At 40.6% G+C, this 72,089-nt stretch overlaps 1 protein-coding gene across 5 annotated transcripts; it reads left to right on the forward strand.

The window, feature by feature from the left end:
- The first annotated feature begins 5,465 nt into the window (after window positions 1-5,465).
- Window positions 5,466-58,565, forward strand: LOC148039849 (uncharacterized). Of its 5 annotated transcripts, none has more exons than XR_015693372.1 (11): window positions 5,466-6,009; window positions 25,160-25,369; window positions 25,529-25,782; window positions 37,692-37,962; window positions 38,043-38,126; window positions 38,314-38,445; window positions 38,592-40,552; window positions 49,287-49,395; window positions 50,595-50,672; window positions 50,773-50,836; window positions 58,325-58,565. XR_015693372.1 is itself a non-coding variant. In XM_087694576.1 (9 exons), the coding sequence occupies exons 1-9, from the start codon at window positions 5,662-5,664 to the stop codon at window positions 49,782-49,784; spliced, it is 3,417 nt and encodes a 1,138-aa protein (XP_087550702.1). In that variant the 5' UTR covers window positions 5,466-5,661; the 3' UTR covers window positions 49,785-49,875. The 5 variants fall into 5 exon arrangements, 2 of the variants coding, with proteins under 2 accessions (XP_087550702.1, XP_087550693.1); XR_015693374.1 differs by having other exon boundaries at window positions 50,595-50,660; XR_015693373.1 differs by lacking the exon at window positions 58,325-58,565 and having other exon boundaries at window positions 50,773-58,284.
- The last annotated feature ends 13,524 nt before the right edge of the window (window positions 58,566-72,089 follow it).

Below are 72,089 nucleotides of genomic sequence, written 5' to 3' on the forward strand. Positions count from 1 at the left end.
ATGGCTCAGGTGGTTGTTATAGAGGTACCAACACAGTGTCTCCGTCTCGTCATTTTAGTGGAGTTGCGTCACCTATGGGATTTGTCACACCTATGGGGACATCTACTCCAGCCACTCCAGCTTTCGCTCAGCCGTCCGCAGGTGGCACCCCTATGGGTGCTACTCCAAGAGATACTACCCCTGTAGGTACACCAGATGTACATGGGTCTCTTGGATATGCCCATGAGCGTGATCGTAGATGGGAGAGGCATATGTTAGGCATACCCTAGAGGGGTATGGATACCTTGTAGATGATAGGACAAGAGCCGCCATCATGAATGATGAGGAGAGGAGGGTGATGGCTCGTATGAGAGAGTTGTGCTAATAAGTTTTTCGGCACAATGTCTTGGATCATTGGAAGAACATACCAGAGGGGAGCAAGGAATACATAGTAGCATCCTTGCATGAGGAGTTTCCGGTACCCACTGCAACAGATAGGTTTTCCATTGGCTGGATGATGGAGTGCATGCGTGCGTACATGTTACACAGACAATCGAACGCACGCAAGGCACTTAAGAGTGGGGCCTCAAAGCCCGAGTGGCTAGATGTAGATGACTGGTGCCGACTCAGGGAGGAGGCTACAGATTCTCCAAGACATTGGAGACAACAGCACGAGGTGATGAGGGCACGATTGGAGGCACGTGTTGTCCATCGTCTTGGGAGTGGCGGCCACAGGACTTATCTGGAGGACTTTATAAGTTTTTATTTTGTTCAGCTTGCTTATTTTTTTGTAATATCCCTTGTATTGACAATCGTGTTTCTAGCAGTTATATTTTGTTTTCTTTGCAACACTCCATTATAAGCCACGATCCCATCGGCCTAGGGACTCGATATGCAGAGAGACACCGTCTCACTGCACTAATCGACCGATTATATGGACGCGACGTCCCAGTAAGTCACTTATCTTTCTTGTCCGTAGTTACTAATTTTAATTAAAATGCATAATTGTATGGTGGACTGATGTGTAGTTGTTTCTTTTTTTGCAAAGTCCATTCGATGCTCCTTTGTGGCGGGACGAGCTTTTGGATGGCGAGGATCTATAGCTCGCCCTTGGATCCGTGGAGCGCACATCTTCTTCTTTTTTGGTCATGTGATTTATGTAGGCATTTTCTATACACTATGTTATTATCAACCTTTGTATCTTGCCATGATTCTACCATCGCTTTCATTACATGATCTTCTATTTATTTTATGCATCAGTCTTATGGATTCAAGTACACTTTGCTTCATTTGATGAGCATTGTACACTTTACTATAACTCTTTTGAAGCTACCTTGCAAAACAATTTTTTTTTCCCTTGTAACCTTGCTATTAGCATCGCAAATTTACTGCACACGTTGCTATTAGCATTGCAAATCATCGCTATAGGCATCAGTATTTGCGTTGCTATCAATGTCACATTTACATGCTGATAGTGACACAAATAGCGATGCCTATATCAATGATTATAGCGATGGTTCTATGGAGTCACTAATACCGATGTTTTTTGCGACGAGGGGGCAAATTTTTTTATGAACATTTTTGTCACTTTGAACATCGGTATGAGGCCTGTATCTTGTAGTGTCACGAGGGTTCATGGCTTTGATACCATGTAGAAAGATGAGAGAGGTAGAGGCAACAAAGAGTAGATAGCTCTTAGTAAGATTCATCATTATTATTCATCACACCAAAAAATGAAAGTACATCTAACATAGGTCTAAGTGACTAGTGACTAACCACTAGCTAACTCTAGTTCAATCAACTACCAACTTATTAAAGATTCATACATGCTAGACAGCTACACACTGTAATGAAAATGATGGTGAGAGAAAGAGAGAGAGACAATGAGATGATGCAATGGAGAATGAACCACACACTTGTAATGCACACTTGCTTACACACTTACAGTCGAATAGGTGAGAATATACATATATATATACAATAAAGGTGTGGATATGGTAGGTCTTCTTAGTGAAGTATCCTCCACGTTCTAGATATACCTTATCTAGTTCTCCTAAATATGTAGATATTTTCTTCCTAGATATTCTCTAAGTGCATGTTCATATGAGTACATTCTAACATTCCAATACACACACATAGTTGTCATGTCAGTAGACTGAGCTTGCATACCTCAATAGAATCCATGACATTTGGTTGGGAGGTGTCCATGTTCGTGTCACGAGGTGTGTTTATGCCCTTTTGTTATGGGATGCTCCTTGCTAGGAGTTTGAGAGAAGGCACTTAGGGGCTGGACTACAAACGTAGCATTTCAATGTAGTGTTAGGTTAGTTGATTATGGCTATAGGGCCATGGGGGGTTGGGTTGTGAGGCCTGAGAGTGAACTTAAGTTGAGAGAGCCATTGTTAAGTCCAATGTAGGTTTTGATAGCTTGGGATGCACCCTACCACTTCAATTTTCTAGAATCTTTCAAGAGCTGCTATAATCTAGAATTTGTGGAAAGTCAAGAATATTATATGATGCAAAAAGTAACAATCCCAAACACTGATAGTATTTTTAATAGGCACTCAAATGAGTTGCATATCTATATCTCATTCACATTTAAAATATATATTTGCTTTTGAGCAGACCCAAAAAGCTCATATTAAGTTGGGATTGCACTGGTAACATTATCATTTGCCCTTAAATTCAAAGGGTGGGCTAGAATATGGTGTTGAAGGGTAAGTTAAATGTAACACTTTTATTAGTTTTGTTTGAAAGTCTTTAAAAGGGTAAGGCAAGAATATTTTATCCATAGACCGTCCTTCCTTGGAAGATCAAGGTTTATGTTGCTCTTTTGGGGAGCTCTAAAACCCACTTTGAAGGGTCTTGGAAACTTCAACTTTGATGTTTGACTATTATACTCTTAGAGAGAGAGAGAGAGAGAGAGAGAGAGAGAGAGAGAGAGAGAGAGAGAGAGAGAGAGAGAGAGAGAGAGAGAGAGGCATGAGAATGACATTAACTAGTTATTGTACACTAATACTATGTAAGGCTTGATTCTTCTTGCATTCTTATATATATATGATCTTTCCACAGTTGCGCTAAAGCATGAAACAAAAAATATCTACTAGGAGCAAAAAATCATAGACTTCATGCTATTTGTTGATCCATTACTTTCATATCCATGCATACATGTAAGCTCCTTGCAACCCTAGCTTGATGCTTTCTTTCCAGAATTTATGTTGTTACCTTTTTATTACTAACACTAATGATTCTCATGTATAATGTAGGGAGGGTGGAAAAAAACAACGCACTAGAGATAAGACTATTCCACCCCATGACTAATGACATGGAGCCACATTTGCTATATATGTGGTGTTGCTCCTAAGATGAAATACTTTAGGCAAGTGGTTAAGTGGAAGTGTGCTATGGTGCTTCTAAATTGTTTTTGTAGAAAAATGTTCTTTTGGACTTTTGTGGCCAGGCAAGGTTGTACACCTTGGAAAGTTTATAATTGTTTAATTTCTCTTTTTATGAGATAACTAATAATATTAAAGATACGAAAGCCAATTTACAATCAATTTACATGAAAGTTGAAGGGAAGTAAGCCCTCACAAAAACTATACAAGTATCAACCTTTTGACATGCTCGTACTTTGTAATGGGTTTTAAATCTACTGTCCAAGAGATTGGCCATAAAAGGCACACTTTGACCTTAACCAAAGGAGTAGAGTGAAGAAATATTTGAAAAGCTACCACACTTCTATTTGAGTGAAGAGCCCATGATGCAATGCCATAAGATTTATGATTCATAGATGTTGGAAACTTTTGGGGCCAAGGATCTCCCTTGTCCTGACATCCATCCACACAATAAGCTAGATGATAACACAATACATTTATATTTAAAAACATTTTCATATTAAAAAATTTTGTGCATCTAACAAGATTTGAGCCCTTGCCAATCCCCACATAGCTAAGTCTTTACACCAATAGGCATCCTTCTTTTCATGTTATATTTGGGTTTGATTTATGTGTAAACGTTGTTGTGGATGGATTGCACATAGCCCTACTTGGGGTAGTGTGTGATTGGCCTAAGAATCACAATATTGCACATCGAGTTTGTATGCTTCTTTAGAGAGCTTATTACTATCAACATTGACCCAAACCACCCTATCTTCTTGTTTCTTATCTTTGTGCCCATCACATATAGGTTGTACAATATCCTTAGATGTAGCTTTGTCAACCTCAACACTCTTTTTATCTTGCATCTCTCGATCATCTATAGGTAAGTTATAGGGAACCATCAAAGTGGATTACCTTTCTCTTGTAGGAAGAGGATCATTGCACTTTAACAAACTAAGGATGACCATAACAAATGCTTACAAAACATACAATAATGATACATGCAAGTGATTGGGGCAATAAGGTCTAGTCGAGAATGTTCTTAGTTCTTTGAGTATCTACATCTTAGATTAGAAATGTTCTTCCTATGCAATTGTATCATGAATTAGATTTTACATGAGCTTATTAGATGAGGCATGGAGCTCCAAATGACAAAATATGCTAGTCATTAGCTTTAGATGTGAAATGATTTTGTATTAATTAAATATTGGGGCTTATGTAGATCCTAGCCAAGTGGTCTCAAATCTTTGACCGTATATTTTACAAGTGGTCCCATTATAACATCCATCATGGTGACTAGCCAAGCGGAACCATAATCAACCTCTTACATCATACATCATACAAGTTGCTGCCATGGGAATGAGACCCGTGACCTTGGGTTTATTACACCATTTCGTCATCACATGAGCTAGCCATTCTTGGCTAACACCTCTACAAGAAATGGATTAAGTAGAATAAGCCTTCCTTCAGCAGTGGTTCTTGCCGCTTTAATCCACCCCTCTCACAAGAAGATGATGACAATGCACCTTGCCAATAACCACCGGTTCGGCAGTTCATTAACTTGTGTTTTTGTCAACCCTTGATGGGCTCCCTTCATAGATGCAATTTCTAGGCTACCCCACACTTTTGAAACTCGGGATTTTCACTAGCTTTTCTTAAGAGGCATGTAACCCATATGGTGAACTTGGATTTCTTAATCTTCCAATTTGGACCTTTGGAAGGAAGATATGTGCTTTAGTTTGGGTATCATTGACTTTGCCCTTTTCTTATACCCTTTTTTATTTTCAATTCAAAAGTTTTGCAGCAAATCATTCAGTGTGAAATTTGAATCAATGAAATTCTTGTACAATAATCCTATGTATTTAATTATTTAATGGGACTTACTAATACTAATATACTTTCTCGTGTCCGGACTCGCACTCCTTTGTGGCAGTCTTCAGATGAAAGGTGGGCAGTGGGCCCTGTGCCAAAACATTCTACTCATGAGCAGGACATCTGGGCCCAAAGAGGCTGGCACACTAATTATGAGCACTAGAACACTGCAAAAAGACAGAGACAGATAAAGACGCAGAGAAGGATAAAGGCAAGCGTGCTTCTTTCTCGTCAATTGAGCCCTCTCTCTCTCTCTCTCTCTCTCTCTGTATCTGGTCTGTGTGAGGCTGCGCGCCTGTTGATTTCGACAGGGTTACCCTCCATTCTCTGTTCCTTCCGATTGCCGCAAAGACGGAAAGCTCTCCGCTCACTCAGTTCGTTGCTATTGCCTGAGATTAACTAACGCAATTCGCGATACACAGAAGAAGAACCCATGCTCACTCCACAGAGGAAGGGCTGGCTCGCGCGAGGACCCTGGTCTCCCATCTCCTTGCAGAGGAGAGACAAGAACGAAACCGTCCCTGATGCCACTGCCGTCACTGCAGATGAAACCACCCTTGCAGCCTCGACACCTGTCCGAGGCTTGGTCGAGCACAGAACGCCTGCAGGTGATCAGCGGGCGAGTGGGAGCAGCTTCAATGAAAGGGAGGGCTTCTCCGCGCCAGCGTCCGAGGCCGATGTTTGGCATCGGTTCAAGGCGGCGGGCGTTCTTGATGAAGCGTCGATAGAGCGCAAAGACCGCAGTATGTTGCTGAATTATGTATTCAACCTGGAATCTGAGGTAGGCTCTTAAGCCCAGTTTGCCTCTCGGAATGACGATTCATTTCAATTTCTGATTAGCTCTGAAAAATTGGTGAATGTTTCTGTAGTCTTTATGGTCTTTCTATCTGCTTTTAATTGAGGGGGTGGGTACATTCTATGTTTCTGAAAAATAAAAGACTTCCCTCCGATTTTGTGGCAATCAAGGGTAGCAAATAATCGATAATGGACATGTGATACAACTATTCAGCATTTTCTATGAGTATCAGTTTCGGCCCAGGTGCCCAAATTGTTATCCTGCTGCTTATAGTTAAACGCCTGATAAACTTGTCATCCTTGACATCCAATCGTTCAATAGTGAAACAAGAGGCTGATAATCTCGGGCACGGGGACAAAATGTTAAGTCATGTTGTTTGCTGTAAGTATGAAATTCAACAGTTGCCGTGCTCTTAAGACCCTTTTATTAAGTACGATCACTAGGTGATTGCTTATCCCTCCCTTGTCACCGCTGGTAAGTTGCTGGCTGTTTGTGTTTTGTAAGCTTCGACCTGCCAATTTACACAGCATAGTGAATTTATTTTTCCCCATTGCTTCTTAGAAAGGGGATAGGGAGAGGGGGGACTTGTGTGTTTGCTGCAAAAGGAAACCATGAATCATTTGGAAGACCTAACACATTTTGAAAATATAGTGATCTTGGACTCAAGAAATATCAAGTCTTACCTGGAAAGATGTAGCTGAGAATGTAAAGTTGAAGGTTGGAAGGGTGCAAAAGTTTGCGAACATCAAAGAAAAAGAAGGTGAGGATGTAGATAATAGGATCTCTATGTGCAAGAGTAAAAGAACGCAGCTGTATTACACCCCATATCATGAGGTGCGTCTACCCAAGTATTCAAGCGAACATGTTTAGGAGGGATAAGGCGGGAAGCCTGTCAAAAGATGGCGTACCAGCAAGACAGTAGGGTTTGCGGGGAGGAACACGGAGTAAACTCGGCAAACATGGAGAAGAGAAGAGAAGAGAGAAGAAACTCTGATGAATTTAATGATGAAGTTTTGAATCATGGAGTGAATGTGATACAAGGAAACAAGGGTGCCGTAGCACAAGGAAGATGATGAAGATAGCCACGGACTATGAACCGCAATGTCCTCCTAAATGGGTGTGAGGGTAGTGGAGAGGTTGGAGAGAAGAGGTGACGGACTGAATGAATCAGCCGTAAGGAATGAACGAGTGGTCTATAAATAGGCACAGTAGTCTAGGATGGTGTCCCTTTTTGGGGCTGCAAACCCTATACGCAAAACGCAGAAACGCAAAAAACACAAATTGTGGGTGAAGGGTGATGGATTTCTCAACACCCCCTCTTAGGTCCAAAAAGGGGAACAAGAGAAGAGTGAGGTGGAGATACAATGCTACATGCTGAGAATGCTTATGCAGTAGGTGCCTTTTGGATAGTGTCCCTCGTGGGGAAATTGTTCACTTGCCCAAGTGCCCTAGTACAAAGATGATGAAAACATGCAATGCATAGGAGGAATGTTGGACTTTGTGTGGTGCCGAGAACCATAAGGATATGCCCGTACTCGATCTAGGGAGGTGGCTCCATGCTAACCAAGTGACCAAGGCAAGAAGAGAAGAGGAGGAAGAAGATGTAGAGGATCCCTAAGATCCAAGATTTCCACGGGAAAGGAAACCTGCAGTAAAGAACAGTAGACAGACTGAACTGGAGAACCCGAAACTCAACCTCAGGAGAAAAGCCACTAGCTCCGTGCATCCATGCTGGAAGGAATATGAAGGCCTCGTCACCAAGTCGCAGCTGAACTTCCGAGATCTCGATCTAGGTGGTACCTGAAGATCCTGGGTATCAGTAGAAGAGATGACTGGTCGAAGATAGCCACCCCAAGAAAGTAGAGGATAGGTGAAGGACTTCATGTGGAGTAGGTTTCCTCTCTGAGGTGGAAGGTGGAGGGGCCCCCGCTGAAGTCGAAGAAGAAGTAGATGCCTCCTCTGAGGGCAAAGAAATAACATTCCCTTCTGAATCCCCCTTTGAAGTAGATGGGGAATCCAAAAACTCATGGATCACGGATTTCGAAATGTCTGATGACGAAGGAAGTGCTGCCGGTCGTGTCGAACAAGGTATCTGGGAGTGTTGAAGAGCTCCCAGAGGTAGCCTCTTGAACCTCAGTAGTCGAGGGTGGGGCTCAGAATGAGCAAGAGGTGGGCAATAGTCACTGTCTCTCAGTGGAGCAGAGTGGGTAGCCGAAGAAGAGGAAGGAGTCGAGCAGCCATTGTCTCTTGAAGGAGTAGACTAACGAGGAGACGGTATCAAACAATCAATGTCTCTCGATGGAGTGACTGTAGATCCGTAGGTCGTGGAAGCCACTGTACCTGAAAATAAGTGGGAGAAGGTTGCCGTTGGCATTGCGACGATCTCCAGGAGGTCGTAGCGCTAACCGATCCTCCATGTGCTCGAAAAGACTTAGGGCACATCGGATGCTTCTTATTGCCTTGAGCATAGTACTCTGATAGCTGATGCATAATAATCTTTGTGGCCCAGAAAGGAGAGGTGGCACAAGGAGTGCATGGTGGAAGACGCATATACTCCAGGGGGGTGGGGAGCAAAGGTCGAAGTCGGCAAGCATCGGTGGTGTGTCCGGTGATGCCACAGTAGGAGTACCCAATAGTCTGGTCATCTGTTGGTAAAGAAGTCATGGATATCAGTGTGCCTTGCTGAAGAAGGAAGAGGTTAGCCACCATGAATCACGAACCACGAACCGCAATGGTCGCCTCAAGGGGTGTGAGGGTAGTGTGAAGCATGAACCGCAATGTCCGCCTCAAGGGGTGGAAGGGTTGGAAGTGAGCTGCCAGTGGGAGGATGTGACCAGCAGTAAGAGGTTGCAACCAATAGAAAAACGCAGGTGAGGAGAGAGAAAGACTAAAAACGCAGGCAACAGGTGAGAGAAAGACTAAAAACGTAGGTAGGACAGCGTGTAGGAGAGAGAAAGTCTAAAAACGCACGCAACAGGAGAGAAAGACTAAAAACGCAACCTGCAGGAGAGAGAAAGACTAAAAACGCAGGAAAACACCCTGCAGGAGAGAGAAATACTAAAAACGTAGGCAGTAGAAGAGAGTCTAAAAACGCAGGCAGGATAGCTTGTAGGAGAGAGACTAAAAACGCAGGCAGCAGGACTGTGATGACGTGGCAGGCTGTATGGTAGCAGGTCTGCACAGGAACAACAGTCGCTTGGCTGGAATCAGCTCCAAACTGCGTGAAGAGGGCTGGAAATTAGGCACCAACTGATGGAGACAGCAATAGACAGCTTCGGCTGAGATGTTCTCCGCGAATAGGGTGTGGGCAGCAAGCTGAAACACTTGAAATTTGCAAAAACGAGATTTTGATGTAGCGGAAGAAGAGAAGTGGATGCTGAACCTGCCACCGGTCTTTGCCTTCATTGGAGTAGAGGATCTCTGTCGCTGTTTGAGCAAAGCCAGCTCTGATACCATGTCAAAAGATGACGTACCAGCAAGACAATAGCGTTTGCGGGGAGGAACACGGAGTGAACTCGGCAAACATGGAGAAGAGAAGAGAAGAGAGAAGAAACTCTGATGAATGGAATGATGAAGTTCCGAATCATGGAGTGAATGTGATACAAGGGAACAAGGGTGCTGTAGCACAAGGAAGATGATGAAGACAGCCACGAACTATGAACCGCAATGTCCTCCTGAAGGGGTGTGAGGGTAGTGGAGAGGCTGGAGAGAAGAGGTGACAGACTAAATGAATCAGCCGTAAGGAATGAATGAGAGTGGCTTATAAATAGGCACAGTCAGTCTAGGATGGCGCTCCTTTTTGGGGTTGCAAACCCTAAACGCAAAACGCAGAAATGCAAAAAACGCAAATTGCGGGTGAAGGGTTTCTCAACAAAGCCCCAATTTTTGGTGGAGGACTAGGTGTTGGTGTAGCCCAATGGCCCAATAAGCAAGCATATAACCAAAGCAATCAGATGGTTTGTTAATTGAGTCACTATTGGGTTGGTGGCCATTGATCGGCTTATGACGGGATACTTCTCTTCTTTGTAATCATCATGATCTTGGTCTTCATTGGTTTCTATCCTTTTCATATGCTTAATAGTTGCTCATCCACTCATTCATGGCCACCTATTTTGTTAGCATTTCTACTTGCTATTTGGTATGAAGGTACACTAGGGTTTGCATAGTCTAGAAAAAACAGTGTATGAATATATTTAACACATTGTGGATTGAGACAAGAATTGCAAAACACAAAAGAGGAAGAAGAATTTGATAAGTGAATGAATGCTAAAATGAAATGAATGAAGATGGTATACTTTAGATTGCTCAAGGAATGGGCTGTCCAACAACCAATGGCTCTTGCGGGAGTAGGCTGAGGAAGTGCAAGAGTGTATTGTCCTCCATGTATGAATGCCAAGTGTAGCAAAACTGCCAGTGATGGTATAGAAGACTAATAAAAAGGGCTGAAGATGATAGGGCTATATGCTAAACGTCGAAATCCAATGGTCTTTGGGGTTGGAAATGACCAAAATGCAGCAATCTACAACTTGGAGATGGTCTTTGGAGAGAAAGATGATGTTGATTGCTGTTTGGAGTAGTAGAAATCTGAAATTGTAGGGCAATAACACATCATAGGATGTCTTGTAGTTGATGGTAGCATGGAGAGATGGAAATGCACTTGGTGACATGTTGGCTTGGAAGCTAATAATAGCAAGTGGAGCAGAAAACATAATAGTAGAAGGCCTCTAGGGGTTGAATAGCAATTGTGATGGCCCACCAATAGGTTGGCAACAACCCAGGTAGTAGGGGTGCTAGATTAGCTATAATGTCCACCTAGGATCCAACCTACACATGACGCATGATTATTGATACAAGCTATATCCACAAATATAAAGGATTGGACATTAGACTCATCTCCTAGCTATAGAGCTAAACTTGGCTCACCCCAAGCTTGGGATCTAGGAGCATTCTAGGTCACGATCACGTCCCAAGAATTGTCGTCTCATATCACCAGCCGACACCATCTCGGTATATAGACATGTCAATCAAAGGGCCAAGAGTCCAAGAGTGGTGATCACACAATGAATATGGACACTAGGGCATTGAGTCCTATAAATAGGACTCAATTGCTTTGATCCCAAGACATCCTTTTGGTATGGGTGATGAAACTAGCCTTCCTCCTTAGATAGGGTGCTACTAACTTGATTTAATAGTAATTACAACAATCATAAAATTCACATAAATTGAAAATGCCCATGTTATCTATTAAATCTTGGACAATGGACAGCCTATTGGCCTCGGTATGTCTTTATTTTCTAATGGATTCTCTGATCTCCTTTGCTAATCCAAGTGCCTCTTGTTGTCAAAATTGGCCAATAAGTCTTCAAACCAATTTGCCCCTTGGTTTGCTTGGGGATTGGCCTTCACCTTGCTCCTTAAAAGATAAAATTTACTCCAAATTTGATATTGTTGGTTGACCTCTTGAATCTCCTTAAAATTTCTTAATTCTAGCTACTGGAATTCAAGTTCTAGGCCCTTAATTTCGAGCGTGCATCCTGAGGTGAGTGTCAAACCCTAATTTTTGTTGTAAATCAGGGTTTACAGCAAAGATTTTTCAATATATCGATCTCTGTTGACTCAAATGGGTGGATTTTGCTAAGATAACCTAAGAGATGATTGGGGAATGAGAGAAAATACCGTAGAGAGAGAAATTTCAAAGTTTCATCATGAGAAATGCTAAAAAACTGTTGTTGCTGTGTCCAAACAGCCATGGAAGTTGTCACCTACAGCTTAGGACCACTAGAAAAATTGCTATCCCCTTCTATATGCTGTCACTTGCACTAGAAAGACCTTGGGCTATTATCACCTGCCCCTAAAGGGCTTCAAACTACTATTACTTGCAGTGGGAATGGTCCTTGGTGACTGCAGATCACAACAATAGCATCTCCTTGCTCTCTAACAACCTCTTCCTCTCTCACAATGGTTGGAATAGACTTCCACTGGTCCCTAAAAATCTTTTTCCCACTTGCATGGGCAAATTTTGCTAAGTGGCAGCCTTCTAATATCATTTTTCAGGATTATCTAGCTCATTCTATTAATTTTCAAAATATTAAATTTGAAAATTAATCTTATAAATTTTTTAAGTGCTTAGAAAAATAATTCCACGAATTAATAATTAAATCGACTAGGTCAATTTGTCTCCCAAGTGTCCATGAGTAGTTATTGATCCCTAGACTGGTATCAATTAATTAATTAATACCTAGTTTCTAATGTCATCACTGACATTAGTGGCCAATAAATTGGTCTAGGCCCAAATTTGACACTAGGTATCATCTAGTAGCTGCTAGGCATAACTTATCACAACTTTTGCCTTTGGCACCAATTGATATCTCAAGGTCTTGGGTTCTACATTGTGAAATAATTGACTTGCATCTCACATGTGCAAGTCACATTGCACATTTGATTAACTTTTAATCAAATGCTAAACAAAGAAATAAAATTTCACGTCCTCGTGATTGCATAGCATAATCATGGGCTGTTTTAACACTTTCCTACGCAATTGTCAACATTTTTTGCTTATCATGCAAAAAGTTGACCATTGATTGCATGTTCATTCCCTTCATCTTGATGGGTTCTATGTATATATAGGTGGAACCAAGCAATGCTATCTAAGTCATCATTGACAATGCTTCAAATTGTCGGAGTATGGGATAATTGCTTGAGGGGGAATTCCCCTCTATAGTGCGGACTCCTTGTGTAACACATTGCCTTAACCTTCTCATGGAGGACATAGACAATTTGGAGTGGGTTGCGACAAATACAATCATCAATTTCATCACAAAAAAGATAAAAGGGCTTGCTATTTTCCACATATATAGTAACGTGGAATTAAAAATACCATCAAAAGCTCGCTTTGCCATCACATGGTTGCTTCTTGAGTGACTCTATGATGTGCAAAGTAAGTTGCAAAAGTGTATTGTTTTCGAGGAATTTAAAGCATAGATGGACGAGGAGCTCATAGCAAGTATTGAGGAGGGCAAAGCCATTCAATGACTTTGCCTAAAAGAATCATTTTGGGCGGAGGTTGGAGTCATGATCATAGTGACCACACCCTTGTATAGGGTTCTTTGCATGACAAATATCGAGGGCACTCTATGGGCCTCCTTACTCATTTCATGAGAGAGGTTGTGGAGGAGATCAAGGCTTTCATTGCTCTTGATGTTGGGATTCCCTAGTAATAATTTGAAATTAGATTAAAAAAAATGCAAATTCAATCTTTTAAATGCAAAATCAATCTCACTAATTTTAGTGTCTATTGGTTTTTTTCATAAACAGTGGCATTGTTGATATTTTGGATGATACTCCGAAAGGGATGACATCCTCTACCTCCTTGAAAAGAGCTGCAAATGGATGAAGAGGCCTATCCATTGCCTAGCAGCTCTCTTGTATCTCGCTTACAAGAGCCCCTCTCTCTTCATGGACCAGGAGCTAGCCTCGGATAGGAATGCTCATCTCCTGAAGGCTTTGTTAGCAGCCATGTTTGTCATGCCTTGTCATCTCCTGCCTGTGAGCCTCAGTCTGAGTCAGACGAGGACATTAGGAGCTCTGACATGTCTGTCATATGTTATGATGGGGGAGGCTAGTCACTCTTGACTGGCTGTCTTAGGATGTGTATTTCTTTTTGGCCTCTTTTAGTGGGCAGCCATTGGCTGCCCGGCCACTTTTTTGGTCACTGATGTGGGGCGCCCATTTTAGGGCATTTTTAGGGTTTGTACCCATTTTAGGGTTAGGGTTAGGGTTTGTCCTTTTGCCTATTTATAGGCAGCCCCCCTCCCCACTTGATCACTTGTCTTCTTGCAGATTCCGACTCTCCTTCTTCCCCGTGGTGGTGCTGCCATCATCATCAGCCTGATCTGGTGCCCTCACTGACGCTGTGGGCTACGTGCAGGGACTGATCAGTCTCCTTCCGCCTTCCCGTTTGTATTCAGCATTCATTTCAGTCAGTGCAGATTTCTCTTCCTTATTTTCTGCTTTCTCTCTCTCTCTCCCTCCATGTTCACATTCCCTCTTCCGTAGCGCACTCTCACATGGTATCAGAGCCGAAGGAGAGTACACGGAGCTGAGATTTACGCGGGAGATCACCCAAATCTTTGCGTTTGCTGCTGGCCTCATCCCCGACAGCCAAGGCGGCCCTTCCAGGAGGTCACCATCCTTGCGTTTGCTGCAGGCGCCCCTTCAGAGGCTGCCACGTCATCAACCACCACTTCCTGCTTGCGTTTTCAGTCAGGGCAGCCACTCCTACAGCTGGGTGACATTCCCTCAGTCTGCATTTTGCTGATCTGGCTGTCGTTCCATCTCTAGGCGGCTCTTTTCCTGTCGACGACCTATTCCCAGGCTGTGTTTTGGTGCTGGCGGCTTCTGTTTGGTGATATTCATCAGACCACCTTGCGTTTTGCAGCTCCAGGTGTCTGTAGGCCTCCCCCGCTTGCGTTTTGGTGATTGGTGACCATACTGCTGGTCATTATTCGGCATCGGCAAAGTTTTCTTTGGTGTTTGGTGTTTTGCAGATTGGAAGATGTCTTCTCATCAGTTTACGGGCTTTGATGACTCAGATGACGAGCTTTTGTCTCGACACTCATCTGAACGGAGGCATGATTTCTATCACGAGGACCTTCGTCCAGAGTCTATTCCTCTTTCCCGTCTCCCTTCTATTCATGTATCTCGATGAGCCCCTTCCAGTGGGCCGAAGATGCAGCCTTTGGTACCCCCTGTACAGGTACCCGTACTTCCTCAGCTGCCCAAAGAGGACCGGTTGGATGGCTCCAACTTTTTTCTATGGTCCTGCAAGGTGGAGTGTATCTTGGACTCCTTCGATCTTTGGGAGCTTGTTTTTGTTCCTTTTCCCCGGCCTCAGGTGGATCCCACAGATGGGACATCTATGGATCGTGCAGCCTTATGGGATCGGCTCAATTCAAGAGCCAGATCTTTCGTCTTTCTGAGTTTGCAGGATTCTGTCCTTGTTCATGTTCACAGGTTGAAGATTGCAGCAGACGTGTGGAGAAAGCTTGCGTCTCTCGATCAACAAAAGACGTTTGCCCACCAGATATCTCTCGAAAAGAAGTTGCGGATGCTCGCTATTGATGATAGTCCTTCCATGAAGGACCACATTAACAGATTACAGGATATGAGGGATGAGCTTGCATCTCTCGGTCGGACGATATCTTCTGAAGACATGGCTATGATTCTCTTGACTCAGTTGCCATCGCCTCGGTTTGATGTCGTCTACACCAGCCTTCTTACATCGAGGACCCGTGAGAAGCTTCTATGGGAGTAGCTATCCCCGCTTGTCTTGGAGCATGACGAGCGACTCAGAGAGGTCAGTGCTAGTGGATTCGACTCCACTAGAGCCTTTGTTGCAGGTTCGGGAGGATAGAAGAAGAAGAAGAAGTCAAAGGCTAAGAAGGACAGTTCTTCAGGCTTTGACTCAGATTCAGAGAGACCGAAGTGCCCACACTGTGGGAAAGGGACACATCCCGAGGAGAAATGCTGGAAGAAGTACCCTCATCTTCGTCCGGGAGCGAAGGATGGATCTACATCGGAGCCTTCTTCTACCTCTACACCAGCTGTTACCCATGAGCCGGTGTTCCTTCATATCCATGCTTTGGAGGAGGATTCTTCTTCCGTGGCTGTTGTGTCTTCTGCGTAGCCTTGGTTAGTGATTTGTTACAGGATCTCCGTCCATCAGAGTGTTCAGTCACTGTTGGTGACATTTTCTTGGTGCCTATTAGTGGTGTTGGCACATTGCCTTTGTTTACTGACCGACCCTCGAGCTCCTTTTCACAGGCCCTACATGTTCCGGATTTGGGCCTTCCCCTCCTCTCAGTTTATGGCCTTACGAGGCTTGGCACACGAGTGATCTTCACCGAGCATGCCGTTGTTATTGAGGATTCTTTTACAAGAGCTGTCTTATCTACAGGTTGGCAAGAGAGCGGGCTTTACAGGCTCCATTCCCCTTTTTTGAGAGGGGGTGTTAGCAGTCATGTTTGTCATGCCTTGTCATCTCTTGCCTGTGAGCCTCAGTTTGAGTCAGACGAGGACATTAGGAGCTCTGACATGTCTGTCATATGTTATGATGGGGGAGGCTAGTCACTCTTGATTGACTGTCTTAGGATGTGTATTTCTTTTTGGCCTCTTTTAGTGGGCAGCCATTGGCTGCCCGGCCACTTTTTTGGTCACTGATGTGGGGGGCCCATTTTAGGGCATTTTTAGGGTTTGCGCCCATTTTAGGGTTAGGGTTAGGGTTTGTCCTTTTGCCTATTTATAGGCAGCCCCCCTCCCCACTTGATCACTTGTCTTCTTGCAGATTGCGACTCTCCTTCTCCCCCGTGGTGGTGCTGCAATCATCATCAGCCTGATCTGGTGCCCTCACTGACGCTGTGGGCTGGCAGGGACTGATCAGTCTCCTTCCGCCTTCCCGTTTGTATTCAGCATTCATTTTAGTCAGTGCAGATTTCTCTTCCATATTTTTTGCTCTCTCTCTCTCTCTCCCTCCATGTTTGCATTCCCTCTTCCGCAGTGCAGTCTCACAGGCTTTGCATAAGGATGTATATGGTCCATTCCTCCAAGAGCTAATTAACTACAGAGATCAAAGGGGAATGGCCTTTGCTAGCACTATGTGCTAGAAAAGGGTCTCTTTGTTGAAGCCACTATTTTAGTGGGAGTTCTTGGGATATCAGGTACCAAACGTATAGAAGCTGGCTTTAAGAATGTTGGCTTAGATAATTAAAATTTAAATCTTATCATTATGTTTCTAGTTAAGGTTTTTACGTTTCTTATAAAATTTCAATTTTAATAAGTTGAAGTCATTTTGTTATCTTGAATAGGATTATTTATTTGGTGCATGTGAGAGAAATTGATCAGCCTATTCTCTTATGCACACCAAGATTGAAACAAACTTAGCACCAAGGAGTTAGAACAACTTATCTACTATGGTTCTAACTTGTGTATGCTTAGGGTCATGTATGAGATGCCGATGACACAGCAAGCAAATTTTGAATTTCAGTCCATACTTATTCTAAAATTTGAATTCATAAATGTAAAATTTTAAGTTATCTTATTATCTATATATCTCAACTTCGATTTTTAGATGAATATAGATGAGTTCAAGTTAACAAGGGCCACACTTAAAAGTGTGAATAGAGAGACGAAGAGTAGCATGCCATTATCAAAGAGCTCTACATGGAGCTGAAGGAGATCAACTTGTCGAGTATCACGTACTTGTAGAGGAAAGTAGGCCACTCCTTGAGGCATTGCAGTTGGTGGCATCACACATGTAGTAGTTGGAACCTATGTGAGGCATGGTTTTGGAAGCTCTCGTGCTTCGATTGCTTGTGTTTCAGAGGATGCTCCTGTTCGAGCGCGAGAGTATGAGGAGCATGGCAATCTCCTTAGTGATGGGGATTTTGTTCCACACATGTCAAACTCTAGTAATGACCATGAGTCTCATTTGAGAGACGGTTTTGATTACTCATCCGAGTAGTAGCCTTGGAAGTTGCTACTATCTAGATACTTTTTGAGTCTTGATATTTGTATCTCTAGCTTTTTTGTACTTTAGTCTTGCATATGATACTTGTCACTTGTGACTTGCCCAAGACTCTTTTTTGACTATTGTACATGTCTTTAGACTTATAAATGAAATTGGAGTATACATTTTGTCTCAACCACTTGTTATGTTCATGAAGTGTTGTTGAAACTTGAAACTTGACTCTCATTTGCATTTGTGATTTTTAAAGGTTAAAGCAATGACGCTCATGTTAAAACAAGTAATATTCACTAGACTATCCCTTAATTTTCTATGTATTTTTTAATGACCGTATGAAACACCAGATTTTATCCGATATGTTTTAATGTATGGGATGGATTAGATAGATTATACTTGACTACCTTGGATAATTGAGTTTTCAATTTTTAAAAAACTGCCTGGTAGAAATGGCCAATGAACTTATGGTCTAGATTATTTCATTGGGTAAACCATACAGTTTATAAAGATACTTAACAAAGAGGCTAGTCAACCCGTGACTTTTCATAGCCATTTGTGTAGGAGTGAATTGAGCTATTTTTGTCAATTGGTTGACCACAACCCAGATTGCATCATGACCTCGATTCATATAGGGTAATTCTACTATAAAATCCATAGAAATGCTGCTCCACTTTTTATTGGGAATTCGGAAAGGATGTAACATCCTTGCTTGTTTTTGCCGTTCAACTTTATTAAGCTAACACTATGGGCACGCATGCATGTAAGACTTAATGAAGGTCTTGATATGCGGCCAATAAAAATAGGGAATAACTAAGGCTAAAGTCGTGTGTGTGCTTGGGTGTCTTGTGCTTGGCACATCATGACACTCGTATGCAAATTTCTTGCAGATATCCTGATTGTAAGACGCACACACATTTGCCTTGTTTAAAAAGTAATTTAGTATAAGTGGAATACTTTATTGCCATCTTTATCTTATTAGCCAGCTTTCGAAGCAGAGGCTGCAAAAGAGGTAAAAGCTCTAGACCTTAGAATGTGCTCAAGTAAGCAAGAGGGTGCATCCTTTACTGTCAATGCCGAGTGTCGCATAGATTGCACAAGCGAAGTCTTCATTGACAATAAAGAATTCGTGTTTCTCCATGATGTGGAGAAATTGTTTGAAGGGAGGATGAGGTATTGTTAATACTAGCAATTGCTGATGACTTTCCCCTTGTGTCTCATGATCCATCTATGGAGTACAACAATCCAAAGCTAGAAGACATAGATGGTGCATTCATAGCTTTTGGAGATGCTGCGGACTTGGCAGAGCATGACACGGTTGGCACCCAAGAGTTTGAGTCCGTGTAGGCTAGCTTGGTGGTAGGACAGGTGCCCTTGGAAGAGCAACAAGCCCCCCCTCCCCGATCGACGAGTCCAAGTCAAGTGTGGACTTGACCAAACCCTCGAAGGTTGCCATTGATGTCGAGCAAGAAGTAAGTGTATCAATAGTCCATCTAGACACTTTATTTTACTATGTATACTATATTGAGCTAACTTCATGTCAATGTAGGTTGTGCTCGATATCGATGATTTTGCAAGTCGTAAGATTTTTAATAGTCAAATTGATCCCAATGCTCAACCAAAAGATGAAATGTTGAGTATACTCTATGTTCAAGGCTTTAATAAACCTATCCAAAAAGCATTTGCTTCCGATGATTTATTGTGTAATAGCATCAACCCATTCTATAAGAAAGCTCTTGGGTCACAATAGTTTTTGTCCAAAGAAAAGTTAGGAAAAGGAAGGATATACAATAAGTTTGCTTCAAAGAATCAAAATGACGACTATAGTGATTCCAGTTCTGATTTTGACCTTGATACAGAATCCAACAATGAAGAATTTGGCTCCAAAGAGGAGGAGAAAAATCTAAGCAAGAATAAGAAGAAGGACAAAGGTAAGAAAACATTGGAGAACACCAAGAAAAATGAAGTAAAAAATCTCTAGTGCATGCAATGCAACAATTCGAGGCATGTTCAAGCTGAATGCAGTCTAAACCAAAGATGGTACAATGTTTGCAATATAGCTACTCTTAACACTGAGTACTGTTTGTACAATGGTAGATACTACACACTTGCTGTTGAACAAGGGGAAGAAGCAATGGGAATTTTAGGGGAAAAGGTAGGACAACCAGAGGCCCTTGACCATGAAGACAGGCTTCTTCTTTTCCTCTTAGGGGTGACCACATCTTGGGAGCCTACAAGATCCTTTGGTTCAAAGATGAGTGGAAGCATGATGCGGTGCGAAAAGGTGCACATAACCACATGACAAATGCTTGCTCGCTTCGTATCAGAAGATCCATGATATGGCGCGAAAAGATGATTCCCCTCACAATGAGAAAGCTCACTCGCTTCGTATCGAAGGATCCATGATACGGTGCGAAAGATGATTCAGATGATTCCCCTCACAATGAGAATCGATAGAGCCGACCAAATGGGATAACAATACTCGCTTTGTATTGTTGAGTGGAATACTGCACGATAATAAACGTAGAATAGCAGGAGGAGCTCAAATCTGCCTAGGCTTGACAATTTGCTAAAAAAGCCATAAATTCCTAATTCTACGTATATATAAACAAAGAGAGGGATTGGCCACATTGACAGCCACGTGGATGGCCTTCGAAAACCCTACCTAATTATACAATGCCACGTGTCACTTGCCAAACAAGTATAAAAGACCTATGTTGGCTTACGTGGCTCACTTTTGACATCCATGACGCGAACGACGATACGGAGCATGGTAGTGGATGTCATCGTGCAATTTGCTTGGTGCAAGCCATGAGGTGGATTAGAAGAGAATATAACAATAGACGTATGAAATAGGAAATAAACTAAAAGAACTCTATTTATAGGAAACCTAGTATTAGGATTTAAGGGGGGCTTACACACAATTTTACACACGTGCCTATTTTGATCCTTCCCTTTGCCTTGTCATGCGCCATGCTGCATGTGTATTCACTACAGATGTTTTTGCCACTTTTCCTTATTACATGCGTGGATTTGTTGCCTAAGAGATTTAGCCGATGTGGTAGCCTTAGCATTTCTTAATGTGATGGAACAACTGAAGGTGCATCTATAAAACCAATCAAACATTTCTACAAGGTAGCTTTTCTTCATGTGACCACCTCCATGACAAGTGTTTTTGAAATATACACCATGACCCCGGTAATGAGACTTTTCCATACCTTGGGTACTTTATATTACCAAAGATCCATATTTCTCCAAAAAAAAAAAGATCCATGAGCATATAATATGTGCTACAAAGGTATGGAGCATTGACATTTGATTTGGAGCATCAGCATATTCAAATATTAAAGAACATGCAAGTAGTAAAGTTAAAGTTATACCATGTAGTGGGTGATGTTTATTTCTCCCCATGCATTGAAAATTAGCTTTGTAAAATCATTGACCACTATATGAAATTCAACTTGAGTGGAACAATTTGTTGATGGTTTTAGCATAATACACACTAGCTTATAAAAAAATACCAAATCGAAAGACTAGGGTCTCTTTCCAAATCTATACTACATTTGCATAAATCTTTCCACAGCTCTCACTTTAACTTTGGTGTCTTTTAAGTCATATTACTCAGGAATCTCTTCGCCTTCATTCCACTCATTGATATCTTATGTGCTATGTAGGACTAATGTTTTTTGTCATTTTTAATCTTTAGCTTACCTTCATGTACACCTAAGGAATTTAATAACTCCTCGACTTTCTCAAAATAGCTACCTCATGCCTGGAGGAGGGAGGCTTCATTGTATATACATAATTGATATGCAACTTCAATAACTTGTCAAATATGTGCACGAGGCAATGCAAAGTACACAAATCTAGACCGCCAAAGCTTCGTTACTAAGTCCGTTTTGGACTATTGCCCGATCCTATCAAAGTGAATCGTTTTGGCAATGTTCTTTGAGAGAAAGATAGAAATCATTCGAAAGTTTGGAGAAGAACAAGGCATTAACTTCAAGAATCCGACCAAGGATATCGGCAACCATATTAGTTGGAATGGCTACGGAGATAGGGTTGATCACAAAGGTATTTTAGTGAATGGTGATTAGTCCAAATAATGAACTAGGCATTGTACAAATAATGATGCCAAAGTTCAAGTGCATGGATGACCACTGACAATTCCTTCTCTTGAGTGGTATAATGCATTTGGTTATCCTCGAGCTTATGACTCTCAAATGCGATGGGCTGGTCTAATAAAGAACAATACACATAGCATATCACTCACATTCAAACGAACCTCAAAAGGTTTATTTAGATCAATAATTTGTAATATGAGTGTAATAGTGACGAGCCATTTCAATGTTTTACAACATATTGCACTCACTAGTTCAAGCAAATGGTGGACTAATGTGTTTTTCGTGCTTCAAATACCCTTATGCAAATGTGTTAAAGGTTCAACAATATGAACATTGTCCTGAATGCTTCACTCTATACCCTCACTTAGGCGATGATACCATGTGAGAGTGCACAACGGAAGAAGGAACACACACAGACACACACACACACACACACACACACACACAGAGCAGAAGATGAAGGAAGAAATACTGCACTGATTGAAGAAGAATGCTGAAGACAATGATGAGAACTAATCAATTCTTGCACATAGACCTAAGCGTCAGTGAGGGCACGAGATCAGACTGAGATGATGATGGCAGCACCAAAGTTGGAGTGTGTTGGAGACGGAGAGTGCAAAAACCTACAAAAGGCAAGTGATTGGCCAAGTGAAGGAGTGCAGCTATATATAGTCACCTCCACCAAAACTAGCTGATTGCATACAAGACTATGCCCTCAATTTGGCCAACTGCACTCGATGATGGTATGATTGCAGTAAATGCAGTCCGACTACATATAAAAATTGGGAAAATAATGAGAAGATATCATAGGCAGTTGTAGGGCAGAAAGGTAGCGGCAAGGGGTGTCAACTGACAGACCAAGGGAATGCACAAGAAATGTGCCTAAAACAAAAGAAATGCACTCTAGAATGCTAGAGCTCCCATGTTTCCATCGGACTTTGACAGGAGCTTACAACCAAGAGATGACAGATTGATATGACTAACATAGGTAGGCTAATAGAATCGTGATCCATCATTGCAGCTAGCCTATTTTTTTGATCCATTGTGTATGTCTTCAATCGTAGAAATGAAATTGGATCTTGGAAATTACTTGTGACTAGGGTCTTGGATTTACATTTGTCTCAACCTCTCGTCATGTTCATGACTCATTGTTGAAAATTGAAGTAAAGACATTTGTGGTTTGTAAACTGCATTAGTATTGGATGGATAATGCCTTGTGACACTCTATCTCATGGGTAGCCACTTTCATGTCAAAACAAGCAATATTTATTAGCCCAGTCCTTAATTTTCTATGTATTTGTTAATGACCGTACGAAACACGGGATTTTATCCGAGATTTTTGGTGTATGTTCAGTACCGTACTAAGTCCATGGGCTGGACAAATCCTACCTGACTATCTGGGTAGCTGGGATAAAGTGATCTCAGTTTAGGTGCCAATGATGAAGGAAGCCCTGGATTTTGTACAGTAGGAGAATTCTGCGCAGCAGAGGCTGGGTATAGGGCAGCAGGTAGGTACATTTTGTGGGGCAGGATGCCATGTTGTGATGTGGAGCAGTAGTATGAGCAGTGGGGGCAGCAATCAAGGCAACAAAGACTGCATTTTGATCGAAATAGCAGTGTGACAGGTACTAGCAGTGGTGGATAATGATGTGTCTGCTGTAGGGTTTGATAGCAGTAGCTGGAGCAATCATGGAAGCTGATGAAGCAGTAATGGCAGCTGGTTGTTGGTGGATCGTAGGAGCTGGCGTGAAGAGGCTGCTCACTGACATGGGCAGGATGATGGCGCACCTTATACACGAAATTGGGGATGATGATTGGCTACCCTTGGCCCTCTTTTTAAGAGTTTGGGCAGGTATGGCCCTCCATTTACGTTTAATGTTATTTGGCCCCTTTTTGAATGGCTTTCAAATGAATAAAATTTATCTTTAATTTGTAATAAATTGACAGTAGTTATGGTGCAATTTAGCCTTTCTTAATATGGTCCTTCTATGCTAGATACAGACATTGACATGATTTATCATGGACAATGTTGCATAGAAACTCTTTTGATTTAGGTTTGGAATGTGTGCAACGGTAAATGTTTCATACTTCTAGAGGCATGTTGAAATAGATGATGATCCAAGGAAGACAAAGAACTTGACGTTTGAGAGGCAAAGACCTTGAGCCTCTGTAGTGTTTACAAATGATGAGGATTTCCTTTATTGATGTAGTATGGTGGATTTTTTATAGTACAGATAACATATTGCAAGTTGTGCTACACGCATTTGCAAATTTCTACTCATTTAAGGCAAAAACTCGAGCCCTTGAAGTGCTTAAGAGTCACATGCATGTAAATTTCAGCTCATTAGCATGTACGCGTAAACTTCCATTTGTTATCTCCACTTTGTAAGAAACTTGTTTGTCCTATTTTTAGGATTCTAGGCCATATTGTGCACTCATTGTGTGATCATTACTCTTGGACTCTTGGCCCGTTGGCTGACACATCCGTACACGGGGGTGGTGTGGGCTGGTGGTATGAGACGCCAACCCTTGGGATGTGGTCATGACCCGGAGTGCTGCTAGCTTCTAGGCTTGGGGGGAGCCGGTTTGGCTCTATGGTTGGGAGGTGAGTCTGATGTCCAGTCCCTTTTATTTGTGGATATGGCTTGTGTCGTGTCTTGTGTGCAGGTTGGATTCTAGGGAGACATTTCAATATCTCTCCCAAGTATTTGGTTTTTAATCCCATGGATTAATTATCCTTGTTGAAAGTCATGGGTGGTGACATTATATTGCAGTTGTCCTCAACTGCTCTGTACATCGTGAAAAGTTATAGCAATGAAGAATCTGCAATCTTCATTGACCTTTTTCAAAACAAATAAGTCAGTCTCTGAAGATTTCAGTTGTCATAAATTGATCAGAGTCTCCAGTGCTACCTAAGTAAACCTATATGCAATTGTTTGAAGCTCTGGTTACCTCCTGCGATTGAGAATAACCCTCATAAAACTTTAATCATCTGTTCACATACACTTTTTTTATAGCATGTGCCAAATAAAGGGTATTCACTCTGAAAGATTTTTATACACTTTTTTAATAGCATGTGATCTGTTCAGTCTATGAAAGATTTTCTCAAATTTAACCACGCAGCAGCATAGGGGATTCAATAGGTCCTAATCTGGCTTTTTATAAGTTTCCTCAAGATTTCATTTTGTTTGGGTTTAGAAATAAAACTAAATTTTTCTTGTCTACTTTTGTGGACCTTTAAAGTTGTTTCATCTGGTGATTCCCCCAGGTATTGTCTTCAAAAGAATGTTATACAATAAAACAAGAAACAGCAGAGATGAGGATTTTCACTGAAAATGTTCTCTCTTGTCAAGATGAATGCACTTTCACCTCTGTATAAAAGATTTAATAATGACATTTCCTTTGACGGACCTGCACTGCCACCCATTAAATGTTATGCCATGTTTCAACTCTCGTTGAGATTGATGACATGCAAAAACTTATTGGCTGGGTGCAGCTTTATGATTATCAACATAACATGGGCTTACTACTTATGGAGCGGAAGGATTGGAACTCAGTGACTGAAAAGTTGAAGGCTGCAGCAGAAGATACAGAAAGAACCTTAAGGAAGGAGCGTGCAGCAAAATTTACAGCCCTTCTAGAGGCACAACAACGTGAAGAGAATCTGAAGAAAGCTCTGGCAATTGAGAAGCAATGTGTTGAAGATGTAAATTGCAGTCTTGCACTTGTGTTCCTTGCTGTATTTCTGATGCAAAGTGTGATCTTTCTATTCATGAGATTCTTGCAAACAACTAAACTGTTGTCAGTGACATTTTTTCTGGTTCAAGTGAAATTCCATGAGTTTAACTCCTCTATGCATTTGCAGCTGGAAAAGGCTTTAAAGGATATGCGAGCAGACTCTGCTGATATGAAGGTCTCTGCAGAAGACAAGCTCTCTCAAGCAAGAGAAATGATTGCCGAAACTGAACAAAAGATTCTTGCAGCAGAGTCAAAGTTGCGTGCAGCAGATGCCTTGGAGGCAGATGCCACTCGCAAACATGGTGTTGCAGTGAGAAAATTGCAGGAAGCTGAGGCTCGTGAAGATGCTCTAAGAAGGGAGCGGGTTGCTTTCAAGACAGAGTGAGTAGCTTTTACTTTCAATTTTATCAGGGCAACCATTTTAAGATGTGAGCTCCAAGTTTGAATTCTATGCCTGCAAATAAAATTTGGTCTGCTCTTTTTAGGTGTAAGAGTCCTTCGTTTCTGTATTTCTGATGGAGACTCCAAAGAAAATATACCCCTTTTTCTTGTTATGTTCCAGAACTCTCTCTCTCTCTCTCTCTCTCTCTCTCTCTCTCTCTCTCGGGTGATCGAAGAGCTTAAGCATGATATCACCAACTACAAGAACCAGCTTGGCCTCCTTAAAAGGAGGAAGTGGAGATCACGGAAACCATGCCCGAAATGGTACAAGCTGAAATAAATGAGCTGAAAACTGATATGACAAAGGAGATCAATACATGGGCAGCCGTAGCAAAGCAAGCACAAGCTGAGGCAGTGGAGAACTCAAGATTGAAGTGGTAAAGAAAGCCCCAATGAAGAAGGAAGAGTTTGTGAATGCAACACTTGAAGAGGTAAAAGAAGGAAAAGTTAGACCCCTACACATCCGGGTGGTTGGATGGAAAGAAGGAGGCCTCTCTCTAGAAGATGCCAAAAGCCCATGTGGAAAATTGGGAGTTGAGGACTCATCCATTGTTGAGAATACATGGCGAGTAGGTAAGGACCCACCGGCTCCTTATTCTCAAATTTGCTGATTTGGAGTCATGATAAGTCTTTCTCTCCAAAATGAAAGCTCTCAAAGGAGAGAGAATCTACCTAGAGGATGACCTCACATGAGCTTAGGTAGCCCACCGACGGAATGCATACTAGGGATTACAGAGGCTTGCAAGGCAGGCAAATCGGTAGTATATAGAGAGGGACATATGATCATCAGAGATAGGCACAAATGATGGGGCATGGACTGTGAGACACATCTGATGTTTGTAGTGTGGAACTGTAATAGATCCATGAGAATTGATGCTCAGTTATTCTAGGAGATCTTCACTAATAGGGACATCATCTTGTATACAAAGACACATTAGATTTTGAGCACACATCTACTAGTGGTGAGAGGCTATAGATGGGAGTTGGGTTGTTGCCCTCAAGCTCAAACATGAGGGGAAGACCAGAGGGTATGTGGGGTGGCTAAGGGAGCTCTCCATATCATATGCACAAGAGGGAGGGGTGTCACCATATTCACCACTATATGAGGATATTGTGCACTAGTCTAGCATAGGAGATGTCGTGCTCTTTGGAGAGTTCAATGCTTGTATTGCATAGAGAAAGGTCTCTTTCTTTGAGAGTGAGGACCACATTGCAGAGAGGGATATCATTGGAGGAGATGGGGCTTAGTCGAACATCACAGGACAGAGGCGAGTGCATAGATTATGGAGACCATCTCCTAGCTTTGGGAGAAGCACATGGATTAGCCATTCTTAATGGCTTTCTAGATGGTTAGGATTAGACACTCTCATATGCTTCCCACAAAAGCACACATCCTATCATAGTACCCCGAAACAGATTGGCCGTTTCGGACCGAAACGGCCATGGAAGACCGGCATTTCAGTATCTTGCGATCTGTTTCGGGGCAGTCCTTCTCGTCCTCGTCCTCGTTCTTCTTCTTCTTCTTCTTCTTCTTCTTCTTCTTCTTCTTCTCCTTCTCCTTCTCCTTCTCCTTCTCCTTCTCCTTCTGCTTCTGCTTCTGCTTCTCCTTCTCCTCCTTCTGCTTCTTTCTGCTTCTTTCCTCCTCCTCCTCCTCCTCCTTCTCCTCCTCCTTCTGCTGCTGCTGCTGCTGCTCCTCCTCCTCCTCCTCCTCCTCCTCCTCCTCCTCCTCCTCCTCCTCCTCCTCCTCCTCCTCCTCCTCCTCCTCCTCCTCCTCCTTCTTCTTTCCCATTACCTAAAGGCTAATCATGTCGTCGGATCCATATTGGAGGGCACGTCACTCCAATCAAGGGATATGAGGGCTCCGGCGGATCAAAGAAGTGGCAGTGCAACTATTGTGGATTGGAGAAATCGGGGAGTGTAACGCGTGTGAAAGACCACTTGGCATGCGTTTCCAACAAAGACATCGGGCCTTGTTGTCTAGACTACAGTTGTTAGTTGTTCATTGATGTTGATATTTATTACTTAGTAGTTACTAGAGTCTAGAGAATAGCACACAGTGCTTAGTGCTCACTGGACTTGGGAGTTTTGATAGATTATTTACACGACGTAGTTACATGTATCATTGTATCTTGATTTCACTTATTATGCATCTTGATTCTTGTTCCATTGTTCTTGATGTTAGTCTCCATTGTTCTTGATGTCAGTCTTCATTGCTCTTTAGTGTTAGCAGTCATGTTTGTCATGCCTTGTCATCTCCTGCCTGTGAGCCTGAGTCTGAGTCAGACGAGGACATTAGGAGCTCTGACTTGTCTATCACTTGTTTTGACGGAGGAGGTAGCTCATTCTAGAGCACTCAGATGTGCATTTCCCGGGGCAGTTTCTGCATTCATCAGCTTGCCTCACCTGCCGGACATTGTCCACCCTTTCCGGGATTTTTCTGAGCATTCCTGGCATTTTAACCAGCATTAAATGCTGGTCAGATCAGCATTAAATGCTGGTCAGATCAGCATTAAATGCTGGTCGGACATATTTATGGCCTCAAATAACAGGTCGGCCAGTTTGTGGGTTTTTTGGCTATTTATAGCCATTTTCCACTTGCCAGTCAGTTGAATTATCATCTTCCCTCCTTCTTTGGCAGGTGCACACTCCGACTCCGTCATCTTCCTCCGTCTTCGGTGCTGCCGTCATCATCAGCCTGATCTGGTGCCCTCACTGACGCTTCGGGCTGCGTGCAAGGACTGATCAGTCCATTTCAGTGTATTCAGCATTCATTTCAGTCAGTGCAGATTTTCTTCCTTCATTCTCTGTTTTCTCTCTCCTCTCCTCCGTGTTCGTGTTCTTCTTCCGTTGCGCACTCTCACATTTAGATCATAGATGATTCATGAGTCATAAATTATAATTCATTTTGTTGCCTTAAATTTTGAAAATTGAGTCTTAATTGTATTAAGTTGTCTTAAGTTTCAACCATCGAGTCTTGAGTCTTCAATCTTCACTCGTGAGTCGTGACATGTATAATGAATCATGATTTCAATCATATGACATCGAGACTCAAAATTTTGTATGAAATTTGGGTACGTGTTGTTGTAGGCATTGATATATTTACATACCCACATAATACTGTATTTATTCTAGTGTACAATCCGAAACGCTATTTTTCCGCTTTCAAAAATTGGCCGAAACTTCGAAACTCCGGTTTTTTCCATTTCGGAAACTCCCCCGTGCTATGCATCCTACAGGAGCCGCCCTTTCTATAGTATCTATATAGAGGCTCGAAGCAAGCAAGGTGAACTAGCTATTAGGACCACTATCTGTGGTCGCGAACTATATATACCTACAATGTATGATCATCTATGACATGTTATCCCCGTGTGAGAGGCCCTCAGTGGTTTCCTAGATCCCAGTTTACTAGATCGACGTGTGTGTACTTAGATCATACATGTTTGAGTTTACCGAAGATGGACCCACACATACACGTGGAGGAGTCCATATCACAACTTGCCAAAGCATTTCACACCTCAATTGTCTTATACTTTTTCCATACCCATCCCTATCTTACCCATTCGAGCAAGAATATCCCATAGAACAATGGGTATGATGAGGAGTGCAAGGAAACCTATCTTTGCTTCCAACAATGGGAAGCATGAGGAACCTTCATATGTGGCCTGGCATGCACGATCTTTCGTGGCCTAGTGTGGTGGAAGAAGAGGGCATACCTATCTAGATTAGAGCATGAGTTTTACTAGCTGTTCTTGGGGTAGGACATTAATGAAGCATGGAAGGCATTCCAGCCTTCAGGAGCCTCAAGTCCATACACCCATTACATCTCTAGTGCCCTTGGCTATTAGAGGATAGACCCATATCATCCATCTTCTTCAATGCAGCTATGATTTGCGATGTCATTGACAGATTCTAGAATGGCCAAGCTAAGGACCATGATGGACTAGAATCAGAGCACCTCTCATATGCCAAAGATGTGCCAGCACCCCTTCTAGCCCACTTGTTCAACATGGCTCTATGGGATATTGAGTGCTGGTATGCTTGGATGATAGATACATGGTTGTAGGTACATGGTTACACATGGGTCACCTCCCATGTGACATTAATGTGACATTAAAAGGGATATTTAATGTCACATTAAGGTCATAAGTGGAGAATGTGACATTAAAAGGGATATTTAATGTTACATTAAGGTAAATTTAGGGGAACATGCACGAGAATGACCGTCCGGGCTCTTGGGCGCCCGAACGGGGTTAAGGGGAGCCTAGAGGATAAGGGAGTCCAGAAATAGTAGGATTCCAGCAAGTTGACGGCTGGCAAAAGGGATAAGCTTGAGGGCCAGCACTTATCTAGGCGTGGCTGGGAGGTGAAGAACACTCGTGCTTCCATCAGTCTCAAGAAATCTGTTCCCGTAATCTAACATTGGTATCAGAGCCTATGTTTCTGATCATTAATCGAATAGAAATCCGACAGGATGTCAGTCGTTAGTTAGTTCGTCAGTATTTGTAACATTGCGTGAGCATCAGAAAACGGGCCGTCACTTCTGCCCTGCCCCGTCGTGTCAGAAAACGGGCCGTTACTTCTTCCGTCCGTCGCGTGAGGATCAACGGGCCGTAAAGGAAAAGTAAAAGGGAGTAGCCACGTCACATTACATACTTTAATGTGACCCATTTCGTTGCGGGCAGGAAATGTTACGCCACATCAAGGCGACCCGTCTAGTTACGGACAGAAAAGAATTTAAAAAAAAAAAACGTGGAGCCGCCAGCGTCCGTGAGGACCAGGAGTGGAGTCGCCAGCATTCGCGAGGACCAACCAGATCAGCGCGAAGACCAACCAGACCGAGTGTGCAGCCGCCAGCATCCGCGAGGATCGGAAGTGGAGCCGTCAGTATCAGATTGCTGTTGACAGATAGGACTGCTCCTGAGGTGGATAAGACTACGATTGCTGTGAGACAGGCAGAAAACTTCATACACAACGGAAGCTACAGTCTTCATACATAACTGAAGTCACACCCTGCCACTAAAAATCAGGGAAGTATTTTATCTTGTATGCAAATTTTTTATTTTTGCTTTCCAATTCCAGTGTATTAATGGCGGAAAAAGGGAAAGAAAGGGTAATGGAAAGTCCTAGTTCCGGGGATCAACCTATGGCAGATCCCCATGAACCAGACATACAAGAAGAACAATGGGAAGAATTTTTTGCCACGAGAGAGCAATTTGATGATCTTTCTGCTCGTGTGCAAACTCAGGGGGTTCAAATGGAGTTTTTAACTCAAACACTTACTGAAATAAAATCTCAACTAACTTTATTGTTGGAAAGAGATAAGAATAAGATAGAAATCTCGGATGTCCCATCTTCATCGAAAGATTTAGATGTGACTATGCGAGATTCTAAGGAACCCCAAACCTACCATAAATTGAGGGATAATCCGGTTTTAAAGGATATGAAACCACCTTAATTTTACGGGGAGGAAAAAGATAGGAATAAAGATACAATCTTTAATTTCCTCCAAAAATGGGAAGATTTACATAAATTAAAAAACACTCCACCACATCTCCAAGCATTGGAGGCCAGTTTAACTTTGGGGCCCAAAGCATATAAGTGGTGGCGAACTTTAAAGGAGGCGAATAAAATACCTGAAACTTGGGCTCAATTTGAATCCGTATTTTTAAAAGAATTTCTTCCTGAAAATGAAATGGAAAGAAATTGGAAAGATTGGGATTATGTCAGACAAAAGGGACGACCCCTACTGACATATCTGGAGAAATATCGTGAGATAATCCTCAAACTGGAAGGAATTGATGAATTCCAAAAAACAAGAGGATTCATTAGGGGACTGGATAAAGCCTGTAAAAAGGAAGTAAAACGGAGTTTACCTAAGACGCTTGAAGAGGCAATTAAATTTGCATTAATTTATGAAGATAGTACGCGTCCAGGTACACTCACCAATCTCACTGATATGGAGCCCAAGTCTAAGGAATTAGAAACCTCAAAATTTGTGGGCAAATTTAAAAGAAAAATGCCATTTTTCAAAGGTAAAAAACAACCTTTTGAAAAGAAACCATATATGAGGCCAAAGCTAAGTCCTGATGACTTTGATAAGGCCAAAAAACAAAAATTGTGTTTTAATTGCCTATCCCCTAACCATGCTGCTTGGAATTGCCCTTAAAAGAAAAAGGGGGAAGACAAAGAAAAGGACAAGGGCAAGGGAAAAGAAAAACAAATCCATGTAGTGCAGACCTTAGAATTAACGGGCCATGAAAAGTATAAATCTTTAGAGGTCTTGCACATGGATGTACAACATAAGTGTTGTATGTCAACTTCTTTGTGGCAGCCTACCTTTGGGCCACATGATTTACTTAGAGTACATGGATTGATAGCTGGAAAACGGGTTAGAGTCATGATTGATGACTCTGCCACACATAATTTTATAAATTATGCACTTGTCAAAAAATTGAAACTTCCCCAACAAAACAGTGAGCATCAATACGTTGTGCGTATGATGCAAGGCCAAGACAATAAAATATGGGATACAATGGTATCCAATTTGGAAATCGAGATTCAAGGATATAAAGATAAGCTTGATTTCCAAATAATGAACATGGAAATAGCTGACATTGCTCTAGGGAGGGAGTGGCTATGGGGATTGGAACCATCCTTAAAACGTAGCTATCACCATAATACACTGGAATTTGAAAGGGATGGTAAGATTTTTGTCATTCAAGGTGAACATGAAGTATCTGATAATCCTTTGCTGTGTTCTACTGAAGTTCAGAAGCTGATAAAGAAGGAAGTTTGTGAGGTATATATGCTATGGTCTCTTCCTGTATAGAGTACTTTTACTTTCTGTAATATAAAGCAACAATTTTCCTATGTTTGCGAATTGAATGTTAATAATGAATTGAATCGTTTGTTAGATGATTTTAAAGATGTGTTTCCTTCTGATTTACCTAGTGGCCTTCCACCAGATAGGGGTGAAATAAATCACCCAATTGATATAAATAAGGATACACACCCAATTTCAAAACCACCATATAGGTTAAGTGAAACACAGCATCAAGAAGTTGAAAGACAAATTAAGGATTACCTGGATAAAGGGTTTATTCAACCCAGTAATTCACCTTGGGCTTCACCAATTTTATTGGTAAAGAAAAAAGATGGTTCTATGCGACTTTGTGTTGACTATAGAGCACTTAATAAAATAACGGTGAAGAATAAATTTCCTATGCCCAGAATGGAAGATCTTTTTGATCAATTGCAAGGGGTAAAATTCTTCACAAAGATAGACTTAAGATCAGGTTATCACCAAATAAAAATTAAGGCACAAGATATTTCCAAAACGGCATTTCGTACTAGATACGGGCATTATGATTTTTTAGTGATGCCTTTTGGTCTCACTAATGCACCAGCTACTTTTATGAAGCTGATGAATAGTGTTTTACGGCCCTATCTAGGACATTTTGTAGTAGTCTTTTTGGATGATATCTTGATCTTTAGTAAATCAAGAGAAGAACATTTGGAACACTTATTATTAGTATTCCAACTGTTAAGAACACATTCCCTTTATGCGAAGAAAACTAAATGTGAATTCTTTGCACAAGAGGTCAAATATTTAGGGCATATAATCTCGAAAAAGGGAATCAACATGGATCCAGAAAAAGTAAGGGCAATTATTGAATGGCCACCTCCACGGAACCTGGAAGAGCTGCAGATCTTCCTAGGTTTATCTGGATTTTATCGTAGATTCATTCGAGATTATGCCAAAATAGCTGTTCCAATGACAGACCAACTTAAAGGGAAAGGGAAAAGTTTTAATTGGGGAACAGACCAAAATGAAAGTTTTCAAAAACTTAAGGTAGCTATTGCTACAGCTCCAGTATTATTAATAGTGGATCCCAATAAACCATTTGTGGTTGAAGCTGATGCCAGTGACAAGGCAATAGGCGCGGTCTTATTACAAGAAGGTCGACCAATTGCTTTTGAAAGCAAGAAATTAGATCGTGCAAAACAGAATTATTCTGTTTATGAGAGGGAGCTGTATGCAATAGTACATGCAATGAAGAAATGGAGGCATTATTTGTATGGTGCCAAACTTTTGATTTTATCGGATCATGAAAGCATTAAGTGGCTTAATGATCAACCAGATTTACATGGGCGTAAAGCCAGATGGGCCGAACTCCTCCAAGAGTTCGACTATGAAATAAGATATAGAAAAGGAAAGTATAATATAGTAGCTGATGCACTCAGCAGAATGCCCATCATTAATGAATTGAGTTTTACTCAGTTCACTTCCAGCTTGCTTGAATCTTTAAAAGGGAAATGCCAGGTTGATCCGGCATATTCCAACATATGGGAAGCAATAAAAAATGGGGATCCAAATGAAAGTGCTTCTACTGAGGAAGGAATATCTGAGGATGTTCAACTAGGAAATGGAGCATCAGGGGTTGCTCAAACTGGATTCAAGTGGAAGAATTTTACCATTGATAATGGTTATTTACTCTACAAGGGTAGGGTATGTGTCCCGAAAGATATAGAAATAAGGCGCCAGATACTCTTTGAGTGTCATGATATCCCTAGTGCGGGACATCCAGGAGTTAATAAGACTTATAGTCTTATTAAAAGGCAGTTCTATTGGCCTGGAATGAATAAGGACGTCCTTGACTATGTGGTCAAATGTAATAAATGCCAGGTTAATAAAGCTGAAAAATTAAAAATGGGAGGACTTCTCCATCCATTAGAAATTCCTTCGGGAAAATGGGAGAGTATCTCCATGGATTTTATTGTTGCTCTACCTAGAACACAGAGGGGGCACGACTCTGTGTGGGTAATTGTGGATAGGTTAACCAAAATGGCTAGGTTTATTCCAACTTCAACTGATGTTAAAACACCAGAATTGGCTAGGTTGTTCGTAGAGAACATATACCGATTGTATGGCCTTCCGGCAAATATAGTTTCTGATCGGGATAGAAAATTTGATAGCCATTTTTGGTGTGCGGTATTTAGAAAATTGGATACTAAACTTAGCACGAGTACGGCGGATCATCCGCAAACAGATGGGCAAACTGAAAGGGTTAACCAAATTCTTGAAGATATGCTTAGGGCATATGTAAGCAAAAGGCAAACTAATTGGGAAGAGTATTTACCGATAGCAGAGTTTGCATATAACAGTGCCAAACACTCTTCCACTGGATATAGTCCATTTATGTTGATGTATGGGTTTCAGCCCAGAGCTCCTTTTGCAGTAGGACTGCATAAGGAAAAGGTTTAGGCAGCTAAAGACTTTTTGGAGGATATGAATAATATGTTAAAATTTGCTCAAGAAAATATTAAAAAGGCTCAAAGTCGAGCTAGAGCATATGCAGATCCTCTCCGAAGAGACATCTCCTTTGAAAAAGGAGAATTGGTCTATCTTAAGGTGCCTGAACAAACTAAAACTATGAAAAAGGGACATTGTCCAAAGCTTTCACCAAGGTATTGTGGTCCTTTCATAATACTTAAAAGGGTGGGAGAATTGGCTTACAAGCTCCAACTACCTGCTGGTAGTAAAATACATCCAATTTTTCATGTAAACAAATTAAGGAAGAAGCTGGGTGATTTGGATAATCTAATCTTAAATGATGATATTGAGGAGTTATTCTATGACCAATCTAATCCACATGAACCAGAAAAAATATTAAATGTTCGTAATAGACGAACGAGGAATACTATCTATCAAGAATGTTTGGTTAAGTGGAAAGATTGTTCAGAGGAAAGCTCAACATGGGAGCGGGTAAGTACTTTAAAGAAAAGGTTTCCCGATTTACAGTTAGACCTTCCAAATATCGTTTTCGAGGACGAAACCGATTCTTAAGGGGAAGGAAATGTGACATTAAAAGGGATATTTAATGTCACATTAAGGTCATAAGTGGAGAATGTGACATTAAAAGGGATATTTAATGTTACATTAAGGTAAATTTAGGGGAACATGCACGAGAATGACCGTCCGGGCTCTTGGGCGCCCGAACGGGGTTAAGGGGAGCCTAGAGGATAAGGGAGTCCAGAAATAGTAGGACTCCAGCAGGTTGACGGCTGGCAAAAGGGATAAGCTTGAGGGCCAGCACTTATCTAGGCGTGGCTGGGAGGTGAAGAACACTCGTGCTTCCATCAGTCTCAAGAAATCTGTTCCCGTAATCTAACATCCCACCCCTACAATACTGCTTGGATTTTCCTTACTTGGAGCGCAGTCAGGGGGAGCTGAATTGGATCATTAGGATGGGCATTGTTTAGCTACACATAGCAAGGACATGGGGGATACCTGTTGAGGATCTAGGGATGAAGATGACCTTCTATTGGAAACATCTTCTACACATATCCCGTGATTGCTTTGTCATCCGTTCAAGAAACATGGTCACACTTGTCTCATGGACTATGATGCACCATTGGCTAGCTCGGTACATCCCCACACTAGTTGTGCATAGAGACAAGTAGATATGGAGCTGATTCCCTCCCCCCTTGAGGATAGGATGTGCGAACTCTAGCAGCTTGAGCTTAGATATAGAGGAGCACTATATATGTAGATGTCCAATGTACTATGAGATTGGAGGATCTCTCCTTGTCTCTTTAGAGAGGGATTTGGACCACTATCTAGGGTGGTGGATGTCTCGGATTAGAGATGCTTAGAGCTCTTCCTATGGGAGCTATGTCTACATAGAGATGACCTCTTACGTTCTCAGCCTTCAAGAGCAGGGGCTTGGAGAGAGACATCAGCATTGATCCACAAAGTTCTATAGAGCCTTGACCATCCCCACTACCATAGAGCACCTATCCGACGGACCGGTGTCCCACTATGGGGAGTCACCTTGGATAGAGTCATCGAGACATGTAGAGCTCCCTGCCCACACCCAGCTGGTCCATGCTTGCGTAGGAGGTATCACTTGTAGTACAGAGGATATTAGATCATCACCGAGGAGCCCTACCTTGTTACTTCAACTTTTCTATGTTAGATAGGTGCATGAGGGATGTCTTGAAACGAAAGTACTCCTAGAGAAGTTCCACATTGTATCTAGCCTAGACACCATCTTGTATTCATCAACTATGTACTGCTTATTTTTCTATATAGTTAGTCGTAGAATTAGATGACAGCTCTTTTTGGGACTTGGAAAAAGTTCCTTGACTTTCATATGTAACATTTTGGTCTCATTGGCCGACTTGGCCTTTTGTAGATGTTAACATAGCTTTCTTTCTTTCTTTCTTTCTCTTTGTGTTTTAGAGTTCAGAAACCTTTCTTTCTGTGAACACATCATTTATTTATTTCTTTCTGCATATTAGACTTAGAAACCTTTCTTTCTATTAACACAGCATGTGTTTGACTCTTCTTTGTTCTTATTTATACTTGCTTTTGTCCCTCGTTGGCATTATCTTTGCACTTTACTATTCCATGATTAGAGCCTGAAGTCATGGACATCTGTTCTTCCTTTATGCACACACACACATGTTTTTTTGAATTATCACAAGCTTGTTTGGACTTAATAAAAAAAAGTGTACCATTTGAAGCTTGAGTTCCATATATTTTTGGAGATTAAATGAGCACTGTCTCAATATTTCTTTATTGACATATTGCATTGTAGAGAGGATTTATCTTTAGAGTAGTCATTTGTTCTCCAGCCTCGGTACTCTTGCTTCGGTTAAGTGTTCTGAACTTGTCTATGGCAAGCCGGTCTGCTTTAAGTGTCTATGCTATTTTGGCACTTGTCTTACATGTACTTTCTTATTGACTATAAAATGGTTCTATTGAGCGCTCATTCCTCTGATGACTGGGCTACTTTGTCTCTTTGCTTCCTGATTTTGAATATCTGAACAACTCTGTTTTTCAGACAGGAGGCTCATCAAATTGAACTTAATCAACAGAGGGAAAAACTACTTGAATTGGAGGGAAAGCTACACGAAGGTCAAGAAAGGTTGCTCGAAAGTCAGAAGCTTCTCAATCAAAGAGAACAGTCTGTTGCTAAAAGGGATGAAACTTTGAAGAAGAATGAATTGGAGATCCAAGAAGTCAAGAAACAACTTGCAAATGAACTTACATCATTACGACAATCAGAACTGGATCTGAATGCTAGGATTTCTGCATTGACAGTAAGAGAAGAGGTAACTTTTCAAATTGGTTCATGTATAAACTTCTTTTAAGAAAGAAGGTGAATGAAATAAAACTCTATTTTGCCACACAGAGTGCTATCAAACAGGAGGTTGAAATGGGCAAGAAGGAGCAAGAGTTGTTAATGCTTCAAGAGCGGATTGCCAGTAGAGAGCGTGTAAGTGAGTTAAATCTGTTACAGATATGAAACGTGCTTTCATGGAATGCATTTTTTCTGTTTTGTTTATACAAAAATGTTACTGAATTTATTCTGTAAGCCATTTAGCCAGCCAAGTTTGTGATGAGGTCTTGTCATTCTTCAGAGATGAATGATGCTTTTTTATCATTTATTGCATTGGTTCTAGGTGATTGAGCAGAGGGAACAATACCTGAAAGATGCTGAGACAAATCTTGATAAAGAGCAGGAGCGAATCAAAGCTTCTGAAAAAGTATTGAAGCTTAAGGAGGAAACTTTACCTGAGCAACAAAAGGAGTTGGTATGTAGTAAATGCTTAATCAAGATCCTCTTTCAGGAGAGTGGAAGAGAAGTCATATTAGCTTATTAGATGAAGTGTTGAAGTTAAGGTGTTTGCTTGTGAGTGGGGTTTTCCTCCTCTTCCTAATATTGCTTTTGTTGATGCAGATTGAATTGCAGCGAGTATTGGACGGTCAAAAAGCAGAGCTGGAGTCGAAAATGTCAGATTATGAGGCATCCCTAGCAATACTGGAAAGTAAACAGAAAGCCCTATCATCAGAAAGAGAAAAGATGGATGAGAATAAGATGGCTATCCAAAACTTAGAAGCAGAGCTTATTTCTAAGGAGGAGAAGCTTGCAGAAAGAGAACAGAAATTAGAAAAAAGAATTGAGAAGCAGAAGGAGAAGGAGAAGGATACGGACATGAAATTGAAGGCAATGAAAGAGAGAGAACGCTTTTGGAAAGCAGAAGAGAAACAGCTTGGGATAGAGAAAAAGAAACTTGAAGAGGAGAAAGAGAAGGCCAGTCTTTTACTTGTTGAGATCAACCAGAAAAGAGAAGCTGTTGAGACACAGAGGCAAGAGATTGCAGAGGAGCAAGAAAGGCTTAAAATCACTGAAACAGAAAGGGAGGAGTGGCTCAAATTACAAAAGCGACTGAAAGAGGAGATAGATGACTTTCGAGCTCAAATTAAGTCGGTAGAAATGGATGCTGAGGAGTTGAAGAAAGAAAAGGAAAGGTTTGAGAAAGAATGGGACATTCTTGATGATAAAAGAGAGGAGGTGAGAAAGGAGCTAGAAAAAGCTGATCAGGAGGCACAACGAGTTTCAAAGTGGTTGCGTGAAGAGGAAGCCAGGTTGAAAGAAGAGAAGAAATTACTACGGCAGCAAATGGAAAGAGATGCTGAAGCATTGCGCCTCGAGAAGGAGGCTTTTACCAGCAGAGTGGAGCATGAGAGGGCTGAATGGTTTGCTGCAGTTGAGAAGGAAAGAGAGGATCTTGTCAGGAGTCTAGATCTGAAAAGGCGGGATCTGGAAAGAAACTTGGAGAAACAAAGAGAGGAGATTGAAAATCAGCTAAAGGAAAAGGAGTGGAGAATGAGAAAAGAAGTAGAAAGGGAAAAAGAAAAACTAATAAAACTGAAGGAATCAGCTGAGAAGAATATGGAATATGTGAATCAAGAAAAATTGCAATTAGAGAATGAAAGAATAGAAGTTAACAGACTACGTGAAGAGTCTGGGAGAGAATGGGTAGAAATCAGAAGAGATATCGAAGAGTTGAAGGTTCAAAGAGAGAAACTGAAAGAGCAGAGGGAGTCATTGATAAGGGAAAGGGAGGAGACACTTCGTGAGGCTGATAAAGTGAAAATTTTGAAGAAAGAGCTAGAAGCTGGAGATGGCAGACTTAAGCCTGAGGAACAAGAACCCCAGTTTGTTGGAACTACAGAATTCAGGCCAACTGATCGGCAGGCTTTGCTATCTCCTACCAAAACATCCTTGGGAAACTCAGAAAGTACACCACGCCGCCTTTCATGGTTGCAAAGATGTGTTACAGGCATCTTTCTCTCTCCTGAAAGGAAGTCAGAAACTTTTGTTTTCAAGGGTTCACCTTCACCTATGGCAGAATTGACAGAAATGAAGCAGCCGGAAAAGCTGCCTCTGCAGCTTGGAGGAGATTACAGAGATGTAGTTGGTCAGGCTAGTGGCAGCTTGACTCCTGAGACTGATAATATTGCCACAGAGAAGTATCAGAAGGAACAGAAGTTAAAGGCCAAGGGAGTTACAAAAACACAGTCTTTATTTTCTGTGATTAGGAATGCAAGTGATCCTTTTGAGCCACACATTAGGGAGGCAGTGTTGGGGACTGAAGAAGGTAAGCATGGGGATTCGGCAGTTATTTCAGCTAGTGAGCAGAAGGATACACGATCTAGCACATATGCCAGGAAAAAACGTCAGCGGCATGATTCTGAAGCAGGGACTGACGGAGAGGCTGAGGATATGGCAGAGTCTACAATCATAGGGACTGGAAAAAGGAAGAGACAACAGAGAGACGGCAGCAGTAACTCTCAAGATGCTGCTGCTAAAGAAACTCCGGGCATCAGGCGCTATAATTTCAGGCATTCCACCATGTGAGTTAACATTCGACATTTTTTGCTGAAAACTCCAGCATATGCCTTCAATATGTATGTGTGAGTCAGATTTTGCTTTAGGAACTGAGTTTCATGCTCTACAGCATTTAGATAGGTTTACATTCCCAAAGATGGCTACCTTGTTTCCAAGGTTCAAATGAAAACTCGACTTTGTTTGGTCACAGTTGTGACTCGTCCCTACATGCACCTAGTATGCTTCTCTTCAACAGAACTAGAAAATTTGAAGTAAAACATTTTGTCAGTATTGTGTGCACAAAGGAGCTTATGGTGTAAAGAAATGGTAGGGTTTGCAGTGGATGTAACAGAGTGTACGACAAACATGAGCAGTGCATGAAGTCAGAAACTCAGAGACTAAATGAACGATGACTGGAATCAAATGATAATAGGATGCCCTTAGGCCTCCGCGTCTCTAGAACTAGAGTGAGGAGAGCCAAGGAGTTGGTGACATTGGAGTGGCTCACAATGATTGCATGGTCTCTTCAGTGATGCTGCCCTGACTTTTGTACCTCTTTGTGCTCTTTTAATCATGCGACTTTACTTGCATAGTTATTTGATAATATAATCACTCATTATGAAAGAGTATGTACATAGTGAGTGTTGGAACTCAGCTTGACCTCACTCTTACTGATAGGAACACAAAGTACAAGACCGTGAGGGCCAAGGTAGAATATATAGAGGTAGAAAAAAGAATTAGCTGACTGCTGTGCCACATGGCATCCTGCCTGTTGGAGTGCAGCTGGCTGCTCGACTGCCTGTACCTACCTGTGATCTGCTCGACTTCCCATGGTGCTTGCTTGCTGCTTGCTGCTTGCTGCCTGTCCACTCTAATACCCCCTCTCAGATCCTAGATGGGGATCATAAGACTCGGGGATTGGAGTGCTGATGTAAAATGGCATGAGGAAGACCTTTGGTGAAGAGATTGGCCAAGTTATCCTTATCTTATAGTATTCCATAATGACTGTGGCGTTTGATATCTTCTTTCAAATATAATGACTCCAAATCTCAACATGCTTGGTCCATGCATGGAACACTGGGCTCTAAGCAACCTATGCAACTTTGATTGTCTCATAGGATAAGAATGGCATGGCTTGGAGGATAGTCAAGCTCTTTTGACAATCTTCGAAGCTATACAACCACATATGTGATAGTAGATGTTGCTTGTGTTTGCCTTAGTACCACATAAGAAGTAATAGCTAGTAGATGATTGCAGATGATCAACATCTCTGGCCGAGTTGGAGTCGGTTCATCATGCAACACTAGGGTGGTGTCACTTGAACCTATTGGATAGATTAGGTCATAGTTGGTTGTGCTCTTGTGGAATCTCAAAATCCTCATAGCAGCCTGCAAAAAAGTTTTATGGGGTTCAATCATAAACCCTTCAAGAAGATTGACTGAACAACAAAGATCAAGAGGTGTTAAGCAACCAAATTAACAATCCAACGAGCCTTTGGTAACTAGAAGCATCAATAGCCTTTGAATCTTTGTAAGCTGCAATCTTCCGATTCAAATCCATTGGGGTAGAAATGGGATGAAAGGTTGTTGTCTTAAAGATGGCCAAGAGCTTCTGGACACAATATTGTTGAGAGAGAAAGATTCCCTTCTCACTTTGCCATATCCATGGCCAAGAAAGAAATGAAGTGGTTCCATGTTGGTCATCTTAAACTCTTGATTGGAGGCATCCTTGGTTCTTTGCACCATTTTGCATATGATCACCTATTAGTATTAGTCATCCATGTTAAGTGTGAACATAGTTTTTTGGTCACCTAAGATGTGGACACACAAATTGGGATTAGAGTCTTGTCTTCGATACCACAACTTTTCTCAAAGAAAGGTATCAATCTTCTCGTTCCAAGCATGAGAAGCCTATTAAAGGCCATAGAGAGCCTTCTTAAGCTTGTACACTTGTCCTTTGGCATTTGACCAAGTAAACCTAGGAGGGTGCTCAACATAAATTTTCAAGAATCATCTAAATAGTCTCCATTTTTGCGGTAGGGACAAAGGTGCCATTAAAATCTATGGTGGGTTTTTGAGCAAATCTTTTAGCCACCAATGTGGGCTTGTGTTTCTCCAAAGTGCGGACACTAAGATATTTGGTCTTACCTACTTTATTCAAGTAACTTAACATTAGTTGAGGCACCGATTGCCATGTACTAGTTTGCTCAATGGCTTCAAGTTTTTACTTCATGGCTCTTCGCCAATGGTCATATTGTAAGGATTCTCTAAGAGATGTGAATCCCTATCTATTGTAACACGGATCATTAACCCGTAGGTGGTGTGAAGAAACTCCCCTATATGAGCCTTTGTATGAGTTTGATTACGACGAGATTGTCATGACCCTTCTTGCCATCTCCACTTCTCTTGCATCTTTGACGGCTTGACAAGCCCATTGATGAGGAGGCCAATACTTCCCTCGTGGCTCCATCTTCATCACTGTCTTTGGATCAGCCACCAATTGCAAAGGTGATAGCAATGGATCCTCCTTCTCGAGAGCCTTAAACTAGCTATGGTGATCACATGCTGCATGGATCTCCAAGAATGGCATGCTTCTCATTCCCCTTTGAGGTTGGAATCTCAACAAAATGCACGTCTTATGCTAGTGTAGATGTCATGAGGACATGTATTTTTGAAACCTCACTTAACATGTGGATTAATTTTTAATCACATGGTTAAGTAAATGTTGCACATGTGGGGTGTAACTGAGGTTAGAGTAAATTTACGAGCCTGGGATCTGAGGAAATCACGGGATGTAAAAGGAAAAAGTTGCTATAAGTTATGCTGCACAGGTACTTGGTGGTATCTGGTGCTAGTTGTTAGCCCAAGTCATTCATTTGGCCATAAATGTTAGTTGGTGATACTAGAGAAGTGGCGTTTAATGGTACCTAATGCCAATCTGATGGTCAAAGATGGTGCAGAGACACTCGGAAATGGAAGTTGCCTAACCAATTTAATTGTTGGGCAGTCAAATTATTTTTCAGGGCATCGAAATAATTATTAGATTAATTTTCAATATTTAAAGATTGAAAATTAATATTTAATTATGACTAATGCTGGAAAAACTATTTGGGAAGGTTGCCATTTGTCAAAAATGCCCATGCAAGATTGAAAAACGTCTTTAGAGGTTGGAGAGAGGCATTTTGAGTGTATTCAGCCTGCAAGAGAGAGGGAGGAGATGCTGATGGTCTGATGTGCAGCCATTGGAGGCTCTTCCGAGGTAGCCAGGGACTGGAGAAGACCAATCAACAGCAGGTGACAGCATCTACAGGCTGTTGAGACAGGGCAGTAGCAGTAAATGACTGATTTTCTTCAGTTCTTTGTATCTACAAGCTGTTGAGATAAGGCAATAGCAGTAAATGACAGATTTCCTTCAGTTCTTTGCAAAGAAACTCTGAATTTTCTCTCTCTACAGCTTTCTTTCTCATCTCTCAGCCATTTCATAGCCTTGCTCCGAAGATCTCAGCATTTGGATCCTTGGAGGCTAAGAAATTGCAAATTTCTCTGCTGTAAACCCTAATTTACAGCAGAAATTAGGGTTTAGCAGCAGCCTCGGGAAGCATGCCAGAAATTGGAAACTCCAAGACTTGGATTTTTCAGGGCTGAAGGTGAATTTCAGCTAAATTTAAGTGGAGGCTTAGCCATCCATTGAATTTGGGGTATTTCCATCGTCTATGAAGTGGGTGAAGACCAATTAAGTGCCCAAATCAAGGGGCAAATTTGATTGAAGACTTGTTGGGCACTTTGGATAGCAAGGGGAGTTTGGATTGCGAAGGGGATCGGGAGAATCCCATTGTAAATCAACTTCTACTTCAATAAAGCTAAAGAAATACTGAAAGGGGCGCCAATTTTGGGGCCAATTGGGTGTGCATTTCCAAGATTAGTAGGTAAATTTGTATTTTCAGATTTGCATTAATTGTTTGCTGCTGTAATTAAGTTGTAATTAGGGATTTACCACCCATCCATGGAAGGAAGGCTAGTTACAGGAGACGACGCGAGTCTCTAGATCATACAAATGGTAACCCATTGATTGGTATTGTAGCCCATGAATAGGTGTTGTGCGGCCTTTGGATCCATTCTCTATTGCTCCTTCAAAAAATGTGGATGTACAACTCATGCCCAAAGATCCTAGAATAAGAGACATCATGTTTAATGCCAAAATACGCCTTAAAAGCTATCATGCTTGGAATTGTTGGCATGGCATTTATTAAGGACATGCATGGTCCTCGCTATGGCCTTTGCCCAAAAGAGCTTGGGACACCTTTTGATGCTTCAACATGGTCCTCTCTATTTCCATGACGGTCTTATTGTTTTGCTCCAATACTCCATTTTTTGACAAAGTGTTAGTGTTGGCAAATTCTTGGTTATATCCCTTAATCCATGTAGAATTGGGCCATTTTTTGATAGCATTCAACTTTTGCCCATGTTGTGTTTCTTCCTAGATCAACCAATCTCTAGAGAGAGAGAGAATGCATGTGACTTTAATTGCAAAAGGATAATCCACATCATCTTGGTAAAATAATTGACAATGAGCATTAGATACTCCCATTTAGGGATTCTTGTTTCATAAGCTTGCACAAAGTTGTGATTACTTACTCCAAGGGGGTCTTGGCCTATTGACACACCTTGTTGTGGAGTGATTCTCATTGTTGATTTCTTTTGATGTAGGAGACGTATGGGGTTTGGCTTGGTGGTCACCCCAACCTTTGATAAGCCATGAACCATAAATTCATGAGCCGCCTTTCAAAGGTCCTTGTGGTCGTGTAGAGCTCCAAGCATACAACAAGCAAAACGTGAGGCATTCCATGATCCTTGCCTACATCACCATGACTCTTATGCTCGACAACACATAAAACATCCCACTAATTATCATGAAAAATGCACCACATGTCATGTTGCTTACCGTGTGAGCAAATGCCTCTTACAATCCGAGTGGCAATTTTCATATTAAGAAAATGAGGCACGAGCCTGGTTTTGCCTTGATTGGACTTTTTCAGCAAAGGGTTCCCTCATAAGGAAATTATCTAACACTACAAATGAGTTCATCCTTTGACATGCCGATTTCAAGGTAGAGGGATCATCCCCTTCCTTGAAGTAGACCTTGGATAATGACGATCCCATGGCATGATCACCTTGCCCCATGTATCAAAGGAAAGTCTAGCTAGTAGATCTTTCAAATGGTCCATAGAGGCGTTTGCTATAGAAGGTGTTTGAGGGATAGAAGAGACTGTGTCACGAGTTGGACTCACCATGGGAAGCTTATCTTTATGTCACACATATGTATGTAAAGACTCTTGGGCAGAGCGAGACATATCAACTGGAAGGTCAATAGTAATCTTTTTGCTTCTTTTAGAGCATACATCCACCCGACCCTAATCTTGGTGATCTGAAAACTATATAGGCTTTTTCCCTTTATCTACATTTGTCAAGGCAAGGGTCCCATCATGTGAAAGATCGTCAATCATAAGATCCTCATTAATAGCTGAGGCAATCTCAGCCTTTGGAGCTGCATTTTTTCTTGGGCATTCTATCATAAAATGCTGCAATTGCCCACAAGAGAAGGAATGGCCAGCAAACGTGCCCCATTTGAAAGGCAAATGTGATGATGACTTGCCAAGATAATTTAATTGCAGCTAGTTGGGCCTCTTGTAAGAGGTATCCCATAGCATACACGTGGTTGCAATTTGAGGCCGGCCCTTAAACTAGGAGGCATCGAGATTGTACCAATAGTTGCAATAGCTTCCTTTAACAAAGGCCAATATACAATAGGGCAAGCTTCCACTTCCACGCACATTGGGCATTCCTATTGAAGTAAGCATTGGAAATCGGCCCATGGTCTCCAAGGCACAACATGAACAAGGTGGTGATCAAGAGAACAAAGGCACCTTGGCCAGGAGATTATCACGTGGCTGACTTTAACATTACTTCATAAATGTCCCGTGGTTCCACAAAACTCTCATCCACATAGTCACCCGTGAGTAAATGAACTCAACCAGTGGCGAATCCAGGAGAGCATTGGGATCTTGCACGTATAGAAAATGATAACCCCCTTGTTCATAAAATGGTGAAAAAGAATGCAACATTGTCTTTGTATCAACGGCAACTTCCAGAAGATCATCTTGATCTTGATCAAAGAAGGTTTCACGATTGTGCTGGACATAATCTCCCAGCAATATATTAGCAAACTCCAACAAGTACTCCTAGTTTAAGTCGTGCGAGTCCTTAGTGGTCGACATGACCTGTGCATAGGAGCGCACCTGTGATGATCTGGTGGGGGTTCCTCCAGGTCCTCCATCAAAGCATCAGAAGCATGTTTGGTGCATTTAACCAATGGCTGTGCATCAGGGTAGGGCTGAACCTCAGAATAGGGACCACCATCTCGGTACATGGAACCATTTCTTCTCCCTCTTGGGGATCCGAATCAGGCCCTAAAGCCTCCACCACCTGATCAATGAAAGCAGTGTTAAACTCGGGCATGATTTTTGTGGCACAGATTCACAGCATGAAGGTCTCCGCCTTAAGGTGTAGAAGACTTGTGTTGTATTCAGCTTAGGACTGATTGTCCCAATCTGTCCCGTCCTGTATAGGGGCAGACAACCTGCAAACCTGTTGTTCATTTGCTAGTGGCAGCTTCAAAGCCGGTGGCACACTGGCAGGGTAACTGTGCAGGGAAGCACTGCTGTATACCTGTGGTCCTGTGCCTGGGATGCTTTCAGGATGGGCAGCACACTGCCAGGATATCCCTGCAAGGCGGTGTTGCTGTCCCTCTTGTGTGTGTGTGTGTGTGTGTGTGCATGTGTGTAGCATGGTATCAGAGCAGTGTTAAGGGGCTAATCAATCATGCGCAGACCTGAAGAGGAGATTTCAGCATGTGGGAGGGCTGCGCATTGGAATGAGCGGAGACACATGGGAAAGGAGATTCATTTGCTATTTTTGTGTAGGAACAGTTGTCAAAGCAGGAGAAAGGCTGTGTTTTCAGCCTTTTGCAGCAAATTTGAGTTCTTTGATTGCCTTAGGTGATCAAGGGCTGTTGGAGATGAGTGAAGGAAGCCCTAGCAAGCTGCCTTTTTGGAGGAGGGGGATCCTTAGGTCATGTGAAGTTTTTCAGGTGACAATGTCTTCTAAAGTCTTGGAATAAGATATGAAGTTGGCAACCACCTATGAGAATTGGGAGAAACGCAAGAAGATGGGTCAATCTAACCAATCTACTGTTGCTAAAGAGAAAAGAGAAGGCAAGTCCATGAGTAATGGGAGGGATGTTGCAAGAAGGCATTTGCTTGGGAGGTGCAAACGAAGCTAAGAGAACAAGTGTTTCACATGTAAAAAAGGGGGGCATATTGCTAATAATTGCCCCAAGAAGCTTGATTTGAAAGAAAGGACTTCCAAGGTGGGAGTCAAGACCATGGAGGTGGCCTCAATCTTGTCCTTTCATGGCTTCTACCCTTCAGTTAGCTCCCTTGGAAGATGTCATTTCTCACACTTTAGATTACATGGCACCATCACATAGATTTGGGGGTTAGATAATTCTATGTTGGCTAAGAAGCTAGAGATTTAGGTGACCTTCCATGAGACCAGCTTTTTTAAGAGTGGAGGCTTCCAAGAGGAGACATGGACTTCTGAAGATGGAGATGATTGCCAAGTGTCATTGCCTTGGTGTAAAAACTCAATCTTCTTGTTCTTTGGATAGAGGAGGTACTTTTAATAGGTTTTTCTTTTGGAGAAGCTTTCACTTGTGGGAGCTTCTTTTTGAGTTGTCTTCATGCCATTTATAATTTTAGTGGTCAATGTAGATAGTCATGCATTATTGAGCCCACCACTACTTATGCATTTAGGTCTTCTCTTTGAACAACTTTGTACTTTGTCTTACATGAGGGTTATTTGTTGGAGCCTTATGAGATGGAGTCTTCCATAGAGGAGTTGGACCCTTGCCCTATGGGAACTTTTGGAGATACTATTCCTAGCTTTTTCTCCATTTGTGCCGATCCAAGACTTGAGGGTGCTCGTTAGTAGCATATGTTGCATGGTATTCTACTTGTGAGCTTCGTCACTCTGTTAATTGGACATAGTAAGAGGAGAGTCGTGCATTGTTGAGCCCAACATGCTTTTAGGTCTTCTATCCAAACTTCTAGTACTCTGTCTCACATGAGGGTTATTTGTTGGATCCTTTTAAGGTGGGGTCATAGACTTCCATAGCGGAGGTGGAGATAGTGCTCCTAGCTTCTGCTCCATTTGTTCCAATCTAAGATTCAAGTGTGGTTTTTAGCAGCTATATGTTGTGCGGTCATCTTCTACTTCTTGAGCCTCATTGAATCAAGTGGACATAGTAAGAGCTTTGTCCACTTTGGGGTTTATGTCGTCTTTGGGTCAGCCAGTTTGAATGTCCTTAGGTTCTCGTGACTTGTGCGTGTTACATGCCTCATTGTAGACAGCCCTGGCCTTCTTGTCCTTTGGCTATTTCATCTGCACCCTCCTCATTGTTGCCACTGTATCTCATGATTTGTATATACAAGATTTATTCATTGTGTTCATGCATTCACCTTGACTCTCCTTCGTGCATCATTCTTTATGACCAGAAAGGTGCTAATCTATTCAGGCAGCGTATTGGAAACTTAGTTTGGATGTATGATTGATATGAAAAACTTTGTTTGTGAATAGTTGGGGGCATGGTCTTAGTATAGTGATATTTGTATCATATGCTTGCATCATTTTTCTTGGGTTTCAGAACAAAAATGGGAGCTCTCAAATCGTCAGAAGATCTCAATGAGAGGACCAATTCAGACCGGGATGAACAAGCACAGGACGACACACAAGAAGAATCATCAATCGGTCATGTAAGTATATCCAATTTTGTACTCTTCATTGTCGATGTGCTTGTTGACTGCTATTGGCTTAAGAAAACTCTGCCTTCTTGGGGTAGTTCCATAGAGTCTCAGGTGCTGGTTTAGCAGTTTTTAAGGTTCTAAACTAGTTTATTGTTTTTGTGTTAATATGTTCTGCATGATAACATGATATGATGGCATTTTGCCCTCCTGATTTACTGTGATGCATTACGTTTTCCCTATTAGGCCTTTGCTTACCATTAACACCACATTTGAAAATGATTGATCAGCATGCCTGTGTTCATTTAGATATGACTAGTGGCATTCATGCTTTCATGTTTGCACTTTTGCAGCTCTTTTCTCCCCAGCTCAGTGGTACTATAAATAATATACTAACTTGATCAGTTGAATGCTACTCGGATGTACCACCACCAGGCTGTAACTGCTCAAACTCACACTGGAGTTCCAACAGCTCTAAATCCTGATGGACAAGAAATTGGATCTGTCATGCAACAAGTTGACGTGTTTGTAAGCCTTGGAAATGAGCCCTGTGAGGAAGCTGTTGAGGAATTAGAAATGGTAAATGATGAAAACCATGGATATGTTGAAGCTGAAGAATGTGAGGAAGATAATGTGGAGGATGAGGGAGAAGAAGAGGAGGAACTGAAGGAAGGAGAAGAAAATGGACAAGTGGTGGATGTGGAAAGTGATGAAGAACAAGCTGAAAATTCTAGTCAAAGGAAGTCCTGGTGGGATTATTTGACAACGTGATGTGTTATTATGACAATGGTTGGGTCCACTCCAACATGCTTGTATATTAGTCAGCTTTATGGCCCAACATAGTCGTGATGATGTGGCACATTCTTCTGCTTATACCCATTGGATTGATTATTTTAGATGGAGGGACCGCAGTTAATGGTTTTGATGTTGTGCACTTTATGTGGGACACTGTTCACCATAATCATGAAGGCAGCAATTACAGCTTGCATATAAATTCGACACTTTAACATGCTTAGATTCTGTCCATAAAGTTTTTTCTTTCCCTAGACCAATGATATGACTTTTGCAAGGACTCCAGTTATGGCACTTGGGAGGAGACTGCATGCTTGTCTGTTGATCATTTGAGACAGTGATAGAGCTGCAATATGTTTTGTGTTGTAATGTCTCAGAAATGGTTCTTTGGGACCTGAGCTGACTGCAATATTTTACAGTGATGGGGAGATTTCGTCTGAGGATCATGTTCTCAAATACCAGAGAATCCTCATAACAGTACGCAGGTGTACCGACAGGTTCTTAATTACTTATTTTACTGATCTTGTTTGTTGGTGTCGCAATTAGGTCTTTAGCTAACTAGTAGGTAGTTTACTCTTTGTTTATTTACTTTTGAAGGATCGTGAAGATGAACTGCAGTGAGGCTTGATTTTGTGTACAGCTGGAACTGCTTTGGCATCAGGTAAATATGTGCTTATGATTGCGACGTTTGAGTGTATAACCTTTTTGCATCTTCGAAGATGCCATTCCCAAAGTGTTTAGGTGTGCAATGGTGCAGCTGTAAGCTATATTGTCTTCACGAGTCTTTTACTGTGAATGTTGTGTAGGTCCTCTGTCCATTCTTACCCATAGTATTTTGGATAAGTCCGTTTGCTTTTATTTAGTACTCTGGATTTTGGGAGACCTTCAAAAGACATCCATACTTCCTGCTATTTGGTTGCAAGTGTGTTTTGATATTAGGCAGGACATCTGAAGTGTTGGGCTGATGCTTGTCACATATGAGCAGCATTCTTCTTAATCCACCAGTTCCTCAGAAAGTTAAGATTTGGAGGTGGAATATAGATGTTTAGATGGAGGGGTAATACTTCTAAAATCAAACTAGCCACTGAAGAACTTGCTCTGATATAGACTAGACCTTAACACAGTTTAGTATGGATTTCTGAGACTCTAACTTTTTTGTGTTTTCCTGAATAGTTCTGCCTGTCTGTGAATTGATCCAACAGATGAAGCAAGTACAGTAGAGCATGATAATCTCTACCGCCTGGCTGTTGCATCAGTTTCATTTACTAGATCGTCTTGTTCTAAAGTCACAGTGGGAATGAAGATCATGTGTTTACACTAACGTCAAGCTTGCTTTATGCTCTGTCATTTTGTTTTTATCAATACAGTTGCATGCAAGTCTGTAGATGCTGTGTTAAGCTACCTAAGCTCTTAGCCTAAACTAATCTCAAATAGTTGGCTAGTTTCTTCTTTTTGAAATTCTAGACCATTTGCCAACAAGGAGATGCTAGAATTTTGGTAGGCAAAATGGCTCGATAAACTCTAAAGGGGATCATGGGCTGGCCAGAGTTTCCATGTGGTGTTATCCCTTTTGCCTACAGTCTATTGCTAGCTTGCCATTACCACTACCTTCGTCATAATCTGTTTTTGTCACCAGCCCCCATCAGGCCCTGCTCTGCCTGATCCATCAGGTTTCTTGCCTGGCGAAGGGTGAGATGACGACTGCTGCTGATGGACATCTTCTGCCAGGCATCATCTTGAGCTGCTGAAGTCAATCAGACTGCTGCTTTTTGGTGCCTGCTGCTGCGGTTTTCTGCTATGCTACCTAGGTGATATCCTTCAGCTGCTAGGTGCCATCTAGATCGCTGCATTTGCAGTACACTGCATCACCAATCAGAGTGCTGCTGCATTTTCAGTCTACACAGCTGCTTCTCAGCTCTGGCTCTAGGGACTAATAAGTTTGGTTGCATTTGGCTGTCATGCATGATGCTGTTGCCCAGAATTGGCTTCATTGTTTGGCATCGTGTTTGGCCACCTCTTAGCTAGGGGAGGATATATCACTGAGGGAATGACTACTGATCTCCTGATCTTAGCCAATCCTGGTGGCAGGTCTCTATATACTCCTTGTTTGTATGAGCCAAGCTCTCTTTCTGTTGGTCCACTTGACTGCAGGTCAGGTTGAAAATACCATGGAGATCTAGACTCGTACTGGTATGTAAATTTTAATAGAGGAGGATCTAGGAGTTAGTATACCTCAAAAGTATATTTTGCTCTTCAAATGAATTTGTTGTTAGCTCATCCCAATCTCAAAACCCCACGCAACCCATCCCCATCTCATCACTTCACTCATTTAGAATCAGTTGTATCTGATATGTTCGTGTTGATCCATTCTCTGTTATATAATTCATTTGCATCTCTTCAAATAGATTTATCTTCTTTTCCTAATGTAGGTATAGCTGCGTTACCTCAGGTGGGTGTAGGTCCTAACCTAGGCCATAGGGCATCTTATGTTTCTCAAGTGAGCACCCAGTTACTTTATAGTGCTTCATTATTGAGAGTACCAGTTGTATAGTGTGCACTTCGTACATCTCCATAGGTGGGAACCACTCTGACTCTTCACGCTACAGTGTTGGGAATCCCATTCATGCACATTGCACCATCCAAGGGACCTCAAACATAGGGATTTTCACCCATTCTTTTACAGTCCCTCACTCGGTCACTTAGTTTGCACATGTGCCAATGCTTAGTTGGAGAAACTTATAGCCATTCCTATTACTCATTCTTTTTGTGCTCCTAGAAGATCTATCATTCAATGTATTCCTATGTATAGTCAGCACTTTGGGGCCATTTCCCAAGTGTACATGTCCTTACATGTATGTTGCTAAAACCAAGAATGCTTTCAATGATAAGACTTACTTCAATGGGTTGAGTTTTACTACTTGATTGAATCTTATCTAGCAAGTTCTAGAGTCCTTGGAAACTCTTTCAAGGTTTAGCACCATAGCTTGGACAAGTGGACACATCTTGAGTTAGTTTGTGATGCTAACTTGCAATGCTACATTAGATGTCAAGATGGTGTAGGGGCCTACACTTGTTTCACTCTCAATTATAACATTTTCCAACTTGCATTGGCCTCATAGGATTGAACACCAACATATTAATTTAAAATCGATGGTCAAGATGGTTGAAAATATTGGCGTTTATTGTGGAGTTTGCTATCGCTGGCCCACCAATTGACTCAAGATCATGTCACATTATTTCAAAATAAGTTGCCTTCAAAATATTGTCTCTCGTGGTTGTCTACTTCAAACTGTGTATGACTCAGAGACCATTAGTTTGATTAGTCGATTGTTGTCCAGTTCATGCGATGCTAGTCAATTTGGTTTGGTGAGTTTTTAATTACTTGTCCATGGGGTCCAAAATTGATAGTTGGAGGTAAAACTAAGCAATGAGGCATTTGTTTTCTCCCTCTTTCAATATGTTCTTATAGCCCACAATACATCTAGCCATCCTCTCTTTTTTCTTTTCCTCATAATCCATCCATCCTCTCTCTCTCTCTCTCTCTCTCTCTCCATAAAAAAGCACATTTAATGTGGTCTTCTAGTCCACAATCCATCCATCCATCCTCTGTGTGTGTGTGTGTTTCCCCCTCCCCCCCTTCCCCCCAAAAAAGTGACCAATTAGTCGTAAAGCTCTCTCTCTCTCTCTCTCTCTCTCTCTCTCTCTCTCTCTCTCTCTCTCCACCCCGCCCTCACAAGTGTTTGAGGTCTTGTTTCTAGATGTCTCAAGTGTATTGCTTGAAATCACATTATATATGGGCCTTCAAATTATGTGTAACTTTTTGTATTTGGCCTACATCCAATTTTCTTTTCGTTCGATTACTTTCATATGTACAACAAGTAGTACAAGTAGACTAGAGAACCTTGCTTCCACTTCAGGCACCAAGTAATTTTGTAGGCCAATGTGCCGACCTTTTTGAATTTGGGAGTCACATTATGTTTTATGAGAAATTGCATGGTTAAGGTTGCAATAAGACTACTCTTTTTTATACTTGGAGGGTGCCTTTGTTTCATCTTTGAAGGGGGAATCAAGGAGTAGCTCAACAAATGCAAAATGTGATGGCAAGTAATTACAAGGTATTGTCCACCTCTTGCAACATTGACATGGTGCAGAGGTGGCCCTAGCTTCTTTTCCACGTTTAGTATTCATACAATGGTGAGAGGGAGGTGCTTTCCTTTACTTTATATTGGAGGAATGGTTTGTCTTTTGTTATATTTGATGTTGACACCCTTTTTCATAGTACCTCCATTCATATGTTGTATTATCTGCATGCATTAGCATTTTGTTTGTGATTTGGAAATTTGGAAGTGTGGAGACCTAATGGGGTGGCGTTTTAGATGAAAGCACATGCACTATGTACGTGAGGGGGGAGAGCCTTTGAACAAGTCAACGGTTAGCATGTAACATTCATTCTACACATTCCTCCAATGACACCCTTGGGGGGTGGTGTTGCAATATGGTTCACTTTATATGATCATAAAGACATTGTATATGTGAGTTATAAAAGAAAGAAGAATTACTAGACAAAGATATTGATTGCTTTTACAATCATTGTAAGCGCTAGGCCAATTGTTTGCAGCCCCCTTTGTTTGATACCTTGATCTCTTCTTTCTTTAGGACAAAGAACCTACTTCTCATCTCCCATGGGGTTCTAATTTGGCCATCGTTAGTTGTTGGTGAATTGATTGAAATACAAGTCATTGGCGAACTTCTTTAGGTCAATTTATTAAAATGATAGCACTTGAAGAATTGAGGTAGCAAAATGGCTTCAAAAGCTTTATACAAGGGGATCATGGTTGGATATGCTTTCCATCTTGCCTTATCCCCTTTGTCTATACTTTTATACATAGCTTGCCATCGTCTTTACCTTCTCCACGAGTCGTATTTGTCATCAATCCCATCAGTGCTTGCCTTGTTGACTCTTGTTATTGGTTGCCATCCATGTATCATTGTTAGATGAGGTCAACTAGATTGTTATGTTCTTGGTGTCCATTGTTGTTTTGTTTTTTGACTCCAAAAGAGCAACATCCTCCAATGGCTTGGTGACTTCCAAACAATTGTAGTTGCGAGTTTCCAGTGCCATGCTACTAGTTTTGTTGTTGACATATGTCATGTTTAGCCTCAACATCTCTTAATAGTTGGAGTGTTGTTGCTTAGCATTGGTGTCATTCACTGCTTTAGGTAAGTGTTGTAATAGGGTGCCACATTGTTGCTTTGCTTGTTTCCTACATCATTTGGTATCAAGGTTGATGGTGTGCTGTGTTAGGGATTCATTAGAATTTGATATATTCCTTAAGTATCCCTCACCATGCTTCGTTATGAGAGAGTGCTTGTTGGACAACCCTCTGCTCCTTGAACATTCCTTGTATCACGTGCCTCCATCTACTACGTTTGTTCGTGGAGTGTCATTCCGTTCATGTTCTCATTTTGTCTTTAAGTTCATTTGTTAGTCATGTCTTGGGTAGACTAGTATGTTGGTTTGTACACATGCTTACTTGCTCTTGGCCCATGATAATGGCTACCTAGGAATTATGAGAGGGACAAGGTTGTGTAGGACTACATTAAGATAGAGCAATTCAAATCCATAGATGTCATGTTATATGGTGTCTACCGTTGAATATTCAAAAGGACCTTTAGGTCTATTTATGAAGTGAGATGTTACAACGTTGGCTATGGATGGAAGGAAAAGACAAGGGACTCACATGCCTTAGCAAGCTTTCTTCCCTTGAAGTACTTTGTGCCGCTGACACTCTAAATTCTCATGCATAGGCTTGTTACTTGACAAGGCCATCTTTGTTGGTGAAGGTGTGTTGTGATGAGTATATTTGATTGCAAGTATTCATATTCTTACTATGTTGGCTTCCATGATGATGTCCTTTAATTCTCGAGTTGAACTTAAGAGAAGAATATAACTCGCAATCTTGGTTGATGTGCATCAAGTAAATCAAAGCTACCTTGGTTTCATATCTATTTTGTTGTTGAAAAAAAGGTTCAACAGAACATTGTGAGATGCTTTCTTAGTTATATACCCCTTACTCAAAAGTCCATCAATATGTTGTATGGTAAGAAAGACATTTTTGCACAAACCAATGATTTGCCATGAGATGGCCATCTTTCATTGGGAAAAACTAATGTCTGATAATTTAATGGTATATAAACCAACTTATTAAGAGAATATTACACATTCCCTACAATGTGCATGTAGCCAAATCGTTTGAGATTAGCTTGTATGGAGATAAGAGAGTCTCTCATAGGTAATGGGTAGGCAAGGTTGCATGCATCTTTCTTAAGCTTGAATTTAATGATGAATAGTTGCATGAAAAATCTTTTTCCTTGTTCTCACAAAAGAAGTAGCCAGCCTTTTAAATGTACACATTCTTAGATGATTGAACATGTCATTTTAGATCTTCTTGGAGTGAGTGACATACTGCATATCTCTGGATTGTTTAAATGCAAGTAAGTTGTGTGTAGCTTGATGAGTAAAACATATCATGGTGGTGATAACTCATATATTTAATAGAATATTTTACTAAACATTCTAATTGCAAGGGTTAGGTTGCCAATTTATAGTTCATTAGGGAATATTGCACATTATGAAAGGCCATGTATGTTGTTTTCTTTTTTCTCTAAATTATAAGTTTCTCTCTATTTGAGGCTTAATGAGGTGTGTCAGCTTAATGAGGCATGTGTGTGAGCTTAATGAGGGTTATGTATTTAAACCATTGAAGTTGATACAATTTGAGGTTTTATCAATTAGTCTTGGATGCCAATTTAATCATTAGGCTAGATACTGAAACATAAAATGTAAGGTGAATTGTATCCTTTCATCATTTATGGCAATAACTAATGAGCTATCAATGTGTTTTCTATGGTATATGTTGCAATATGTAGCATTTGAAGGTTCACAATTTGTGGTTGTGGTCTAAGGGCCAACTAGAAAGGATATGAAAAGATTGAAAATATATGTATTGATAAGAAACATGAGTGTAAATCACTCTTTGAGTGAGATTTTGAGCTCTACAAGTCATGCCTTGCAAAGCTAAAGATATTGAATGATATTTGACCCATTAGAAAGCTATAGTATACACATAGGTGGTCCTTACAAGGCTCTTTTAGAATCCATATTCTTCCCATGTAATGTTGGATAAACAAAAAAATGTAATTGCATGCCACTTGATATTGTGTAGTTATAAGCAATTACTATCATGATCAATTTAAGTTTTAATTTTTAATAGAACATCGTAGATTATGTGTTCTAGTAATCTCATGTTTTTGAGATGGTGATTTGCTTTGATTGGTTTAAAAGATGGGTACAAGTTGAGGAAAGGTGTTAGGTCATGTAATATGTTTGATTGAGAAACCCTCAATGACATGATTTTAGTGGCCATCAAGAGAGATTTCTTTGTGAAGTGGAACCTTATATGAATTGGGTGGTAGTTACGAAGGAGAAGGAATTATTTATAGTTTGAAAAGGCATATCACTTGAGCTTTCTAGAGGAGAATGATGGAATACAAGGGGATTCTTACAAGGATAATCAAGCCAACTTAGTTGATATAAGAAAAAAGATTAAGCTTGGAGCATTGCGTTTGATAGCGAGTGTGAGACTTGCACATATATTTATATATTGAAATATAGTTAATCAACGTGCTTCATTTTTGTATTTGTTGAGGTGTATACACAAGTTTCCTTTGGTGGCTTATGGTGCATTTAGTTGTACATTCGTAGGTGATATCATTAATGAGATGCATTTGGTTGTTATATGATTAGAAATGTCAATTGTAAAGCATGCTTAGAGAGAGGAAATAAAAAACTTGATAATTTGTGAGTGCCTTGATGTATGTGTATGTGCACATGCACATTTGTGACTTGAAATTAATGATGGAAATCAATCAATGATTATCACAATGAAAAAAAATAGGTTTTTTTTTGTTGCAAATGAGCCTTATCGATAAATGCATTTATGAAAAAAGAACCATTTGAAGCTTGTTGAGAAACATAAGTTAAGTCAATGTAAGAGATTGTTGACAAATTGTAAGCATACTTGAAATTATGCTATTGAGAAGTTCTTGTGTTTTACTCATTTGTGCATTGTTTCAACCTTCTTTGTAGGATACAAATGGTGGGTAGCTTCAATCCATTGAAGGCCTCCACATATTGAAATCAAGGAAGGTAGAATGTTCAAAGACTTTTCTAGGATAAGTCTAAGCAATTCAATGATGAGAGATTGAATTTTTGTATATGGACTTGAAATTGAAGATTTTGAAGTTGAAAATGGAACAAATATCGCGTGCACATATGTCTTATGAGGATGCATAAGCTTATTAATGGCAGCATTTCATGGCTTCTTTGCAATAGTAAGTATTCAAGCAAGTACCTTTGGTGGATATTTTTTACCACATTGTGCACACTTAGCTTATTTATTGTTTGATTGATGATTGAGGTAACTCCTTAGAGTGTTGTCTTCCTATTTTGACAAAATGCTTTTCACTTACTAGCGTGAATAAAAATAGAATATTCCTTATGGTATATAATTTAGTGAGTCAACATCTTATGGGATTGAACATATGATCTTCAACAATGATATTTTTCTCCCATCTTATGGTATATAATTTAATGAGTCTACATCTTATGGGATTGAACATATGATCTTCAACAAGGATATTATCCTCCCATTCCTTCGCATTTTTAGAGTCAATAACATGCTAGCATCGATTGATAGAGGAGAAGTAAAGTATTATGAGACAATGAAGAAATACTGAAAGTAATGAGAGACCATGTTGTTGCTCACTCACCATCATAACTATAGAGCTAGTGAAGCATGAAGAGAAGCAAGAGTACTAGAGATTACCCAACTTGTGAGTTCATCCTATGCTAGACATTTAGTCGTAAAGTAAAAATCTGTAGGATGGTCATTCTTACTAAAACTTCTTCAAAATCATTCTATTAATTTTAATTGTTGGCTGTTCTTAAATAACAAGTCAATCAAACCTATTTTAATCTAGTGGGCAACCAAATTTATGCACCATCTTCTCCTATCAAGTAAGATGGTGCAGTATGTAACTTTTGATTAGAACTACCTAAAGAAATAGTGATGCTTTGGAAACACACATTGATGTGCATCTTTTTTAGGGGACAAGACTATTCTTTATCTTGATAAACTTGTTTTGCAAACCATGAAGATATTTGATTGGTGGCAAGGTTGATATAATTTGATGGTGGGGTGGTGGCATTGGAAGGTGGTAGATTGTACAATGAAGTGGGGGTTAGATTAGCCATGAATCAATCAAGAGGAATTTTGCCTCCCTCAATGTCACGAGCAATGTATCAATCCAATTAAATCCAAGGGACACTATCATATTCCTAACTAGAAGTATGTATAATGCCACAATATGATGCTCCAACTCAATAGCCACCACAAATAGTGCCCAAAATGATGACTCAACCATATCAATAATGGTGTTAATTAGTCCTATTGATGATTAATCAACAATCACCACCTCGAAATCCTACTAATCAAAGATAATAGCCAAGCTGACAAGGAGTTTTTAATTGGAATCAAATGGAAACCATTCTACATCAAACTAGCTTATTTATGCAGCGTTAATTGAGACACCCCCACTACAAGTGCATCAACAGGAAAAAGCTTGAATGACTATTTGTCAAACTCAGTTGCCAATATAAGAAAGTTCATAGATGTGACAACAAAATAATTACAAACCCCAAATGTGAATGCTACCAAAGTTTCCAATGCTATGGGAGTAGCCAAAGATGTTATCATGTTAAATACCTAGTACCGAAAATGCCACCAAAGCGAGACACTTAGTTGTGGAGTGTATATGAAAATCAACAATCTTTGGAGTCTTTTATTCCTATAGCTTGAGAAAGAATCATACAAAAATATTTGCTATTTGAAAGAGATGCACGATAGGAGAAACAAAAGGAATCCAGGTTCAACTTACTATAGTAAAAACTGACAACCCAAAACATCGGGCTAAAGTTGAGAGAGTTTGGGTGCAACTTTGGCCTTGATTCCCATATCAATTTTATAAAGGCTGATATTCTAGTGGTGGTCAACAATTGGGAGTTGAGTGCTATCAATGTGGATTAAAAGGCCATATTTTCACAAACTATCCTAATCCTAGATGATCAATGGGTTACAAGATCTTATGCAGCAAATGTAAAGAAGATGACCACATTGCAAAAGATTGCCCAATCTAGCTTTTATAAATTCTAGTGCTTCTGATAGTCCATCAAATTCCAATGCTTCTAATAGTCCATCAAAAGTGCAAGAATTCACATTTGACTTAGTGGAGTTGAAAGTAGCCACTATTACACATGCAAAGAATAAAGAAGCAACAGTTCTAGAACAAAATGATCTCGAATAAAGATAATAAAATTCAAGATTCCAATAGATCAATTGCATAGTACAATACAAAGCAACACAATGTAGAGCGTTCTAGTGCAATAAGAGATTTTAGACATATCCAAAAAGTGAACCAAGAGATCCATGAAGCCTAAGAGCTGGAAATACATCCAACCTTAAGAGAGGCAAAAATGCAATCTATTCTTGAAGAGAGAAGGAAGATGCAAATGGGTGTTGCCTCATTTCCAAGCCTCTTAGAGAGGCACTAGAACCTCTTGACTATTAAATCAACATGCACCTTTTCTCTCTCAACATAGATCATCCTTGATTATTTCAACATTGCTAATGATAACCATTATGCTCATTCTGAATTTCTGGTATAGTTCATCTATCCCCTCATCTCTAGCACACTCACCATAGTTTCCATGTCCTCTTCTTTAGTCTTGCAAATGCAGCATGGATGGACCTAACCAATGTTGTAGCCTTGCTACCTAAAATAGAAAAAGAAACATAAAAGAAAAATGTTATGGAAGAAAAGGACTTCGGTCCCTACCATAACAACCTATTCTTTAAGAAAAGTGGAAACACCCTCAAGCATAGGAAAAGAACAAAAGAAGAAGAAAGTCAAAACTATTTTGGAGGAAAAGAAAGCAATTCCGTGTCATAATAGGCACTGCTCCAAGAAAAGGTAACAACACCCTTGGGGTGGGAAGTTGGCTAAGGAAAAGGTGGTGCCACCCCTTGTTCCAAACCCTTTAATTCAACAAATGATACTCCATGTCTAGTCCTCCTTTTAATCAATTGAGAGGTGAGGTTTGAGGGATGATATGACAATTGGAGTCATGTATATTCTTGTTTTCACACACGAATGAACCTCTTCAAATACAACATGATGTCTTGCACCTATGCTAGTTAGGGTGGATTACATTGTTGCACCACCATCTCTGCACATTGGCATACTCCCCTAGTAACTTAGAACTTGTCAATTTCTTTGCCATGTGTGAGAACATGTCTATCAAATTTCTAAATTAAGAGCTCTTAGTGAGTAGGGTGAGCAAGTGTTTTATCCTTCAAATTGAGTGAGTAGTGAGGCTGAGAGGTTCATTGGACGAGATGAACATAATGATGTAGTCTGCTTTAACATGAAATATTTTTTTCCTTGGTCCTCAATAGCTTAATTTCTGATTTAGAGAGTGCTCAGATTGGGGACGGATTTGATATTACATATATGCACCAGCTCATTAAGATCCACTACACAATGGTGCACAATGAGACAACTGAGTGCACAACAGGACTGGTGTGTGGATTTTAGCTTGTAATATTTCTTGATGCAAAGAAGAGGGAGGACTTTCTATTTCCTAAACAAAAATAACCAAATAACAAAAACAAACTTATCCCAACTTTATTAAATTTTATTTACTCAATTACTTTATCAATGTTTTTAAAAAAACTTAACTACCTTACCCCCCCCCCCCCCTCTCTCTCTCTCTTTGCGGATCCTCGGCCCTTTCCATCTCTCCCCCCTTCCCCTTCCCCTCTCCCTCCCCTCTCTCCATCTCTCCCTCTTCTGTCCTTTCTCCTTGGTTGCCTTCTATGCCACCTTCAACTGTGCTCTTTTGCTCTCACTTACCTAATCAACCACCATGGCCTCCTCCATGCACCACTCGACCATCATTGAGTGCAACCTACGATGCTGCCTGTTCCGCTAGCATGATGTCTGTGGCCACCTGTCGCACAGTGCTGCCACTACTAAAATTTCCGCATAGACACTTTGTTGCTTCTTATATTAGCCATGCCACCATTTCAACCTCCTCCGATCACCGTGCCTCCTTCTTGATCTTCACCCTTCCTGCCCTCCATTCCTCCTCCTATCTGCCTCTTCTTCCACTTCCTCTTTCTTCATTTGCTCCTCTCTTTGTTCCCTCCTCCTCCCCCACCATCCCTATCCTCTTCATCTCCACCATTTGCCTCCTCCACCCTCCTCTCCACCTCCCCTTCCCACCATTGCCCTCCCCTCCTTACCCTCCATTCCCACACACCTCTGCCTCCACACCATCCACCCTCCTCTTCACCACAATTCCCACACCTCTCCAACACCACCCCATAAGCCTTGAGTCTTGGATTTAAGTTGCATTTGGCAGTGGCTATTTGTTTCAATGATTTTCACTTGCGGATTGGGAGACCTATTGCAGTCATATGCTCCTAGATGTATATATCATGCATTTTGGACTCAGCTTTATGCATTGACCTTTATTTTGCTGTTGAACATCACGGATTTGCTGCCAATGGAAGTACTTGATATTTTTTTCATAAAGCTTAGTTCGTTTGAGTCAGTGGGAGTCTCTCTTACGCTTTCTTGGCCATCATTGTAGAGATTTTTGAGGCAATGGATTGAATTGCCTTTGATTTGGATGCCTTGTATCACTTATTGTCAGTGGATTGTCAATGATGGATACATGCTTAATGTGCATATTGGTATGTATCTATATATCTGACACTTTGGATATTTTGATAGTCTTTGGTACTCAGTGGTTTATGCTTTAACTTTACATTGCTAGTTGCATTGTCCATTCCATTGCTACCCAGATTGTCTTGGCAGTGAAAGCTTACTCTTTTGTATATTTTCCTAGAGTTACATGTTGATTTACTATAGTTTTATGGATAGCCATATTGAAAATCAAAATTTAGTAGTTTTTTTAAGAGTAGACACTTGTACTCAGCGCTTTACTGCTTCTTGCTTGTGGATAGTAGTATATTAGCTTCGTCTTCCTCTTGTTGTATGCTTTTTGGCTTGGTTTTGATGCTAATTTGATATTATTATAACAAATCATATTCTCTTTATTTGGTAGACATAATGGCAAGTACTTAAAATGCTTCCAAACATAGAGAAGTTGGATAGCAATAATTTCCAGTATTAGAAACTCAAATTTGACATATATTGGTGCAAAAGAAACAAGGCAAGATATCGAAGTTAAAGGGCATAAAGGCAGAACTTTATGATGTAGCTGATTAGGAGGAGCTTGATGAGCTATGTAAGTTTAACATTATTTTTTTATTGTTAAAGTAAGTATACTTCAATGTCATTGAACCTTGGGATGGTGCTCATATATTATGAAAAAAGATTCGTGATCTCTATGATAAGTAGGGTCTTATAACATAGCTATAGTAGCTTAAGAAACTCATGGATCTTTGTATGAATAAAGCGATGTCTATGTCTTCTCATCTAAATGAGTTTCATTCCATTTTTAGTCAACTTATTTCAAAATACACTGCCTAAGACTTGGGATACATTCTATATTGCTAAGAGTGTAAACCCTCCTAATGATGCTGTTGAGCTCAAGTTTATAGAGAGTGCTTTGCTTATAGAAGAAGTGAATAAGAATATTGATGCATCCTATACTTCTCATGCACTTACAGTGAGAGGCAAACATAGTGATAATGGGAATGATAATCATGGAAGAGACTCACATCCCTATCAAAGTAAGTCTAAGTCTCATGGACAATCACACACTACGTCTTGTGGTCCTAAGTTCTCTCTTACTTATAATTATTATGGACAATAAGGCTACATAAGGTCACAATGCCATAAGATGTGCAATAATATGCACGAAAAAGACAAAGGAAAAGTGAAAGATAATGCCAAATCTTTTGATAATCATAGCAATGTTCATAAGTTTAGTGTTAAGAATGTATTGGAGTGGTGATCAGTTGATTACATACTTGCTACTACTCAATTACTCGATTATCAATTTGCTTATTCTCAATTTCAGCTTCTTGATTTGGCAGCTTCTTTTCAATGCGACAACATTAGCATAGGTGATGCAAGATTACAATTTAGTACTAGTGCTCCGTTTGTGCTTCATGATCTACGTCATGTCTTGGCTTTGAGTAAAAGCCTTATCTTTGTGGACAGCTGAATAATGATAGGTACCATGCCTCTTTAGGTGATTCTATATGGAAGATATAATGTGTCTCATTTTTGTTAGAGATGCCAAGGTTGGCAACCTATACCCCTTGCTTGTATTTGGATCTATTGATCATACTTTGATCATGACTAATCTTCCACATGTATCTCTTTGGTATTGTCGTCTTGGAAAAATGTTCCTTAAGGGAATGAAAGTACTCACTCGTCTCTGTAGTAGTATTTTTCACCTCTTGATTACTCATGTTTTAACTCTTGTGATCATTATTTATATAGTTGGCAAACTCATGACTCACAAGAAAGTTCAGTTCTATCCACATGGGTGAACCATAAGCTCTTGTGTACTCTAATGTTTGTGGTCTCATGCCTTGTCAATCACTAGGTATTGCTAATTATTTGTCATGTTTATTTATGATTATTTGCATAAATTTTGGACCTATTCTATTAAGTAGAAGTCAAAGATGTTAGTTGTATTTCAATACACTTTTGCTATGGTTGAGAACTAGTCTGGATAAAGGCTAAAATGCCTAAGGACTAGCAATGGAGGAAAATATGTCTCCAAGGATTTTGAGCACTTTTATCATAATAGGGATCTAGTTGATTTCCTCTTATCCACCACCTTAGAATGGTGTTGAAAAGTGTATGAATACGACTATTCAAGAAAGAGTTTGTAGTATACTTAGTCAAGCAAGTTTACCACAATATTTTTAGACAAAGGTAATTACTACTACAGTACATTTGATTAATAGATTCCCATGCACTACTCTAAGTAGTCAACTTGCTAAGGAGGTACGGTCAGGCAAACCTCCCTCATATTCTCATTTGAGTATTTAGTTGTGAGGCATTTTGCCATATTCCCAAAGACAAGGGCAACAAGTTGGATCCAAAGCTTGTCAAATGCATTTTTCTTGGATACGGTGATACATGTGAGATGGACTATGACCTGTGGGATCTATAGATTCAGGGGGTTATCCGCACCATGATGTGTTTCATGAGGATAAGATACGTAAGCAACTTGAGCAAGTGTCTGAAGCACACATGGTGATCTTTCAGGAGGAGCCTCTCGTTACAATATAGCTAGCCCTAGTTAAAAAACCTGGAGCAATAAAAATTGATGATGATATAGTGGCCCAATACCTGCACGTTATATAGGATCGTGATGTACTAAGACCATAGAGAGCCCACATCCAATCTCAAAATGCTCCATTAGAGCCTGATGTTCTCTTGCTCATTTTGAGCCCTCTATACATTATGTCATGGTGATAGACTCTAGTGAGCCTCTTACTCATGAGGAGGATATGCTTAAAGATGATAGTCACTTTGGGAGTGGACTATGCAATTTGAGTTTGACTCATTGCAAAAAAATTGTATGTGGAATTGGGCTTCCTTACCGGATGGTAAACATGCATTGCCATGTAAGTGGGTATATAAGTTGAAGAGCACCCCTAGTCGCCCTAAGCCAGCATACAAGGTGCATTTGGTTACTAAGGGTTTTAAACATGAAAAGGGAGTCAACTTTGATGAGATATTCTCCCATGTGTTCAAAATGGGAACCTTTCGCTTGATATTGGCATTGATTGCTCAGATAGATCTAAACTTGTACCAGATGGATATTAAGGAAAATTTTTACATGGGGACCTACATGAGGATATCTATATGCAGTAGCTTAAGGGGGCTTTGAGGAAAAGGGCAAGAAACACCTAGTGTGCAAGTTGAGGAAGAGCCTTTATAGACTTAAGTAGGTACCTAGGGAATGGTATCATAAGTTTGATGTATTTATGCATTTACGAGGTCACTTCTATAGTGATATGGATCTGTGCCTTTACATGAAGAAGATCCATGATGTAGCCTTATCATTTTGGTGTTATATGTTGATGATGTGTTCATTTTGGGAGTGCTTATAATTACATGGATCCTTTGAAGACACAACTCAAGAAGAACTTTGAGATAAAGGACATGGGATATGCCTCTCACACACTTGGTATGCGTATTACACACATAATTGCTCTAAGGGACTTCTCTACTCATCATATAAGGAGCGCATACATCAAGTCCTTGAGCAATTCCATATACATGATGGTGAGGCTAGTGCCTACCCATTACCTTCTCATATGAAGGTTAGTTAGGCAAATTATCCTAAGTTAGATGATGAGAAGGTTGAGATGGCCAAGGTCTCATATGGATCTATGATGGGCTGCATGATGTATGCCATGATAGCCACTAGTCCTAACATAGCATTTGAAATGGGAGTTGTGGCTCATTATATGGTGACACCTAAAAGGCAACATTGGAATGCCATGAAGGGTATCATGCGACACCTTAAGGGCACCATAAATATGTCCATTTGTTATGATGGCTAGGATATTGGAGTCATGGACTACACAGTATCTAATTATGTAAGGCGGCATGCAGATAGTAAGAAGTCCACATGTGGCTATGTCTTCACTTTTGCTAGAGGTGTTATCTCTTGGATGTCCAAGGTGCAAAAATACACAGCCTTGCCTACTGCCAAGGCCAAGTATGATGCAACCATTGAGGCTTGCAAGGAGGATGTTATGGCCTATTAGAAACACCACAAACAATAAGAATTTGCCCTAAACAACCATAACTTTAAATGCCGAGATTCTTGAACCAAGAAACAACAGAAAGCACATATTTGTTAGGAATGCAATGTCAACTTTCAGGATACATCATAAACAGTAGGAAAACACACAATCTTGAACATTATAAATGGCCAATTCTTGAATATATTATCAACAGAGAATGACAAGTTAATCTTCAGCAAATGCATATGGACATTCATGTTGACTTGGGAACAACCCATAATGAGCAGCTTGAATAATTTTCATTATATTAAATGACGGATATTAAAAGAGACATCAAGGAGTTGCATAAAGATAACCACCCTTCACATGAAGACAAAGGATTGTTCTACATATCATTATATTGGCATATACATAATAATATCAAAGACTAAGGTGTATAACGTGTGTGATCCGATGCCTAACACTTGGCATAGCCCAATGGATGATTGGGAGATATAGGACCCAAATCCACAAGATTGGGATAGTTTAGAACCAAACCCACAAGATGTTGATTTGAAATAGAAAGGCACTCTAACTTAGAGGACACTATTATACTTTGCCAGCAGCCTTACACCCCCTTGACAAACCATGTTGAGCAATTATAATAAGCAGAGCCCCTCTAGGATGCTTATAACCCTCTGACATAGTTGTATAACATGCCCTAAAAGCCAGAAACAAAAAATAACATGAATGTGATTAGCTATAGAAAATGAAGATATATTTTAAGGCACAATGGCCCCGCATTGTATTGAGGTCACTTGTAGCTACTTTATCTCATAATGACCAACATTTAGAGCCTCTTCCTGCACATCCTTTAAAATTTCTTTCGGTAAATCCTCCTATCCAATATCTTTACTTGCATCCTTTTGTTGCAATAGATAAGCCACATATTCATCACTGAGCCTCTTCTTATCCAAAGCATTTTGTGATTTCTCATTCAAAGTTTGATTCTACTCCTCAAGATCTACCATTTATTAACTAAGATTTCATTTTCCTGTAACTAGGACTCCTACACAAATGATCCTTGAAAAACATCATAAGGCCTAGAGATGACAACTACTAGCTTGTTAGCAACCAACTGCCAAGCATTTTGAACTTCCTTAATCGCCTTTTGAACATCATATATCTTCCTTGGGTCTATAGCCATTCCTTCCTCAAACAAAATATGAGCCAACAATACTCCCCTCTTAGTTGCAAAGATGGACATGAATGGATTTAAGGACATGCCAAATTTCCTACACCTCTCAAAACATAACCTCAAATAATGCATTAGTGCCCACTCTTGTTTCCAAACACATACAAGTCATCAATGGACACTCTTATAAAGGTTGTTAAGTATGGATAAAAGGTCTTGTGAGTAGCTCTCTGAAACTTTGAAGGTCCATTATTTAAGCCAAAGTTCATCATGGTACTAACATAAGCTTCCCATTTAGTAATAAATGCAATCTTATCCATATCATTTGGATGTATCTTGATCTAATTATAGCCAAAAAATCCATCTAAGAAGCTATACATCTCATGTCCTACTACATCATCAAGAAGGGAATCAATAAATGGTATTGCAAATGGGTCCGATGTCATTACATTCACTTTCAATATAAACCTTGATCTTCCCATTTTTTAAAGATACCACTACTATAAATAACAACCATGTCACCTCATTCACATGTTTTATAAAACCAACCCTCGAGAGCTTGTCAATTTCCTCAACTTGCTTAGCATAATTGGGATTCATTTTATACCTCTTCTAGACAATTGGTTTACCATCCTTTTTTAGGTTGGCACACAGCTAGATCAAATTTTCTTATATTTTTGTAATCTTAAGAAAATATATCTTAAAACTTCTTGTACAACCCTATTAGGTCTTTCTTGAATGCTTTCTCCATAAAGATGCTTACTTTCATCAGTTTAGGCTCTCTTGCATCATTTAGGTTCACTTTCTTGAACTTCATTCTCCACCACTCTTGTGGACTTCCTCATGGTGTGTTCATATCTCTACTTAGCCTCCTAAATAATAGCCTTCTATCTAGAACAAGTGCTGTCTTGGAGAATTTTCATTATATCAAATGATAGATATCAAAAGATACATGGAAGAGTTGCATAAAGACAACCACCCTTCACATGAAGACAAAGGGATATCCTATATATCATCATATTGGTGCATATTAATAATATCACAGACGAATATATATAAAGTGTGTGATTCAACCCCTAAGAGAGGCCCTATAGTTAGGCCAATTGGTTGCAATGCCTAATATGACTATGACCCCTACATTGCATTTGGACTCTATGAGCGCCATTCAATTGGCATGTAATCCAATATTTCATGCGAAGACTAAGCACATAGAGATTCGTTATCACTGTATCAAAGAGGTGATTGAGGACAAGAAAATAGAGCTTTTAAAGATATCATCTGATGAGAATCTTGTAGATCTGCTCACTAAAAGTCTTCTAGTGGAACATTATGCCTTCCTTAGGAAGATGAAGGGTGTAGAATGAGATGATGATTATTTCTCATTCTATTATACTTATATGTATACATTGTACTTTGTCACTTTTTTCTTATTTTATCCATGGTTAGGCATATTTGCCTTCAAATGGAGGTTGTTGGGGATTAAAAGGCTGCATGTGCCTGGCCACCTACATTTACTTGTATTTATTACCCACACATCTATACATTGCAAGTGGCAACTATCCATCACTATCACTTTATTCTTTATTCTTTACATGACAATAGAATAAGGGAAGGTAGGTCACACATATAGACTATTGGAGTTCCCACATACTATCTTGCTCTCTCTTGCTTAAACATCCATAGCTCTTAGTGCTCTTTTGCTTCCACTTGTGCTTCCACTCCTGCTCCACCTTTCAAGGTACATACAAGGAGATCACTTGGTCTAAAATGGCTCCAAAGATGTAGTGGTTCTAGAATCTTTTATGTCTTTTTGGCTCTTTGGACAGTGAGGAGATGGCTAGGCTTGCCTTTTTGTTGAACTAGACCTCCTCTAACATGTAACTCTTTTGTGCCTTTTTGGCTCCCTAGACAATGAGGAGATTGCTAGGCTTGCCTCTTTCTTGAACTAGACCTCCTTCAACATGTGTAACTCATTAATTTATTATTATCAATACAATCTTCTAGCATCTAAGACTTCGTTTGAGAGGAAACATACATGACAAAGTGTGCTCACAAAGCATTATATAGTATATGCTATAACCTAAAAATATGTCAAGATTGAGAAAGAGCGATAGTGATTGTTGTTGAATGTGCATGGATGTGCGAAAGCATTTGGGTATCAATATGACTTTGCTATTGTTTCTATTTCTCACACTCTTACGATTCTCAATCCTAAATTATTGACAAGACTTATAAAACAAAATGTATATCACAAAGGGAAGTCTATCACAAGGCCTAAGTGAATAACTAATCAAGAGGTCCATAGTGCTCGAACCATTTGTGCTTGAGAATGAAAGAAAGTGCAAAAATCCCAAGACTTGGGAAAATAATATGTTTTCCAACTCATAATCTCCAATCCACCCTATATTCTCTCCCATATCCCATGGAGTGTATGGATAATTTGTATCCAAATCTTAGAGAGAGAGTCTTTGTAGCAGATTTTTTCAATAAATATATAACATGGCTTCATCTTGTGGTCCAAACATACCAAGAAATGATGCTACTATAAGCTTCTATTTGTGACAACATCCTCAAGTCCACTATTTGTGAAACCTCTAGTGTGGTAATCATCCTTAAGAGGTTCTCAAAGACAAGCTAGGCATGACTTCCTTATAAATCCTTATACCCATAGGCTTGGCCTCTATCTGTGGCCCATGCAAGCATCCCCCAATCACAATCATAGAAATTTTTGTACCATGAAACCCCATCATAAGGGCTCTCCTCCATACCTCATGAGCCGTAGGGAAATCCCATATGGTGTTTGTTTGTAACATGAGGGATAGGATCTTTACAAACCAAATTAAAGACCACATGAGAATTTCACTTGGGTTCCTTCTAGTACCTCAATGACATACCTAAGTTGGCAACCCAAAGAAACAACTAGCACCCTTATTCTTGATCATTAGGTGGAAATTATTGTATTGGAGCATAGCAAGGCTATAGTTAAAAAGTGATGGATAGTGGCCAACCACATTCTTCTTGCCACCATGTAGTATAGTAGTTCTTGTTGGGTGTTCTCTATATCATGCATTGGATAAGTGAAGCACCTCATTAGGAATTTGATTCGATCAAGTGGAGAGGGAACCCTAGCAAGGACTAAAGTATCCTAGGATGTTCTTATTCAACCCACATCTAGGCCCAATTTGGGAATAACTTACCTAAATAGTCACAATAGAGCAATGATAGTAAAGCTTATTGTGAGGGGCCTTCTTCTAAGCGAGGACCTATGGGAGACATTATTGATATCAAGGTTAGAGACTATAGTTCCTATTGATGGAGGACCATGCTAGTTCATCATTCTATAGACTCTACAAAAGATCTCCATTGCAATGGTATGTGTAGGCCTATCCTAAGAAAAGAACTCATGGTCTTTGCTACAAAGAGAAACAATGGTGGCATAAAGGGACCATCCTTGTCTCGTGAACCTTTGAATTCTACATTGGCTACCTCTTGAACCACTATTGTGAACCTGGCTTGAGATGAGGAGTAGAAAGTCACCATGCCCTTAGTCTATTGCTATGGAAAATCCATCTAAGCATGGTACTCTCTAGAGACTCCCAACCAACTATCATAAGCCTTCTCAAAGTCAAGTAGTAACACCGTGAGGTCCTATCTCCTAGAGTGTGCAAGAGCTATGGATTCTCAGAAGATAAAAATGTTTTCCCAAGATACTTTGCTCTTAAACAAAACCTACAAGTAGGGTGGATAATGTCTAGAATGAGGATAGATAGTTAGATAGATTGCTTTAGCAAGGCTCATCCAAGAAAAGTGACAAGTATCCATTGAATAATCTCATATCTATACCCATGGATTTTCAAAATGAGGTGAAT

The sequence above is a fragment of the Lygodium microphyllum genome, chromosome 2 (assembly GCF_053477565.2).
Source record: "Lygodium microphyllum isolate KBCC chromosome 2, Lygodium_microphyllum_v1.1.10, whole genome shotgun sequence".
In the NCBI taxonomy this organism is placed as follows: Eukaryota; Viridiplantae; Streptophyta; class Polypodiopsida; order Schizaeales; family Lygodiaceae; genus Lygodium; species Lygodium microphyllum.

Excerpts from the sequence above, each read along its gene's own strand:
- LOC148039849 (XM_087694567.1), top strand. The coding sequence starts at position 5,662 with ATGCTCACTCCACAGAGGAAGGGCTGGCTCGCGCGAGGACCCTGGTCT. Across the intron at positions 37,963-38,042 it reads CATTGACAGTAAGAGAAGAG|AGTGCTATCAAACAGGAGGT; the intron begins GTAACTTTTCAA and ends TTTGCCACACAG. Across the intron at positions 38,446-38,591 it reads CTGAGCAACAAAAGGAGTTG|ATTGAATTGCAGCGAGTATT; the intron begins GTATGTAGTAAA and ends TTGTTGATGCAG.